This window comes from Phyllopteryx taeniolatus, chromosome 9 (assembly GCF_024500385.1).
Source record: "Phyllopteryx taeniolatus isolate TA_2022b chromosome 9, UOR_Ptae_1.2, whole genome shotgun sequence".
Classification (NCBI taxonomy): Eukaryota; Metazoa; Chordata; class Actinopteri; order Syngnathiformes; family Syngnathidae; genus Phyllopteryx; species Phyllopteryx taeniolatus.
In genome coordinates, this window is record NC_084510.1 from 9,620,788 (window position 1) to 9,681,735 (window position 60,948).

Below are 60,948 nucleotides of genomic sequence, written 5' to 3' on the forward strand. Positions count from 1 at the left end.
CATTTTCTGAGCCGCTTCTCCTCACTAGGGTCGCGGGCGTGCTGGAGCCCATCCCAGCTGTCATCGGGCAGGAGGCGGGGTACACCCTGAACTGGTTGCCAGCCAATCGCAGGGCACATCGAAACAAACAACCATTCGCACTCACAGTCATGCCTACGGGCAATTTAGTCTCCAATTAATGCATGTTTTTGGGATGTGGGAGGAAACCGGAGTGCCCGGAGAAAACCCACGCAGGCCGACTGGTTAGAGCGTCAGCCTCACAGTTCTGAGGACCTGGGTTCAATCCCCGGCCCCGCCTGTGTGGGTTTGCATGTTCTCCCCGTGCCTGCATATATATATATATATATATATATATATATATATATTCGCCTCCCGCCCGAAGATAGCTGGGATAGGCTCCAGCACGCCCGCGACCCTAGTGAGGAGAAGCGGCTCAGAAAATGGATGGATGGATAGATATATATATATATATATATATATATACACACACACACACACACACACACACAATCTCACGTACACAAAAAAATAAAAGGATGGAATCATCTTACATCTATGCTGCTCATGTGCTTCTATGAGCGAAGTAGTGGTTAAGTTTTTCAGGCAATTAATGGAGCTCCTTGTGGCGATAAGATCGTCTCTATTATATATATATAGCGGCACGGTGAACGACTGGTTAGAGCGTCAGCCTCACAGTTCTGAGGACCGGGGTTCAATCCCCGGCCCCGCCTGTGTGGAGTTTGTATGTTCTCCCCGTGCCTGCATGGGTTTTCTCCGGGCACTCCGGTTTCCTCCCACATCCCAAAAACATGCATTAATTGGAGACTCTAAATTGCCCGTAGGTGTGAATGTGTGTGCGAATGGTTGTTTGTTTGTATGTGCCCTGCGATTGGCTGGCAACCAGTACAGGATGTACCCCGCCTCCCCCCCGAAGATAGCTGGGATAGGCTCCAGCACGCCCGTGACCCTAGTGAGAAGAAGCGGCTCAGAAAATGGATGGATGGATATATATATATATATATATATATATATGTGAGTGTGTGTTTTCAATCTTGGCCTTGCCACCTGCTGTCAGACGGGGAGATTGTGAGCTGGGTGAGAATTAAAATGTACTGTAGTTGAAAAAGTTGGGAGACTGTAAGATGATGGGCAGAGAAAATGAGTGATGGGCGGACAGGCAAATAATCAGGATGAAAATGAAACGAGAAGGCAAAAGAGAAGTGGCATGTAGATGCAGGGATAAGTGAGGATGGAGACAACAGTGGGGGGAGAAGTGGCCTACAGAGGTTCTAGGAACCTAGGTCCTCCTTTTAGTCCCTTCACACACACAACACACTGCTCTTTTAGCAATATATAGCTTCCCTTTCCATTGGAGCAAATGAGGACCGAGAACAGCACCAGTGTAGGACAGGCCTAGCCTTATTCTCCAACTGTCCCCACCACTCCCCCTAAACGCCCACTTCTTGCTCTGTGCTCCATCTCAACACCTCAGGTCAGTAACTTTGACTCACGAACTGCACGCATTAGTATTCCAGAAAGCTTTGCGGCAGACATCCAGTTTCTGTCCAGGGTAAAATGAAGGCTTGTCATGTGGTTGTGCAGGATTCAACATCTTCAAAATCGCTGTGATGGAACTGAAGGAAGTATTGGAAAATTGATTGATGGTTAAAAAGAGAAATCAAGCTCTAAAATAATTGAGGCAATGAATGTTGTGGAATTTAACTACTACTCTTACCAGCTACTGCTATTATCATTATTAACTGTATTTTTCATACAGTCAAATCTTCCAGTTATATGCCCTGGTATACAATACATACAGTAAAGTCTTTATGAATTGATATGCAATTTTTTGTATTTTTCTTGGGGGGTAATGCTGCTGTACACAAGAAATTGGCAAAAGATTGATCAATTTGTGCTGGTGATGAAAGATGTAAAAAATAAAAAATCACCACCATTTTCAGAGTTTTCTATATTTTCAAAGCATAATCGTGTCCATGACAACTTTGTGGAAACCATCTTTTGCGCCATTCTAAAGGATATTTTGAGCTTAAGCATTCTATTCTACAATAGTAATTAAAACACTTTTTCTCATCATCTCATGTATTCAGAAAAATCATTTTGGACGAGGATCTTGTCAAAATGCAGAAAATAATGAAAAGACTCAATATTGTTTATGATAACGTTGTGCAGTCGTTTGCCAATTTGTGATGTGATCTCTGGCTGAGATTCACCAAATCAAACTGAACTATAATTCTAATGATAAACACAAAATGACAAGTATAAAGAAACAAAAACGAGAAGTACTTTTATCAGCTACCTATCGACATACGGAATACTTCAAAAAGACTAACTGCACTCCCATCCAAATGTTTTGGAAGAGTGCTGCCAATTCCTTCATTTTAGCTGCAAACTATAAACATTTGGGTTTTACATAAAAAGCTGAACAAGAGACAAAATATCAACAGTTCAGATTTTAATTCCAGGTGTTTGTTTGGGTCTGGTCACTAATGGTGTTAGAGGTACATTTGCCTGACTTTGGTACAGGCACTGTGGCTTCATTTCAAACATAATGACGATGTGAGTATGAATGGTTGTCCGTCTCTATATGTGCCTTGCAACTGACTGGCGACCAGTCCTGGGTGTAGTTCGCCTTTTGCCTGAAGTCAGCTGAGAAAGACTCCAGAAAACACAAAACCCTGAACTGGATAAGCGGCAAAGAAAATGGATGGATGGATGTTTGCATCTGATGCACTATAAGCATGCATGGTAGCACACGCCAGGGGAGTTTGTTAGATGGATGGATGGAAACTTCACAATTGTTTGTGCAATTTGATATAATGACAAAAGAGTCAATTTCACTCAACAAAAGCTCCAATTTCAAATTCTATGTTGAAAATCAACAACTGTATTTTTAAAACACTTTTAGAAAAATATAGCCATCATCCACAATTAAAATTGTGAGTGTATAAATCCTATTTGTGGTGCTTTTCATGTGGTCTCAAAGGCCATCAGCTATGACCACTAATATTAAAGAAGTACCTTATTGATAAATGTCTTGGTTAAACAACCTTGGCCCTGTGGTTTGAGGAGCACTGTTACAGCTTGCCCACTAATTCAGTGATTTGGCCAGGGGTCAAAGGATTAAAAGAGATAAGCACCGGTGAATATTCCAACACTTCTCCAATGAGGTCTCCCATTTATCACCTTATGGGATCCCTGAATAATATATTTGCTTGTCGGGTGTGAGCACAGTAGAGCGAGGGCACCTGCAGTCAAAAAAAGTATTACCCTGGTCCAAACAGTTAGGCTTCCCTGGGGCTGATTCCTAAAGGTTCATTGGGAATGGTCTACTTTGTCCTCTTCTATGTCTTCCCCTGAGGATGTGCATGCAGCCAATAAAGCCACATTAATATCTGCTACACATATAACCTAATATCAGAGGTGGGCAGTAACGCACTACATTTACTACGTTACATTTACTCATGTACCATTTTGGATAAATTGTACTTTCATTGTCAATTTCTCATTAGGCGCTGTTTGCTCCAATCCAATTTAAGCGTTACTGACGTTTAATTCTAGATCACCAATCAAACGACACAGTGAAGTTGCATGACCTCACACGTCTTTTATGAGCTTCCAATAGGGATTAACACTTGATAAACCAGCCCGGCTAATCGACATGCCTACGTGGCGACCATGTTGGGAACCGTTGTTACCATTGAAGGCAATGGCGCGCTACTCGTGTTTACATTTAGATGAAGAAAAACAACAGCTTTCATGTATTGTGGTATTTGTCTGGGACTGTCTGCCCAAACGTGGAGATTTCAGCCCACTTCTAACTTGAGAAAAGTTACGGTAAATTGCAGATGTTTTGTTGTTGTTTTGGCTGTGCATATTAGCCCACATTAGCCCTATTTTATCACAAGTAACTGTAAAACATGCATCTCTTGGGGTACATGCTAATTTCGCTCCCACTGTATACACATGGCAGCACGGTGGACGACTGGTCAGAGCGTCTGCCTCACAGTTCTGAGGACCGGGGTTCAATCCCCGGCCCCGCCTGTGTGGAGTTTGCATGTTCTCCCCGTGCCTGCGTGGGTTTTCTCCGGGCACTCTGGTTTCCTCCCACATCCCAAAAACATGCATGGCTCCAGCATGCCCGCGACCCTATTGAAGAGAAGCGGCTCAGAAAATGGATGGATGGATGGATGTATGCACACACACACACACACACACACACATGCACAGCAATATCAGAATTTGGGCATTCACATTGTATTTTGTTATTTTTATTTTATTGATGTTCATGCTGTGATTTAAAAAAACCCATCAGAAGTTACTCACCATCTACTTAGTACTTGAGTATTTTTTTTATTGTGTACTTTTTACTCTTATGTGTTTTTTGAGAGGACTTTTTACTTTTACTTCAGTCACATTATTGTCAAGTAACAGTACTCTTACTTGAGTACGATATTTGGCTAATATCAATAAGCATCCACAAAATCCAAGCTGATCTCCCTCTGCGATGTGGCACTGATCGCAAGAGAATGACCCTGATTGCAGAACATTCCACAGTGAGGAGATAGGATTCATGAATCCTAACGTTTCAGCTGGTGGCAGCAGGCATCACTGCATCCAACTGAGATCTCCCCCCAGCATGCGATGAAGTGCCATGGAAGCATCGGCAGCGCGTATAAGGGGCTTCAATCACAAGGGTATGAAATGGCGCAGATATAGATCAAAAGGCCACAACCAAGTGGTACACACACACACATGCGTGCACATGCACACACAGCTGCATACAGCCACTGAGAAATGACTGGTTTCATATTGAGAGAAACTCTGCCTATAGACTGGTGTGACATCTACTATATGAGGTAGCTGATTAAGTGCTAAAGTTGCATTTGCTCCTCCTAGCAGGCAGTCCCCGAGGCCAAAGTGGCTGCATGATTGCCTCTGTGTGCTACATTACATTGACATGATGGAACATATTCTCCTGGGGCGTGAAATGTAAAAGGAAAGTGGGCAGGAGTGGGGAAAGCGCCTATCCCAGTGCTTTTTGGTGGGACACCGGAATTCTCTGCATGCAATCGGATTGGCTGATAGATCTCCCTGCACCACCGCCTCAATATTGATGACAGGGAGAGAGGATTCATACATGGCTGCATGGGAGCACACACCTGGGGAGTCTTCTAATCTGGTTTTACTATTAGCACCCAATATCTTCCTGTTGTGAACCCTCCCCGCCCCACGTCCCGTCCCTGGCTCAAACAGCTGCAGGGAGGGGCTCATCTACGTGGGCAAGCATCCCTTAGGTTGATTTAATATTGAAAAAACTAAACACTGAGATATGCACATTTGTTGTGTCTCTTAACTTATTTGTGGGAGGCCAAAAAAAGGGCACATAAAATAAAACATCGTGTGTTGCCGGGCTAAAGTTGAAACTGTGAGCGTTTAATTTGTTGAGTCAAAGCGAGAGCGAAGATGGAATTTTGTGTGAAGCTAGTAATTTCCCCCAAATTACTAGGCACTAGTATTGTACATCCTAGCAACGCCTATGCTTTTGCGGTACTCACAACCGTAGGTCAGTTGGTCTGTGGGGGTGGTCTTTCTCCGCACATCTCAGGAGGAAGAACGAAGCAGGTTTGGTTGAAAGGAAAAAGGATGCAGAAAAATAAAACAAAGACAAAAGAGGCAGAAGAAGAAAAATAGTTGTTCGTCACGCCTCGTTGAGAGAATATGACGGTCTCTCTCCCCGCCGGTTTCTGGGATCCGCCAGCAAGTTCAGAGAACTCCCGTTTGGCTGGGAGTGTATCTGGTAGCTCGGCAGCAACTGTTCTGGAGGCTTAGCAGCGGTGATCCACGGAGGTTAGGGAGCCGGATCTCCATCCCCAAGGCCTGTGTATGGCGAGGCGCATGGTTGAACAAAAGAAAGGGGAGGGGGGAGGGGCGGCGGCCCGGCCGGGCCGTGCCGAGGTCTAGACAAGAGAGCCAGACACGAAAGGGTAGAAGAGGCGGGAGTCAGAGGTTAAATGCCCAGGAGGCGTGTCCCAGAGGACGGAGGACCAGACAAGACCACACCTATCGACTCAAATTTTGTCTACCAACTTTGCCATAAAAGAGGTGTAAAAATCATATCGTAATATAAAATACTCCCAACTTTGTACTCTTTACTCATAGATCAAGCATATAGAATGATTGTTTAAACTTTAGTCTTGGCAAATCAACTGCTTATGGTTCAATCACATCTCATGCTGCTTGGCTTCAAATCAAGACAGACAGCTCTCAAAATCTCACAGCTGCACCTGCAAAGTTGACACACTGACACAGACATTAAGGCATACATTTGAAATATTTCTGCAGAGTTCGTGAAATGAAAACGGACATTTTATCTTCAGATAAAACCCTGACTGGAAGCCTACGGGTTGCTGTACTCGCAAACACCAGTGGGTGGTGCCTTGCGTGCATGTTTGAATATTAAATACTTCATTGCATTCCATTGTCGATCTGTCCCAGCTTGGTCTCCCCGGAGAGAGGGTCCCACCTTTTGGCTGCTGTCAGTTCAAGCGAAGAAAAGGACCCTTTGATGACTGTAAACCAAGATTTCGAGGGGACCTGCTCATTAATTTAGGGTCCAATTGACATACGCCAGTCCTCCTCTTAGCAGGGCCCCAGGGAAGAATGCAGCTTATCAAGTTGTGGGGGGAGGTTTTGGCAACTGGGTCAGAGTCACCACAATATACTCAATCCACTACGATACCAATGGTAACTCCTCTTATTTATAGTATCTCTCAGATATTCCACAGAACGTATAATCCCCCAATCCAAAACCAGAAACCATCCACAAATTATAGGTGTGCTGCTCAGCAAACCACTTTTGAGTTGCTATGGTGGAACTGTGTAGAAATTAAGGTACCTGTGGGGAGACTCACACCATCTGCTCCTGAGCTCGTTAGGCAAGGCCATGGAGAGAGAACACCATAGGAAAAGATTGGGAAAAAACATTAGGAAGGACCTCCAAGTCTGTATTTACAGCAGGCTCCTGCAGTGCTCGTATTTGTCCCCTTGTGAATGACGGGATGGGGGAGCCAGTGGCTCTTTATGATATCTGCAGGCATACTTGCACAAGTCCCTCGAGGCATATAATAGCCCATTACCTCCATCTCTGACAGAAACACACATTTAAACTCCAATTACACCCCCTGCTTCCTCTTCCTTATGCATCTCATCTTGTTGTCTTGCCTTCTTCTGGTGTACAATACATTGCATCATTGCTAAACTGGGACTACCTCATCTACGCCCCGGCACTGTCTCGCTCTCCTTCCAGAGAGATTGTAATACAGCATAGGTGTCAAACTCAAGGCCATCATTTTATGTGGCCCGCGAAAGCAAATCATGCTCGTCAACTTCTGTGATTTTTGCTAAAATCTGTACCCAAATTCCAAATTGTGATAATAATAAACAATAATGTTGAGATATTGCATTTTTCTGTTAACAAAGCCTTCTTCTACAGTAACTTAAACAATACTTGAACAAACTATTATCCTTGTCTTCTGATTTCAAAACTAGTTATCCCTCAATTTGTTGTGTAATGGTCATAATATGTTTTGGTGATGATTAAACATTTATATGGTTTCACTGTTCTAACGGCCCTCTGAGGGAAATCATAACTACAATGTGGCCCGAGACAAAAAAAGAGTTTGACACCCCTGTTAAATAGAGAGTCCATGTGAAGAGGGACAGAAGATTAAAACAACCATTAGAATGTCTTCCATTGTGCTTATCATATGTGAAGCAGTCCAATTACTGTAATTGGAGTACTAAGACATATTGACTTTTCTTCTAACTCAATGATTGCATATTTTGCGAGGGGGAAAACAGAGCAGCTGTTTTCTCTCGAGCTAGGTGTGAGTAAAAAGGCACACGCTCACCTATTCATATATATTCTCGAGACACCTCTTCTAATTCCACCGGTGTTGGCCATTCATGCATTGTTGCAGACTTAGACATTACATTGTGATTGCACACTGTAAAAATAAATCTCTTGGTGATATTGCTGTGACCAAAACAAATTCTGTGTGAGACAGGTAGAATGTATCAGGTGATCAGTTTCGATGCATCACCAAGGGAAAGGAACAAGATCTATCATGAAATAAATACAGGAAAAAGGAAGCCCCTCTGTCTCATTCAGCAGAGGTTGGGCCCAATTTCACAGGCTGCACTGTGACCGAATGAGAAGAAATCAGGGGAAAAAAGTGAAATTGCCCGCTTAGATTGCAGTTGTAGTTTTATTTGTCTCCCTCTTTGTCCTTTGACAATGTTAGAGAGCGTTTCCAGTCTGCACAGCACCGATAAGTACACAAATTGTATATGATGCTATCTTCAGGTTCACGTCATTCCTGTATGCAAATATTGTAGCTGTCCTATTGCAAATGTACACCTTTTTTTAAATCTGAAAATACAGAGATGACTCAATAGGAAAACTTATATTTCATTAATATGATAATCGTATAAAAGTAAAATATAATGCAGTCGTGATTGTCATTTTTATATAGACCCTTGAATTTTATGACTCTTTTGTTCCATTGAAATGTCGGTGAAATACTAAAAATGTGTTTAATTCAAATAATTTAAATACTTAGAATTTGGGTTTGAGATGATGATGGATGTTGTAAAATGGAAGAAGAGATTTTTAATGTCAAAAAGGGTCTAACTAATAAGGGTGTCACCAGTGAAAGTCACGGGATGTCAAGATAAATGGAACTCCCCTGTCAACCAACAATTATTTCTGTTCATTTCAGGTCTGGTTTTCTGTGTTCCTAATCTGTCCTGTTTAAGATCCAGCCACTTAAATTCTACACACAGGCTTATACAAAACGAGTAGTGAGGAAATAGTCAGTTGTTGTTTTTTGAATGAACATTCATCTCAAAGGCTGGGACTTTGAGATGACTTCAGCCTCCTGCCTGAAGTCAGCTGAGAGAGGCGCCAGCACACCCTAGTAAAGTGGATTCAGAAAATGGATGGCTGGATGGATGGATGATTGGTATGGAGGACCGTACATTTTGAGTTATGGGGAAATATTCCAACAGAATCACATTTAATTGTGCATCCAATCTATTATCATGCACATGCAGGGTCTTCTAGCTTACATCTGTCAATCCAAGATGGTTAATTTTGCCTATCAAGCATAAATGTGGTAATGGATGCCTCCTTTTGTACGTGATTTTAGTTATAGCCGCACTTTGGATATTCGATTAAATTTAAAAGCGGATAATTTTACTTTATTGCCATGTACATTTTTGAAGTCTTTTTTTGAAGATTGACATACATTTGATGCATAACAAATCATTGTCAATGATGCCAATGATGTCAATCATGAATGTCTTTTCAGGTTTTAATAATAATAATAATAATAATAATAATAATAATAATAATAATAATAATAATAATAGATTTCAGCAGAGGGAAGAGTGGTTAGCACATCTGCCACACAGTTCTGAGGTTTGGGGTTTGAGACTCTGCACCAAACTTCATGTGTGGAGTTTGCTTGTTCTCCTCGACTATTGTGGCTTTTTTACAGGTACTCCGGCTTCCTCCCACAATTTAAAAACATATTTCTTAGGTTAATTGAGGACTGTAAACAAGCCATTGGTGTGGATTGGTTGTTTGTGTACGTGCCCTGCGAGTAGCTGCTGACCAGTCATTGTCAAAGCTGTGGGAAACAAAGTTTCGACATTCTTTGAACTCACAGCACTACTCCGCATTGTTTAAATCCATGTCACATGGTTTATGGACGCCATGTTGTTTCTATTCCCGGCATTGCAAAATAGTTGGTTGAGTTGGTTGTGTGACTGTAGGCTGTTCCACTCATCCAGGACATGCAGTGAAGCTGCCTCATTTTCCCCAAAACCACCAAAAGACGACACGTGTGGGAGATAAACTCTTTATTAATCATATATTAATTTAAAAAATACCTATAGCATCATCACTTTGAAGAGATTAATAATAAACATATTTTGTGTCAATATTTTTGTTCCTAATGAGATGCTCGCCAAATTCACGCCCCGCCCCCTTCTGACAGTTAAAAAAAAGAAAAGAAAGCATATTGTAATGCTCTTGAATGTAGTCAAGGATGATACATTCTGTGATGCCTTTCAGTCCATTTATTCCCATGAGCGGTAACAGAATGCACATTTATACAAGAACTGCTATCGGCCACAACTCACGCCCAACCACTCCACACACAGACTCCCTGACTTGAGCCAACGTATTTTAAATCTCCCTTTGCTCTTTCACCTGAAATGTTCCTTTGTCCCTTATCTTATTCAGCTTTGCTGAAATCACAACCGCCAATCACCAGGCCCGGCCTTAACGGCCCCTACTCAAAGCCAGCGATATTAAAGTATCATGTCTTAATAATTGGAGCTTATTTCTTATGCGACCCTAACTTGCCATGATGATAACATGAACATAAAACATATATTTTGAGGTTTCTATGGAAAATGTTTATGGTATATTCTGGCAATTGTCAATTGGGTTTCATTGGATTTCAAAGGGCGGCATGGTGGACAACTGGTTAGCGCATCTGCCTCACAGGACTGGTGTTCAAATCCTGGCTCCGACTGTGTGGAGTTTGCATGTTCTCCCTGTGCCTGCATGGGGTTTCTCCGGGTACTCTGGTTTCCTCCCACATCCCCAAAACATGCATGGTAAATTGATTGAAGACTCTAAATTGCGCGTAGGTGTGAATGTGAGTGCGAATGGTTGTAAATATGTGCCCTGCGATTGGCTGGTGACCAGTTCAGGGTCTACCCCGCCTGAAGTCAGCTGAGAGAGGCGCCAGCACACCCTCTCGCCCGAAGATCGCTGAGATAAGCTCCAGCATGCCTGTGACCCTAGTGAGGATAAGCGGTATAGAAGGTGGATGGATGGATGGATGGATGGATGGATTTCAAAGTGACGTTATGTCAAGCTGGGTGACAATATGGCACCCACGTATGTCACTGTCCAGACTGTTTTCTACACTTTTGCCTCTCTAGCCCAAAGTCAGCGGGGATAGGCTCAAGATCATCTGCCACCCGAATGAGGATAATAGGCATAGAAATTCTACGGCTGGATAATTTAACAATATTGCCATGTACTCTACTGTCCAATTTGAAAAGTATTTTTTTTCAAAGACTGACATCATTTATGTTTGATGCACAACACATCATTGTCAATTATGACGAATATAGCTGCACTTGCAGGCTTAATAATAATATATTTCAAGTTTAAATGTTTAGCTGATATATAGTTTAACTTTGATTTACTCTAAGCGCAAACATAAATGAACAGACTTGTTTGTTCCTAGTTTAATCTTAATGCAATCACGGATGCACTGATCTTATTGGTCTATTATGCAGTATTGACAGTCGCCTGCTAATTCACCAATGTGCATCATTTGCTCATTAACCCAATAAACTCCCCCCCCCCCCCCCCCCCCCAATTTTAGATAGAAGGTTTGTGATTGGCTGTTACCTTGGCGTTTCAGCGTCTGATTGGCTCCTCCTTGTTTCCGGGGCTACTCTGTGACGTTTTTCGGTCTGCCTGAGATAGACTGGAGAGAATGGCTGCCAGTGCAGGTTAGCAAAAATCTTCATCTTTTTCTGTACAAACGAGACGTAAATAACACGCTTTAAGTTCTCATTCGTGTGGTTGTATGCTCTTAGACCACCCCCTCAAGGATATTGTACCTATACGTGACATGTTGTGTAGTTGTTGAAAGAGGTCGAGCTCCAAATGACTCTTCAAAAGTGTTTGCTTATCGCTCGCTCGGCTTTGCGGCTAACGTTAGCCGTTTGGCTAACTTTCGGCCGGTTAGCTTACAGCTGATTGTGTAAACACTTGTTCATTACGACCACAGACAAAGGATGCAAAGTTGTAGTCGTCCTGTCGTTGTTCACTACTATTGACAGATGCGCTATGACGTATGTTGTTATGTTTAACCGAAATTTAGAGGTCGGGGCTAAACGCATCTTAAGTTTTTTATCAGAGATTTTGATCTGGTATTGCTGCTATATATTAGCTTGATGAATATTAGCCGTCTGCTAAAAGTTTAGCGTGGACGTTTGCCAGGCAACGTTAACAGTTTATAACGTATTGCTTTAGTTTTTGATAAACAGTGTGGGGTTTCCGACCATCCGCGACGTGTCTTGTTTTGTGTGTGTTGTGAAAGTTGTAGTCGAGTCTAAGGTAGCAGCCACCTTCCTACCAACTGAAGGCATCGGTGAGCAAGCTAGCTACCGTTTGCCGCTGAGTGTTTTGCAATCCCCTCATTTCAACTCTTTGTCCTGTCACGTAGCTAGCGTTGCTCAAAGCGCGATATTTGTTGTGAAAGTTTTATCCACCCCATAAAAATGAGGTCAAAAGAGTAGAGCATGGTTTCTCTTTAGATTCCACCGACGTGCCTTAACACGTGTGAAACATGTTTACTCCTGGACTAAACGAAGGGGAAACTCTGGAACCATAGTTTAATGGCTGATGATGTGTTTATCTAGTTGACTTTAAACTACAAGAGCGTGACTACACATTTAACTAAAAGTCCGACAAAAATGATTCTCAGAAAACATGCCTTTAAAAAAAACAAAACTTTTAAAATCCATTTTCCTATAAGTCTCTACCATGATCGACTCAGCCAGGTTACCTTTGTAAAACACAAGGTTGCAGGCTATATATTAAAGGTACTCAAATAGTTTGATTCTCTTACAGCTACCTTCAGATTGACATTGCTTACTTGAATGTGTTACATGCGCATTTTTTTGTTGTCACTGCCTCCCTGACAGTTAAGCATAGGTCTGATGTGTTTTGGAACCTCCACATTTAATCTTTGTATTATTTGCTATTTTAATTTTCAATTGGCAAACAACAAAACAAATTGCCTTATTTGTATTTTAATTAACACAAAAAATGGAAAATGCAGTATTTTCGTATTTCAGTTTTTTTTTAATCTAATAATAATATGACTGAATTTGATTGTCATACTTAATTAATTGGGCAGACAGACGTTTAATAACGAGCATCTGTAAAAAAATATGTTACCCTTAGTCACTAGACTAGCTACAATCAGACACATGGTTTAAAGTTGAAAACAATCTCCTCCATTATGTAAATTTCAAAACAATTCTTCCCATTCCCTTGGGTACAAAGAATTATTTCCACAAATTTACTTTATTTAATAGCATCAAGTAAGGGTGGAACAGTTCACAAAATCAACAGTTCGTCTGTATCTCGGTTTTGTGCTGACTGTTTTCGGTTTGGTATACATTATTGACTCGTAAGAAAATTAATTACCTTTGTTTGTCTAGCTATGCCAGCGGCATTTAGTGCCAAGCAGAGGAACAATTAAATGCTCTTCCATGGGATTTAAAAGGGTATAAAAACAGCTGTGTATCCACCTGTTGCTATTCATATAACAGAATAAGTTGGCTCCCTGCAAATATATCAGCTTTGTGTTCAACTAAAAAAAGCCCAGATTTCACACTAAGTACATTTGTGACTAAATTAGACAAGATTTCAGTATTCATACATTTTATGATATTTTTGTTTGGTGGTTAACTGTGCCATTTTTGTATGTAATGTAAAATTAAGTGGCTTGGCTCAAAAGAGGGCGGCACAGTGAACGACTGGTTAGGACATCTGCTTCACAGTTCTGGGGACCGGGGTTCAAATCCCGACCCTGCCTGTGAGGAGTTTGCATGTTCTCCCCGTGGCTTGGTGTTTTTTCTCCGGGCACTCCGGTTTCCTCCCACATCCCCAAAACATGCGTGGTATGTTGATTGAGGACTCTAAATTGCCTGTAGGTGTGAATGTGAGTGCGAATGGTTGATTTTTTTCTATGTGCCCTGCGATTGTCTGGTGACCGGTTCAGGGTGTACCCCGCCTCCCGCCCAAAGATAGCTGGGATACGCTCCAGCAGCCCATGACCCTAGTGAGGAAAAGCGGTAAAGAAAATGGATGGCTCGACAAGAATTCAGTATTCATACATTTTATGATATTTTTGTTTGGTGGTTAACTATCACATTTTTCAAATGTAAAATAAGTGCCTTGGCTCAATAGAGGGTGGAACAGTGGATGACTGGTTAGCACATCTGCCTCACAGTTCTGAGGACCCGGGTTCAAATCCGGTCTCGCCAGTATGGCGTTTGCATGTTCTCCCTGTGCCTGCATGGGTTTTCTACGGGTACTCCAGTTTCCTCCCACATCCCAAAAACATGCATGGTAGGTTAATTGAATACTCTAAATTGTCCGTAGGTATGAATGTGAGTGCGAATGGTTGGTTGTTTATATGTGCCCTGCGATTGGCTGGTGACCATTTCAGGGTGCATCCCGCCTCCAGTTAGCTGGGATAGACTCCAGCACGCGACCCTAGTAAGGATAAGCGGTACAGAAAATGGATGGATGGATGGATGGATGGGTCAACACAGGTCTACTGTTGATCCTATGTGCTCATGCATCAAGTTCACTCTATAAACTTTATCTTTATATTACTAGCTGCATTGATGTATGCCTACATTCAGGTCCATAAATATTGGGAGATGAAAACGATTGTGATCTTTTTGGCTCTAAACACAGCACAATGGATTTGAATTGAAACAAATAAGATGTGCTTGCTGCATTTGAAGGTATTTACATCCAAATCAGGTAAACTGTGTATGTATAAACACTAATAGTTGTAATTCCTGTCTCTTTTTAAAGGATGGCTCGCTACATGCTAGTATCGGGTATCCTCGGGTGAATCAATGTTTCTGTGGTAATCCATACACCGCAGTCAGTCACAAACAATATAGTGATATCATGTCCATGGTACTTCTTGCAGAAACTCGTTGCTTGATGTACAGTGCACAGTGGGAACTTGCGGAGTGGCTGAGTTACCTCTCTCGAAAGCAAGCTATGGAGCGGCCAAGCCGAGGAGTCAGAGATCTTCCGTTGGAGAGAGAAAGATGCGGAAGTACCATCAAAAGCTGCCTTACTGCTTCTCCCGGTTCCCTCTGTATCTGTTCTCTCCAACGCAAGATCTCTGGTGGCCCCGCTGCAATATGATTGGCTGCAAGCCGTCTTGGCTGACTTGCTACTGTGTTGTGGCTAGGGTTGGGCATCGTTTTTAATTTGAGCGGTTCCGATTCCTTAGTTCGATTCTCGATTCTGATTCTTTTAAGGGGCTGGGTTAAAAAAGTTTGTATGGTTTAAATAAAGGGTGTCCAAATTATGAAGATCCATTTTCTTAGCAGCCCGCAGCATAGACTAAAATGAACATTTGACTCGAGGTTCTTTATAACCAGTATCAATATCAAAACCATGAACTAAAAGGCAATGTGTGTGGAACTAACCCAATTAACTTAATATTCATTAATTAATGTTTCAGCTAAAAGTTAAATATAGCATTGTTAAAATAGTTATTTTAACTGTTTTAACTATTTTATTTTATTGTTTCAGTCACCCAGTTGACTAAGAGTTGACTTCACTGACAGCATTGCTATATAGCTGCCCCTGTATTCTATTTCATTATGTCAAATGGTTTATATGTGCAAGTTTTAACTTGACTTCTTGTTTTAAGCTTGTCGCGTTTTATTTTGAAGGGTACGCACCGGAACTCAGCATTTTCCCACGAAAAGTAACTTCACACGGCACCAGTGATTTTTTTTTTGATTATTTTATTTTTTTAAATGGATTGAACCAAATGCTATAAAACGCTGATTCCTTTCCCTACCCACCGATGCGGCACAAGGTTAGTGTTTGTGATACTGTGAGACGTTTGTGTGAAATTTGTCCCAATTCATTGTGATGTAAAGTTGCTACGGTGAAGTTTTAGCCCAATGTTAAGTTTTTTTTGTTTTTGTTTTTTTTTTGTCATCTGCGCTTACGTTGGTTTGAAGACTACGATAAACGCTAAAAACCATCAGTGCAAAAGTGCAAGCAACCGTTTACCTTGTTAGCTGTCTCAATGTTGGCATATATGTATTTTATTGTTTCACTCACCCAGTTGACTGAGAGTTGACTTCACTGAAGCTCCGTCCGGTGTAGACTGAGGCTCGGAGCGCGTCAGACGCTACACATTGGGAAAAACTCTTTGCACAATATAATCTTATTCCAAGTGTTGCACTGAGGCTACTGGTCATTCATTTTAACAAAGTTAAGACACACTTTAGTTCACCGCCGCTGGGCACAAGCATGTCATCGTGCCCGTTCTTCTTCGTTGGTTTATGCCGCTTCTTCGTTGCTTTTCGCCACTTCTTCTTCACGGCTGAAGGACCAGGCACCAAAACTGGGAACTGAAATTTTTTAATTTGAACGGTTCCAGGAGAACCAGAACGCTAGTCCAATCGGTTCTCGATGCCCAGCCCTAGTCGTGGCCTAGCGCTGCCGCCATGTTGGTTAATGGGGGGGGGGGGGGGGGGGGGGGGGAAATGGTTTTCAAAAATCACTCCTTCTGTAATGTAAAGTAAATGTTTATGTTTAAAAATTCCACCATCCTAAAGCATTATTAATTGTACAGACTAAAGTAAGAAGTTCATCACTGTACGGTATGATAATACAAAAATAAAGAAATCTACTCACCAGCGGTGGGCACTCGAGTCATTGCGATTTAGACTTGAGTCAAAGACTTGATTATTGTCCATTTTATGCTTGTTTTAAAGCTAAAATATGAAATTAATGCTGCAGGTCTTCTTTTCCTTTCGGCTTGTTCCGTTAGGGCTCGCCACAACGTGTTATCCTTTTCCATGTAAGCCTGTCTCTTGCGTCCTCCTCTCGAACACCAACTGCCCTCATGTCTTCCCTCACTACATCTGTCAACCTTCCTCTAGTTCGCTTGCCTGGCTGCTCCATCCTCATCATCCTTCTACCAATATACTCACTGTCTCTCCTCTGGATGTGTCCAAACCATCAAAGTCTGCTCTCTCTAACTTTGTCTCCAAAACAGCAAATAAAGATGATTCTGATTCCTTCTTTTGAGGTCATTTCTAATTTTATCGAACCTGCTCACTCCTAGAGAGAACCACAACATCTTAATTTCCGCCACCTCCAGCTCTGCTTCCTTTTGTCTCTTGAGTGCCACTGTCTCTAATCCGTACAACATGGTTGGGCTCACCACTGTCTTGCAAACTTCGCCCTTCATGCATAGCAGAGACTCGTGTCACATAACACACCAGACACTTTCCTCCTGCTTGGACTCTTTTCTTCACTTCCTTACCACACTCACCATTGCTCTGGACTGTTGACCAAGTATTTAAAGTCCTCCACCCTCGCTATCTCTTCTCCCTGTAGCCTCACTCTACCACCTCCACTCCTCTTCGTTCATGCACATATATTCTGTCTTACTTCGGCTAATCTTCATTCCTCTCCTTTTCAGTGCATGTCTCCACCTTTCTAACTGCTCCTCCACCTGCTCCCTGCTTTCCCTGCAGATCACAATGTCATCTCCGAACATCATGGACCCAGGTGACTCCAGCCTATCCATCACCACTGCAAATAGGAAGGGGCTCAGGGCTGATCCCTGATGCAGTCCCACCTCCACCTTAAACTCTTCTGTCACACCTACAGCACACCTCTCCACTGTTCTGGTCCCCTCATACATGTCCTGTACTATTCTGACATAATTGTCTGCCACTCCAGACTTCCAAATGCAGTACCACAGTTCCTCTTTGGGTACTCTGTCATAGGCTTTCTCTTGATCCACAAAGACACAATGTAGCTCGTTCTGACCTTCTCTGTACTTTTCCATCAACATCCTCAAGGCAAAGAATGTATCTGTGGTACTCTTTCTAGGCATGAAACCATACTGTTGCTCGCAAATACTCACTTCTGTCCTGAGTCTACCCTCCACTACTCTTTCCCATAACTTCATTGTGTGGCTCATCAACTTTATTCCTCTATAGTTCACACAGCTCTGCACATCATCCTTTTTCTTAAAATTGGGCAAGAACACACTTTTCTTCCATTCCTCTGGCATCTTCTCACCCGCTAGAATTCTGTTGAACAAGCTGGTCAAAAACTCCACAGCCACCGCTCCTAGATGCTTCCATAAGTCCACAGGAATGTCATCAGGACCAACTGCTTTTCCATTTTTCATCTTCGTTAGTGCCTTTCTAATTTCATCCTTACTAATCATTGCTACTACCTGGTCCACCACACTTGCCTCTTCTACTCTTTTTTTGTCTCTCTGATTTTCCTCATTCATCAACTCCTCAAAGTATTATTTGCATCTATCCAGCACACAACAGGCACCAGGCAACACATTTCCATCTCTATTCTTAATCACCCTAATCTGCTGCCCATCCTTCCCATCTCTATCTCTCTGTCTGGCCAACCTGTATGGATCTTTTTTCCCCCTTGTTTAGTGTCCAACCTGGCATACATGTCATCATATGCCTCTTGTTTGGCCTTTGCCACCTCTTCCTTCACCCTATGTCGCATCTCCATGTCCATAAGACTCTTCCTTTCTCAGCTTCCACCACATGGTTCGCTGCTCTACCTTTGTCTTCATAATCTTCCTCCCCACCACCAGTCATCTTATTCACCATCATCATATGCTGTTTAGCCACACTCTCCCCTACCACTCCCTTACAGTCAGTAACCTCCTTCAGATGACATCGCCTGCACAAGATGTAAACCACCTGCATGCTTCTACCTCCGCTCTTGTAGGTCACCTGATGTTACTGTCACTTCTGGAAGAAGGCGTTCACTCTAGCAATTTCCATCCTTTTTGCAAAGTCTACCACAATCTGTCCCTCGAGGTTCCTTACCTGGATGGCAAACTTACCTATCACTTCTTCATCACCTCTTTTTCCTTCACCAACATGTCCATTAAAATCTGCACCAATCACAACTCTCTCTCCGTAGGGGATGCTCAGAACTGATGAATGAACAACCATCATTAATTTCTTTATGGTTATGTTTTGTTTAATGATAATGCTTTTCTGAAATGCTTGACCGTTTAATTTGAATCCCATTAAAATAAAATTAAATGTGTTTCGCATGGTCCTTCATGTTTTCTTTAAAGAATTGTGCGTGGGTAATCAAACATCATATGAGCACAACTGTGTTTTTTCTCATTTACTAAATAAAAATAGGGCTGTGAATTTCAAAATAAGAGCAAGTAAATTAAAAAAAGGATTACGTGTTCAAATAAAGTGCTTAACTTCAGAATAATTATTTGAAAAAAATAACGAAATACAGATAATACTTCATGTTTTGATCATATGGGTAGAAGCAAAATCATGCATTGTAAAAATGCACTTTACATAGGTAGAAAGGTTTTCCAGAATTTTGAGGTAAACTTTGGGGGTGCGTATTATAAATGGGTGCGCATTCTACATGAGAAATTACGGTAATGCTGCAGGTAAGACTGCATTAATAAGGGGACTTTAAGGTTTTGAAGGTATTAAGAAGGAATTCAAAGAAACCTCAATTATAATACCACAGCGGAAGCTTAAAAACTCCACTGTGACACAGTGAAACTGTTTCGGCATAAAAGGGATACAACAGATTTTCCATTCTGCTTGACCTAACACCCGACAAAAAAAGGTATTCAAAGAAACACTATAAAACAAGGATATCTGTAGGTTACCATGTTAGAACGCTCAAGGTTTTATTGTTTGGGTGTAAATTTTGGTTCAACTTTATTCCGCTGTGTAGCGTATATTGGCGTTTGGATAAAACGTAATTTATTTCAGAATTTCTTCGAAGCAGGGAAAGCGATGACAAACCTTGTATCAGTCTCATAATCTAAAGGTTGCTACATTTTATGAAGTACGAGTTCGAGATGACAGAGGCTTCCTTATCAAACTCAAAACACGAGTGGAATTTTATAGAATATTTAATGACTTTTACAAGGGATCTATAGGGAAACACAGAGTGTAACTAAAGGAAGAAGATAACACTAATACGGGTGAAAGAAAGATAGGCGCACGAAAAGGGAAATGGAACACCGTGTTGCTGGAATAAAGTTGTTAACGTGAGCGTTAAATGGGTTCAATCCGGATGAGAGAGAGAGGGCAAAGTTGGGATTTCGTGTGAAGCTAATAATTTCCCCAAAATAATTAGACACTAATATTGTACATCCTGGCTACGCTTATTGTGCGGTACTCACGACCGTAGATCAGCTGGTCGGTGGAAATGGTCTTTCCCCAGGCATCTCAGGAGAAAAACAAAGCAGGTTTAGTTATAGAAAATTGTGGAGAAAAATGAAAAAGGAAGCAGAAGAAGGAAAATTGTTGTCCGCTTGGGGTGCGCTCGGAGCTTTCCTGCCGATTGACCTTGTGGCGAGCCCAGCTCCCTTTACCAGCTGTGTGCGTGACCGGTACGGGATGCAGGTAGTTGCTTGGTTAGGCTCCTCCGACCGATCACGGCTAGGAAAAAAAATTATCGTATCCGCATGGCCGACTTCCTCGATCAAAAACGCCGCTGGCTAAGTTGAGGCAGGTGTTCGCGCACGTGCTGACGCCGGAGGTGCTGGAGGACAAAGGAAAAGAAAGGGGGGAGGGGCGGCAACACGGCCGAGTCGTGCCGAGGTCAAAACAAGAGAGCCAGACACGAAAGAGGAGAGATACGAAAGAGCGAGGATTGCGGGAGTCAGAGGCTAAATACCTAGGTGGTGTGTCTAAGGGACGGAGAAAACCGGACAAGACCACGCCCATCGTTAATTTAGTCTACTAATTTTCCATAAAAGTGGTGTAAAAAATCATATCTTAATATAAAATACTCCCAACTTTGTACTCTTTACTCATAGAACAAGCAGATAGAATGATTGTTTAAACGTTAGTCTTGGCACATCAACTGCTTATGGTTCAATCACATTTCATGCTGCTTGGCTTCAAACCAAGATAAACAGTTCTCAAAGTTTCGCAGCCGCAACTGTAAAGTTGACACACTGACATCGAGGCATACATTTGGAATATTTCTGAAATATCAAAACGGACATTTTATCTTCAGTTAAAAACAACTTTGAATGGAAGTTTCTGGGTTGCAGTACTCAAACGCCAGTGTGTGATGCCTTGCATGCATGTTTGAATATTAAGAAAATAGTTCATTGCTGTGTTTGCGTTCCATTCGATCTGTCCTAGTTTCGTCTTCTCTGAGAGAGGATCCCCACCCCCCTGGCTGCTGTCAGTTCAAACGAAGAGAAGGACTCCTTGATGACTGCGAACCAAGATTTCGAGGGGACCTGCTAATTACTTTAGGGTCCACTTGACATACGCCAGCCGTCCTCTTAGTGGCCATCTCACAGAAGGGCCGCAGGGGGACGTTTTGGCAACTGGGTCAGAGTCACTACAACTGTATTTTAATGTCCGCGCACAGTTAATGTGGGCACGTTGGCCACAATGAGGACACGACAACACAGACATCCAGACACACTCAAAGAAGAGTTTTACCACTGACTCGGCAAGCTGCAGCCATTAGTCGTTTTTCGCAGAGGATAAAGAATATGCCTGTGCTTATTGTAGTTGTCTGTTTTCCTGCACTGTTTATGTTCAAATATGTGTAAAGGTTTGTCACGCCGAACATTATTGCTAATTGTTAGCCCGTCGATGGCGTCTTCCATTGTGTGTTAGCATGTTTGTTAGAATGTGTTAACTAGCAGACTTTCCCAAGGTATGTGGTTGTTTTAAATATATAATGTGTAATTGTCTTTGCCTTATGTTTAGTTTGACAGAAAACTCCAACTGGGAGTGCAAATAAACAGCTTGAAGCTTCTTTTTTTTTTTTTTTTTTTTTAAATTGTTCATTATCTGCCAAACTCCCACTTATTGTAAACAAAGAGTGTCAGTCCAAGCAAAAAATCAGTTGAACGATGGCTCATATTTCAAAACTCTTAAATCGAGTCACTCGTAAGTCAAGGTACCACTGTATTTATATAGAGGCCTATTCATTCATCAGGTGGAACTAATACATCTATCAATTGTCTCCCCACTTCATTCGGGTTGTGGGTGAGCTGAAGCCTATCCCAGCTGACTGTGAGTGGGAGGTCGGGTACACCCTGGACTGGCCAACAATCAGGGGGAAATAATGCATGTATAACTTAAATATAATAAAATTATTTTGTCAATCCTTTGCTTTGGCACGTAATGCTGTATTCAGTTTGAACTATTGAATAATTTCAGGTTTTGTGTTTTAAAACATGTTTTGTTGATCTTTAACTCTATTTTCATCTGTGATTAGAGGTAGGGAAGCTGTTACAAGTTCAGAATGGGACACCAAGCACCAACTACAACGGGGTAGATGCCATACACGCCTGCAATATCCTTCAGCAGCTCAAAGCTTTGTATGATGAAGCTCAGCTCACAGACATTGTCGTAGAAGTGGACCATGGCAAGACGTTCTCGTGTCACCGGAATGTTCTTGCTGCTATCAGCCCCTATTTTAGGTAAGAAATGGTTTTCACATTACAATACAGTACTGTAAATTAAAAGTACACACGATAATTTGACCGATAACTCAGATTCCAATAAAAGTCTAGGTTGACTGTAAATCTGGGTGCACTCTTTGCATGAGAATTGATAGTCTCTTCTTCATCCCCATGCTTACTAGGTCCATGTTCACCAGTGGCCTTACAGAGAGCAGCCAACGGGAGGTCAGAATTGTTGGGGTGGAATCGGAATCTATGCACCTTGTTTTAGACTATGCCTACACGTCCAGGGTCACGCTCTCAGAGTCCAATGTCCAGGCCCTGTTCACCGCAGCCAGCATTTTCCAGATACCTGCCCTGCAGGACCAGTGTGCCCAGTTTATGATCAGCAGGCTCGACCCCCAGAACTGTATAGGGGTTTTCATGTTTGCAGATGCCTACGGGCACCAGGAGCTGACGGAACGCTCACAAGACTACATCCGCAAAAAGGTCAGTACAACTTAGCTGATTGGCCTGTGAGTAACTTGTACTGCTGCTATTTATTACCTACCTACACTAATGCTGTATTTGACTGTAATCATTTTAGTGTGGTTGTAAAATGGTTAATGTTTGATCATGATGTATATCCAGTTTAATATTTGAATGCAAAAAGTGCTGTGTACATGACACAAACTTGTTGCTGGACAGATATTACCATGAATATGTCAAATCACTACAGATAATTCCTTATTTGGAGATCTTTATACATCATCTATTCATAAGCACAAACTACAGTAAACGGTGAATATGGGACAAAGAAGACCCGTAGCTAGTTTTACCACATCAGGAATATGAAATCGCTTGTTTTCAGAGTACCGTAATTTTTCGTGTATATGCATTTTTTCCCCCCAAAAAAATTGTCAAAAGTCAATAGTGCTCATTACACACAGGTATAGGGGGAAATGAAAAAAAACCTTCACATTTATAAATGTATGACGCCATCTAGAGGTTCTGAAAAAGCTGTAGACGTCCATTCCAATATGCCACCGCCACCTAGAGGTTATGAAAAAGGTGTAGCCTACACTTTCGTTCCAATATGATAGGGGTACATATGACTGTGTATATGTTGTGCTCATAAGGTTACATATACATACCCAGGCAGAAGTTGTGAATTTTATTTATTATTTATTTTTTTTTTTTTTAAATACGACTGATGACTGATCACCACCATCCATCCATCCATCCATTTTCTGAGCTGCTTCTCCTCAGTAGGGCCGTGGGCGTGTTGGAGCCTATCCCAGCTATCATGGGGCAGGAGGCGGGGTACAACCTGAACTGGTTGCCAGCCAATCGCAGGGCACATACAAACAAACAACCATTTGCACTCACATGCACACCTACTGGCAATTTAGAGTTGTCAATTAACCTACCATGCATGTTTTTGGGATGTGGGAGGAAACCGGATTGCCCGGAGAAAACCCACGCCGGAACGGGGAGAACATGCAAACTCCACACAGGCGGGGCCGGGGATTGAACCCGGGTCCTCATAACTGTGAGGCTGACGCTCTAACCAGTCTTCCACCGTGCCGCCACAACCACCACCATTCATTTCTTTATGGTTATTCATTCATTCATCTTCCGTTCTGCTTATCCTCACTAGGGTTGCGGGCGTGCTGGAGCCTATCCCAGCTATCTTCGGGCGAGTGGCAGGGTACACCCTGAAATGGTTTCCAGCCAATCGCAGGGGAAATAGAAACATAGAAACCAACAACCACTCACACTCACATTCACATTTCGGGCAATTTAGAGTGTTGAATTAATGCATGTTTTTGGGATGTGGGAGGAAACCGGATTACCCGGAGAAAACCCACACAGGCACGGGGAGACACTTGCCGCCTTCTTTATGGTTATGTTTTGTTTAATAGTAATGCTTTTCTGAAATGCGTGAGTTTAATTTGAATCCCATTAAAATAAAATCAAATTGTGTCACCTTGTCCTTCATGTTTTCTTTAAAGAATTGTACACACCTTAGAAAATCTGCCTGGGTAATCAAACATGAGCACAACTGTGTTTTCTCAATTACTGAATAAAAGTAGGGCTGTACATTTCAAAATAAGAGCAAGTAAATAAAAAGTATTACGTGTTCAAATAAAGTGCAAGAGAGCAATACAATTATACATGGGTAGAAGGGTTTTCCAGAATTTTTAGGTCAACTATGATGCTGCTTATATATACATGGGTGCGCATTATACACGAGCAATTACGGTAATTTGTTGTTACCTTTTTGCACTGCATGGTGCATCTGTCTGACTTGACATATTTGGCTTGAGATGACTCTACTCGCCTTGACTTTTTTTAAACTCCGTCAACCCCCAAGCAAACCCCTGGCGACCAATACTTTCAGATCGGGAAAACTTGGTAAGGTCAGCCCCCCCCCCCCCCCCCCCCCAAAATGAAAGAATAGCTACCAATCAGGGTATAGGTCGGGGTGAGCGGCCCTTCAGGAGAGTTATGTATGGGGCCCAGATTTATGTTTTACGCCCCTGGCTGCCTGGATTATTATTTTCCAGTCTCTTATTTGCTGCAGCACCCATTATTCTTTTGTTGATTAGCCATATTACAAGAAATGAATACTTTAGACTCTCGTTCTCCTCCATTGTTACTATTGTTGTTTGCAGAGTTGTAAATAATACATTATTTAATAGCATGGTTGCGGCATTGTGACAATTGAGTATTCGGATAAAATATATATATGCTGGATTAAAGAACAATTATGAATACACGAAAAAAAAAAGCCATTTAACTTACTAATGAAAGACAAAATGGTTTCCTGTTTAAGATAAGCAACAGTTTTTTTCCAATTCACATTGTGCATAGCAGCAAACTATTTTCTTGTCTTGACGCATTTTCAGTGAGGCAATTTCAAATACAAACAAAAATGAAAAATAAAAAATTTCATTTTAAAGGTGCAGTGTGTAGTAATGAAATTGCTAGCAATGTAGCCTCACGTCACTACTCCCTCCCTCTGGCCGAATCCACGCCCCTTGCAGGCGTGCACGCGCAAGTCACCAGCTGCCTTCACTGTGGTCACCTTGTTGAAGCAACTTTGCCATATTCGGCCTATCTTGTTCACCGGTAAGTAAAAACATAAAACAAATTTGTTATACTGGTATAAAAGTGGCAAACTAACTCGTGGCATTATGGTTAGAAAGTTATTAGCATGAACGTTACATTTCTTTCATTATTAGCCCCATTGATAAAAGCTATAAATATCAATACTCCACATTGTAGTATAGAGGCAATGTCTCGTGAATTTATATCCTTCGTTGTTCAGAGTTCCCAAGAGGAGATCATGGCTATTGGTGACCCCGGTCGACTAATCCCTGGCCGAGTACATCTCTGGGTAGCAGACGAGGAAGTACGCTGTGCACTGTATAATTGTCACATGATTTGTACACATGTAATTACACACAAACACGTTTTTAGAAACTATAAATCACAGGTGAAAGCAAATTGTGTCGAGTACCATTATTCTTACTGAAAATTGTACCAAAACCTATCGTGTATAAAAAAATATTTTTTTTTTTGTTACCAAGCCTATTTTTACAGTAACTTGAAAAATAGATGAACAAACTATTATCCTTGATTTCTGCTTTCAAAACGAGTTATCCATCAATTTGTGTATGTATATGTAATATGAGCCAATTAAACATTTGTTTCCAGTCATAACTGCTGTCTGAGGGAAATCGTAACTACAATGTGGCCTGTGACAATAATTTTACGCCCCTATGTGTAAATGTATGTGTACAAGAATGAAAACAGAAAAAAATGGTACGATATTGCATTTATTTTTTGTTGATGGGATGGGTATGAGGGAATTTTTTAAAATGCTTGTTGAAATGGCATTTATATGGACAATGGTGTGAAGGTGTTTACCCCCAACTGATTTTTCTTATTGCATGTTTGTCACACTTAAACGTTTCCCACCATCAAACAAATTTAAATATTAGTCAAAGAAAACACAAGTAAACTGCAGGAAACACAAGAAAAACACAAGTAAACTGTAGTAAAGTAAAACAAGTAAAAATGCAGTTAAATGTTTTTTATTATCAAGGGAGAAAAAAAATCCAAACCAACATGGCCCTGTGTGAAAAAGTGATTGCCTCTTAAACCTAATAACTGGTTGGGCCACCCTTACCAGTAACAACTGCAATCAAGCATTTGCGATAACTTGCAAGGAGTCGCCCACAGCGCTGTGAAAGAATTTTGTCCCACTCATCTTTTCAGAATTGTTGTAATTCAGCCACTTTGGAAGGTTTTTGAGCATGAACTGCCTTTTTAAGGTCATGCCACAGCATCTCAATAGGATTCAGGTCAGGACTTTGACTCGGCCCCTCCAAAGTCCTCATGTTTTTTTTTTCTTCAGCCATTCAGAGGTGGACTTACTGGTGTGTTTTGGATCATTGTCCTGCTGCAGATTGTTTGGAGTTTGATTCAGCTTTAGGTCACAAACGGCTGGACATTCTCCTTCAGGGATTTTTGGTAGACCGCAAAATTCACGGTTCCATTTATCACAGGAAGTCTTCCAGGTCCTGAAGGAGCAAAAGGCCCTAGACCAATACACTACGACCACCATATTTCACCCTTGGTATGATATTCTTTTTCTGAAATGCGATGTTACTATCACAGCAGATGTTATGGGACACACACTTTCCAAAAAGTTATTTTGTCTCGTCAGACGACAGAGTATTTTTCCAAAAGTCTGAAGGATCATCAAGATGTCTTCTGGCAAAATTGAGACGTTCCTTAATTTTCTTTTTTGCTCAGCAGTGGTTTTCATCTTGGAACTCTGCCATACAGGCCATTTTTGTCCAGTCTCTTTCTTATGGTGGAGTCATGAGGCAAGTGAGGCCTGCAGTTCTTTGGATGTTGTTGTGGGGTCTTTTGTGACCTCTTGGATGAGTCATCGGTGTGCTCTTGGGGTAATTTTGGTTGGCCAGTCACTCTTGGGAAGATTCACCTCTGTTTTCACCATTTGTGGATAATTGCTCTTACCTTGGTTCCCTGGAGTCACGAAGCTTTAGAAATAGCTTTTTAACCTTTTCCACACTGATAGATCTCAATTACTTTCTTTCTCATGTGTTCCTGAATTTCTTTAGATCTCCACATGATGTCTAGCTTTTGAGGATCCTTTGGTCTACTTAACTTTGTCAGTCATGTCCTAGTTAAGTGATTTCTTGATTGAGAACAGGTGTGGCAGTTTCAGACCTGGGTGTGGCAAGAGAAATTGAACTCTGGTATGATAAACGTCTGACTAATAAAATTTGTTTGATGATGGGAAACATTTAAGTGTGACAAACATGAAAAAAATAAGGACGGGGGCAAACACTTTTTCACACCACTGTAGACAGAAAGAGTAGATGCAATATTTGTAACAATGAATAGCCAATTTCACAAACAAAATCTAATCACCACAATGTCTTGCTTTAAGGAGAGAGCTGACAGACAGTTTAGAGGAATCACATAGCGTGATAAAGACATTTCTGAGACGCAACGCCAGCTCCATGTTTTGACGTACGCCACGAGACATCTTGGGAAGGTCTTCGGACTCTTTAGCCCCTGATCAACAGATTGGTGTCTGCCAAAACTGCAGACACATGACAACCCTCATGGACACCTTGATCTTGGAAGAGCGAGTTTTACGTTTAGCCAAACGATTGTGGAATGACATCCGGGAAGCTGATGACCTTCGTGACACTGTAGAGAGCAACAGACAGTTCCGCCAAGGCCGCATGTTGCCAATTTGTAATGTGGAAAATCCTCAAGGACGTTATATAGGATTCACCCAAAGCAGACAACGAGGAACCACATTTTATATTTTCTAAGCATTGCTCAGTAGAAATGTGCATGTTGTATTAGTTAATTTGAGCTCTCAATGCCATGAGGCACATTAGGCCGCAATTGCGGTTTCTGTAACATGTATTTTTTTTTTTTTTTTTTTTTTTTTTTACGGGAGTGGGTGATTGGCCTATTGCCCACCCCAGCACCTGGTATTCCTAGGCTGTCTCCCATCCAAGTGCTAACCAGGACCGACCGTGCTTAGCTTCCGAGATCGGCCGAGATCTCCCAGCATGTGGGGATTGGGCTGGCACATGTTGTATTACCTTATAAATATTTGTAGATCCTTTGCACCTTTTGAAATTGTTCAATTGTTATCAATAAAGAACTGAAAATGAATGGTTCCTTCTTCACAATTCTTCACTCAGAAATCAGTGTTACATTTTGTATCTCCTTCCAGTTGATAAGCATCAGTGCCCTATATAAAGTCCCCTCCAAAAGTATGGGAACGATAAGGTAAATTCCTTTTTTGTCGTATACGAAAGACATTTGGGTTTCAGATCAAAAGATGAATATGAGACAAAAGTTCAGAATTCCAGCTTTCATTTCATGGTATTTACGTCTAGATGTGTTAAACAACTCAGGACAGAGCACCTTTTGTTTGAACCCACCCACTTGTCAATAGAGCAAAAGTATTAGAACATGTGACTGATGGGTGTTTCTAGTTGCTCTGATGTTGTTGTTCTGTTTGAAGACTTCAAGAGAAGAAATATATAGGCCATACCACAAGATGCAAACCACTCATCACCAAAAATAATCGGAAGGGCAGATTGGATTTTGCAAAGTAGTACAGAGATGAGCCACAAAGGTTTGGAGCAAAGTTTTATGGACTGATAAAACCAAGATTAACCTCTACAAAAGTGATGGAAAGGCCAAAGTATGGAGAAAGAAAGGATCTGCTTATGATCCAAAACACAAGCTCATCTGTGAAGAATGGTGGAGGTAATGTTTGCTTGGGCTTTCATGGCTGCTTCTGGAATGGGCTCACTAGTCTTTATTGATGATGAAACTCATGATGGAAGCACCAGAATGAAATCTCAAGTCTACAAAACCATTTTGTCTAGCAAGTTACAGAAAAATGCATCCAAACTAATCGGGATAAGCTTCATCATGCAACAAGACAATGACCCAAAACAAAACAAAACAAAGGACTTCACCAAGGGGAAAAAGTGAAAGGCCTTAGACTGGCCAAGTAAATTACCGGACCTTAACCCAATAGAACATGCATTTTACCTCCTGAAGAGGAGACTGAAGGAAGAAACCCCCAGAAACAAACAATAACTGAAAGAGGCTGTAGTAAAAGCCTGGAAAAGAATTTCAAATGAAGAATGCAAGCGCCTGGGGAAGACAATGGGTCGCAGGCTTGATGCAGTTATTGCAAGTAAGGGTTATGCCACCAAATAAATGTTATTCTCTTTTAAGTTAATTTGTCTGTTCCAATAATTTTGCTCACTTGAAAAGTGGATGGCTTCATACAAAAGGTACTCTGTCCTGAGTTTTTTTAACACATCTAGATGTAAATACCATGAAATAAAAGCTGGAATTCTGAACTTTTGTCTCATATTCATCTTTTGATCCTAAACTCAAATGTATTCAGTATCCAACACAAACAAAGGAATTGACCTTGCCGTTCCATTACTTTTAGGGTGGACTTTAACGCTTCTTCATGGATTTTATTTTTAAAACAAGAAATATAAAATTAATAAAAGTATTTAAGCAAACCTTATTCAAAAGATAAATGCAATTACGTTATTCTAAGAGGTTTGTCCAGTATTCCAGGACTGCCTCATGTCACTCTAATCTTGATCCGGCAGTGTCCTTCAGAAATAATCTCACATTTAGGTAACTGTTGAATGCATTTCATACACAGCCCTAAATGCTAAGAAATTTTTCTCCAATTCCAAATTCCACTTTATTTTTATTGGTTTATTTGTAAGGAACAAGAATAGAGGGAACTTGATAGTTGCAGAGGCAGCATGGGTTGTACTGTACCTTTTGCTCACAATGGTACTCTGAATTTGTGAGACATCCGGTAACGATTCCAGCTCTGCAGTGGACCTAAGAAAATTATGGCGACAAAGTGGAGAGTAGTTTTTTCTTCCTTTTTACTCATCATAAGCATGTATTTTAGAGCAAAGCGTTATTGTTTGCATAGTTAGAAAGCATATTTGAAAAAGCTTTTTTGGTGAGAGACGGGACAAGTGTGTAGAAAGACAACTTGGACATGTTAGTTCACATGCAGAAGAAATCTATACCCATTCACTGCCAGCCTTCCCAGTTAACATGGATATTTGACTTCTAAAGCCGTCATTGGCAGTGAATGTGTTTTTATTAGTCACGATTCACCGGTCAGAGAGACTTTACTGTATTAATTGTTGAAGCAGCAGGAGGCGGTGGTCTCAGGTGACCTTTTTTCAAAGGCGTTGAACTTGATGGATGCTTTCTTAACTACAAAGCACACACAAAAAAAATATAATCCATCCATCCATTTTCTGAGCCGCTTCTCCTCACGAGGGTCGCAGGCATGCTGGAGCCTATCCCAGCTATCATCGGGCAGGAGGCGGGCTAAACCCTGAACTGGTTGCCAGCCAATCCCAGGGCACATATAAACAAACAACCATTTGCACTCACATTCACACCTACAGGCAATTTAGAGTTGTCAATTAACCTACCATGCATGTTTTTGGGGTGTGGGAGGAAACCGGAGTGCCCGGAGAAAACCAGTCTTCCACTGTGCCGCCTAACAATATAACCACAGAAGGGGGAAAAAAAAGAAACTATATATCATGTAATGTAAATGAATATGTATCAGGAAAAAAATATACATTAGAACGAGCCCAAAATTATGTGAAATTTGAAAATATGCCATGCAGCTGTTGTCGGTAGAATAATAATATTCTGTTTGCCGTGCAGGTTTTACGTTTTACATTTTCCACCTGTGCAGAAGCAAGCATGTTTGCAGCATTATCTGTGATAATAATTGTCTGGGATGTTTAATCCCCATTCCTCTACAACAAAGTGAAACAGTTTGCAGCAATGTGGCTTTGGCCTTCACACATGGCCCAAGTTAGTTTCGTTCACTTTTTTTCATCTCATCATGAAGTTAATGCACTTTATCACTAAAATAGGAACCGCATTGATTGATGTGCCTTAGCACCAACGTCTTCATCATAAAAATAAACCCCTCGTTGGCTTGTTCTCATACACGCTGTATGCTGCTGCATTATTTTATTTTTTTGCTGCCGCTAGAACTGGCTGCTATTTAAGTGCAACTTTGAGCTGCTAGAGGGTTATTGTCGCACGAAACGAGCCCGCCGGGCCTTTGTTGTTGTTTTTCTAATGTACCTCATTCCAAACCCACACTGTTGCGTTTCTGGAGCGGGACGAGTCTCCTATGCTTCTCCATGCTGCTAATAGCGGTGATTACAAAGTCAGTTCGACATAGCAGCTTTGGCTTTCAGCTTGTCATAATGCTAGCTACTGTATTGTTAGCAAGCAGTGCTATTTTGCTGAACTAGCTCTTGCTGTCACCGAATGCTACACATGAACGCGGCTGTATGACACTGCTATCGGTTTGAAGTTATCTTTTTGGGGAATGCGCAGTCAATTAAAAATCTAAGTATGTGATAGACCCGTCAAGCAGAAATGAAGCCACATCGCTCTTGAGTCAATCAAGTTCCTCAGGTAGTCCGAGTTGACGCCACCTCTGAAATACTAGTTCCAATGTGCATTCTTGTTTGGTTTGCATGTGACAGCAATACAGTAGGTTAATGACTGTGCTTTTATGAGCTTAGACCAAACTAACTAAACTAAAAATGAATACACCTTGAGAGGAAACCTTCGTTTAGTTTAGATACATGACCCATTTTACGCTAAAGTCCTCTCTCACCAACTTTGCCACATTTCACAACCTTCTCTTAAGACATGCCAGTACCAAACACATCACCCCCAATCATTTTTTCCCCCTACATTACATGACTCAAAATGTAGCCACTTACAGATCAAATGGTAGTACACTGGCTATGTGTCTCAGAGTGCTTGAAACTGTCCTCCTTAACTAGTATGACAAGCACCCTGAATGAAGTCATATTACAGTCGCAGCCATAGTTGTCACCATCACCATTAACTGGTCACAAATTCAACGGTCGTCGTAATTAACAGAACCCTAGCCCTCCGCAGGGCTCACGTTACGTTAGTAAGGTACATTGGTAATCTCACTGATTTGCGCTCCGTTAATGTTACCTTGTCTTGGGTCTTCGGCTGCATTCTGTGTGTCTTTGGTGGAGATGTTGCGAGGTTGATGTGCTTGAGAGACGTGCTGTTGTAATATGCAAGGACCATGTTACAACGATTATGTGTCACAGTCTTCCTGCTCAGTCTGAAATGCTCCCACACTTTCGCCATTTTTATTCTCTCCTTTGTCTTCTGATGTCGTCATCATCTAACCACACTTTGAATTAAATAGCTGCACTTTGCTTCCGCTTCATTCCCTCGCAAAGATGACGAAAGCACATTGTACCTGTTAATCCTTTGAGCTTCACAATTAAATATGCGGGTCCCCGAGGCAGAGAAAATTCATCAAAACTTTTTTGTACTCGAGGTACTCGAAAAACTTGCATACTCGTTTCACCCCCGGTTGACATTTCTTTCAGTTTTTGTAACACTTGCATATTATTTCACATGCACATAGCATCATGACGTTTTTGTTATAATTGTAATAAACCTTTTCTTAGAGGTAATGAGTTACTGATGCCCTATTACATTCCACTACATCCGCCATCACACATTTTCAACCTGTGACAAGTGTGAATGGTTAGCGCGTGCGCTTAACTGCTTTGAATTGTGTTCTTTTTTTGTGATAGTTCCTGTGTGTTTCAAGAGAGCAAGAATTCCTCCAGATGACCAAGGAGCAGCTGGTCAGCATTTTAAACAATGATGACCTCAATGTAGAGAAAGAAGAGCATGTCTATGAGAGCATAATCCGCTGGTTGGAGCATGATCTAAGTGGCCGTGAGGCCCATCTTGCAGAGGTGTTTTCCCAGTGCATCCGTCTGCCTTTGCTGGATGACTCCTTCCTCAGTCGGATACCTGCATCGTTTGCTTGCGCCCTTTCCCTGTCGAAAGACCCTATTGAGGCAAAAGCCTGCCTCACTGGCACCAATGGTTGCTCCCAGCGCCTGGGAATGACTGCTTCTGAGATGGTCATCTGCTTTGACGCCGCTCACAAGCACTCAGGGAAGAAGCAGACGGTACCTTGCCTAGACACAGCCACAGGGAGGGTGTTCAAGCTGTGCAAACCACCCAACGATCTCAGAGAGGTTGGTATCCTGGTGTCCTCAGAAAATGACATCTACATTGCTGGGGGCTACCGACCAAGTAACAGTGAGGTGTCCATAGACCATCGGGCAGAGAGCGACTTCTGGCAGTATGAACATGCGGGAAATCGATGGTTACCACATGCACCTCTTTTGAGAGCGAGAATTGGCTGTCGACTGGTACACTGCTGCGGGAAGCTTTATGCATTGGGTGGCAGAGTGTATGAGGGCGATGGCCGAAATGCATTAAAGTCTGTTGAATGCTATGATGCCAGGGACAACTGCTGGACGGCTGTGAGTCCAATGCCAGTGGCCATGGAGTTTCACAGCGCCGTGGAGTACAGAGATCGAATCTATGTCCTCCAAGGTATGTTAATCCATCTTAGTGGAAAGCATTTTTGTGTACGAAAACACTCACATTGCAGCTTTAGTCACATTTTGGATTTTGTCATGCCTGGACTTGCTTTTAATAACACACTTCGAATATCAGAGAGGATGGAGGGAAACGACCTCGAAAATGTAGCTTTACACTTCGAGCTGCTGCATTTTCTTGTTAGTTATATGAAGGTGAAAGTTCACAAGCAGCAAAGTTTTAGTCATCTCCCGCTTTGATTTACTTGGCCAAGAGACTCTATCAAAAGGTTTCTAGAGTCTTACGTAAACATCTATATATACACCAGTGGCGGGTGGTGCATTTCGGACCTGGGCCTTCAGCGTGGACTTAAGTGACCTAATCCACCTGTTAATACCACCACTATCACGTCGCAGTTTTACAAAATAATAGACAACCCCCAATTCCAATGAAGTTGGAAAGTTGTGTAACATAAATAAAAATAGAATACAATGAAATCCTTTTCAATCTATATTGAATTGAGTAAGAGAAGAAGAAATATTTAATGTTCACACTGATAAAGTTGTTTTTTTTATTTTTGCAAATAACTTATTTTGAATTTGATGCCTGCAACACGTTCCAAAAAGCTGGGACAGGGGCATGTTTACCACTCTTACATCACCTTTCCATTTAACAACACTCAATAAGCGTTTGGGAATTGATCTCCAGTCAGCAACATCACCCATACAAAAGTCATATGGAGATACCCTGAAACATGTCAGTCAGTGATCCCTGGGCCACCTGACACATTGGTGGCCCTTTTTTTAGCCATGTCATATACACACGTGGATAGAATTTGTTTTGCCCCGCTTGTTAATGAAAAGCCCACAGTGGTCACAGAAATAACTTGAATCTGACAAAAGCAATAATAAATAAAAATGAACCAATGAAAATCAGACATTGCTTTTTAATTGTGGTTGAACAGAATTATTTAAAAGAAACAAACTCATGAAACAGGCCTCGACAAAAATGATGGTACCACTAGAAAAGATTAATTTGACCATAGGGACATGTTCCATCAAGTTGCTTCCCCAAATTAGCATCACAGGCGTCTTTAAACTTGTAATCAGACAGTCGTCCAATTTAAAGGGTAACAAGTCATCACTGTGGTGTTTGGTGACATGGTGTGTACTACACTAAACATAGATCAAAGGAAGCGAAGGAGATAGTTGTCTCAGGATTAGAACGAAAACTATAGACAAGTATGTTAAAGGTGAGGGCTATAAAACCATCTCCAAGCAGCTTGATGTTCTTTTGAGTAAAGTTGCACATATTTTTCAGACATTTAAGCGCCCCAGTACTGTAGCCAACATCCCTAGAAGTCCCTGCAGGAGGAAAATTTATGACAAATTGAAGATACGGATAATACGAATGGGATCAAAGAGCCCAGAACAACCTCCCAAAAAATTCAAAGGTGAACTCCAAGGTCAAGATACATCAGTGTCAGATTGTAGTTGTTTTAGCCAAAGTGGACTTCATGGGAGATGACCAAGGAGGACACCACTGTTGATAATAAATCATAAAAAAAAGCGAGACTGGACATTGCCAAACTAATCTTGACAAGCCACAGAGCTTTTGCGAGGATGTCCTATGGACAGACGAGACAAAACTGGAACTTTTTGGCAAGGCGCATCGGCTTTATGTTCACAGATGCAAAAATGAAGCATACCGAGAAAGGAGCACTGTCCCTACTGTGAAACATGGAGGAGGCGCTGTTATGTTTTGGGGCTGCTTGGCTACATCTGGCACATGTTGTCTTGAATCTGTGCAGGATACTATAAAATCTCAAGACTATCAAGGTATTGTAGAAAGAAATGTGCTGCCCAATGTGAGAAAGCTTGGTCTCAGTCGCAGGTTGATCGGCGAATGAAGACATTACAGCTGATCACATAGTTTGCATAAAATGCAAATTATCGGCCAATTCGATCAAGCTGATAAGATCGGTGTGAAGTCTTGTAGAAATAATTATTCATACATTTTATTCATATAGAACTTCCCACCACGAGGGCTCACAAAGATGCTTGCATGGTTAAAATACAAAATTAAATAGTCACAAACAAACAGGTAATACAAGAAAAAAACCATCAAAACCATCAACCCTCTGGGTTCTGTACTGCCACCTCCCCTTTTTTCTTCCTTACTGTCAGGTTCAAGACACCTAAAACACTTGTAAAAAATCAAGACAGACACAGAGAGAGTTCAGTTTTCAGACTTGCAAGGAGAAAACGGCCAAGAGTGAACTTAGTTACAGTCTCTAAACCTTTTTCTAAGCCCACTCTGTCCGTACCCTCTCTTTTTATTACTTTAGGGCAGTCCCCTTGTTACATATGAGTTTCAACAATAAAAAGGTGGGGGCATACATGCTTGTTGCAACTCATGTGATCATGACATAACACTCTTTGTTGTGGTTGAGACAGTAGAAGAATTATATACTTCTTATCAAGACACAGGAAGACTCCTCTGCTCAAATTTGTCCTTGCACCTGCAAACACACGACTCATCCTGTGGGAGAAAGCTTTGCAGTGATAAAACATTTCTCTAAGTAGAAGCAAGCAGAAAAGCACAACAAATGATAACTTATTTACATTTTTCCATCACTTACCATTTTAGCTATGTTAAAGCAAAGGGTGGGGATTTTTGCCTGATTTTGTAATTTCCAACTTTAGCTCATCAAATATATCAGTACTGTTTACATAAATTGTACCTTTTGTCTCCTATTGTGGCCACCTTTGGCCAATTGAACCCCTTGAACCTTTTTTTTTTTTTTTTTTTTTTTTTTTTAAAACTTTTTATTTACTGGATTGAATCATTCAAATAGGGTAAAACACGTTTTATTATTGACTAGTCAGTCACTTTAATTATTATTATTTTTTTTTGCTTTTTACCAGATTGCATCATTTATCAGTTATTGGACAAAGGAGCAAGTTCATGTACTGTAATCTTTGCGAAAGAGGCGTTTAATGGCTTACTGCACTGCAAGCAGACGAATGTTGCAAATTTCATTTATTGAAGTAGAGATAACCTCTGCTGACCCTGGAGAAGAACTAAGGCCTTTTCACACTACATTTGGCAAAGTGTCTGACGCCTTCGACTTTCCCATTCATTGTGTGTGTGCTGAGGGTGCGTCAGCGCGTTTTGACGTGACGCCGAGCCCCGCGTCAATGCAGAGGGTGTCTTGACGCTCAGTGTCACGTCATCGGATAGAAAAAAAAGTTTTATTCCCGAGCGTTGACGCAGTTATGTCAAAAAGCTCCTCCAATGGGAGCAGGGCTGGCAGAGTGATTTCAGTCTTTGAGACGTCTCCGCCAGTGAGATAGGGATCTAAGAAGTTGAAGCTGTCTTTGCTGGCTGTAGAAAGTTATACTATGAGCAATAAAAGAAAACATGGTATACTCGTACTAAGAAAAAAGAAAGATGCTGAAGTCAACGGCAGAATACGCGCACATCCCAATTTGCCAGTGAACGCCCATATTCCAAGGTTGCTCCACCCAGAGTGCGTACCTGGCACAAGGGTCCGTATATGATCTACTTAAGTGGATGGGAGAATCTACGAAGCCAGAGAAGCGTGGAGCTGCACGCCTTTGTTGACTTAAACTCGAGAGAATATGCCCCTTAAAACCTACTGAAGCATTTAGTCAAGCTGATGCTGTTAAAGACTCAAAACTGCCTCTTATTGTCCACAGGTGAATATTTCTTCTGCTTTGACCCTCGCAAGGACTACTGGAGTCATCTTTCCCCGATGAGCGTCCCTCGAAGCCAGGGTCTGGCTGCCCTCTATAAGAACTGCATTTACTACATCGCCGGTATCTGCAAGAATCACCAGCGTACATTCACTGTGGAAGTCTACGACATTGAAAGGAACAGCTGGGGCCGTAAACGGGATCTGCCTTTTGACCAAGCCACAAGCCCATACATCAAAGCCATGCTGCTGCAAGGCAAACTGCACCTGTTTGTACGGGCTACGCAGGTCATGGTGGAAGAGCATGTGTTTCGCACTAGCCGCAAGAACTCCCTTTACCAGTATGACGATGAGGCTGACGTTTGGACCAAAGTCTATGAGACGCCCGACCGCCTCTGGGATTTGGGCCGCCATTTTGAATGTGTGGTGGCCAAACTCTATCCACAGTGTCTACAGAGGGTGCTCTGATGTAGCTTGGCTTGTTGTGTGAACCTAATCTGTGAGGCAGAGGGAGTGGTGTGGTCCTGCCTGCCTTGTGCCTGGTGTTACCTCGGGTTTGCACCACAAAGACCATTTTTTTGATACGTCTTAAGCCGTTAAACCTTTTGGTTTGACAAGATCAAGACAGGGGTGCTTTTAAAGATTGCAGTATTTTTTTTTTCCAGACAGCACAAACTACCCACACTGATGCTTGCTCTAGAAAACCGTACAATGAATCATAAGTGCAATTATACAACTTGTTTTGCTTATTGTTGAGCCATGCTGTTGTCATTTGTTTTCGATACATAGGTGAGAATCTACAAAAGCATGTATACATGGTGTGCACTCTGGAGATATAAATGCTACATCTCAGCATAAAGTAAAATTCTATAAATATATAAAAATATTAAATGTATATTCATACGGGTAAGGTGAGTACCATTGCTCATTATTAGCTTGCTGGCTCTGAGGTTTGTGTGCATCCCTCCACCACCTCCCAAGTCAAATTTCTCAAGCTCCTCTATAGGAGACTTAATTTTGAAGTGTGGTGTTGATTTACAGTAATTTTTGAAACTTGTATGACATTTTTATGTCACTTGCTCTTCCTCCACAAGCGTTGGTGTGTCAAACAATACACTGTGTGTGGCTTCTGAGCTAATTTTACATTTTGTTTTAGATTCCAGTTGTATGGGGGCTCGCACCTCCCACCCTTTCAGTTGGTGTCCATTTTGTGTCACACGTGAAGAGAATTTGTGATGTGTAATTTTGGAATATTCCCTCTTCACATTGGAGAAATGGCAAGAGTGAACTTTGTGTCAGCATTAAGTGGGATGTTCAGACCAACTACAAGGCTTACCTCAGACTTCAGAGATATTCCATTGGGAGGAGAAAAACAAGGACATTTTTCAGGACATTTTGTGTTAATGAAGCAAAAGCATTGATCTCTGTATGGGTTTCTTTCTGGAGTGTCATTTTAACCAGTTATGAAAGGTTAAAACAACCTTCCACCTAAATGCTAAAATGCATTTTGAGGTCTTGTAATAATCTGGATGTTGGAAAGAATTTTGTAGTAGCAATAATTCTTGGAACTGTGATTAGGCTACGTCTTTATATGATTTAGGTGAAAGTGTGTTGATTATTTTATGTGCTAGTCTGGTAGTGAAATCACATTAGTTCCACTGGTGCATGGGTGCAGGCTTGAAATGACCTGTGGTGCAGATCACTCGCGATGCCGACGTGCCTGTGGGTGCAAGAAGGGAGGCATCACAGTCGAAAAGTGTTCCTCCTGATGAACAATATCTGAAAAGTCTTAACTCAGCATTGCAGTGAGTCACTCTACACTTCAACAGACGTGAAATGCAGACTCTGAAAAGCAGAAGCACCCTTGTGAAAAGGCCATTTCACGCCACCGCCAGTGGACTAACAATTGGTGCTGCTTTCATTTTTCTTTGTTTTTTGACAATCCTTTACAGAAGTAATACAACAGCTAAGTAGCGTTTCTCTACCTGTGACATTTTCAGTACAGTACTGTCAATTTTGTCATGCAGGTTCCTGTGTCATCTTTGCACTAGTACAAAAAAGTGGCCCACATTCTGAAAGAGCTGCAGTAACCTTATTGCAATCATCCAATTAAATTACATGCAAATAAAGCATTCATAAAAAAAAGTTAAAATACCATGAAATTAATACCAGAGGAGACTGGCCTGACTTTCGAGGCTCAGTTCAGAGTTGATGTTAAAGCTTCATTCACGCAATTTATAGTTGAACGAGCAATGGAGAACTCTCAGGATTTCTACTGAAACAGTACTGTATTTTTAAAATTGATTTTATGTGTAATATACTGTACTATAGGTTTGCTGTACTTGCACAGTTTTTAAACTTCAGTTTCTTTTATAACTTGAAAAGTAGATGTTTTGTTTTTGTTGTCTTCAGTGGCTTTCCCCCTTTTTGTTATTTCCTATTTAGTTATGGTAGATTAATCCTGCTCTGAGATTACCCGAAGGAGTAATACATTTGAATTGCTGTAGACTGTAGTACAGTAACATCTCACCAAATATAAGCATTACAGATCAAGAAACTACATCTTTAACACCACTCATACATTACAGTACAACAAGCTAATAATGCTATTCTGTGTTGAAGAGTTCATGGTTCTGGGCTGCAGTAAAAAGCTAGCTCTCATCAATTTAGTGCATCCCGGTGCCAGTTTACGATATTCCTCATGCTTTTCTTTTCTCCACTTTGCTGGTTAGTCTCTTTTTGGGGTTATGGTTTATCGTGGTGATTGAGCTCAACTGTGAAATTCACGTTGCACATAACTTGAAAATAAAACAATGAAACATTGAAGAGAAGTCATTTCATTCTGTACTCCCCCCCCCCCCCCCCCCCAAAAAAAAAAGAAACATTAGTTAATAATGACCATTGAAAATGCACCTTGTCTTTTTTTCCCCCAGATTATATGGATAAATTCTAAAAGCCATAAACGTGTTTTTCTTTCTTTTTTTAATCAAAATCTCAACTGTTGATTTTACCTTTTTTATTTTGACCAAGTAAGGAATAGAAAATACTGATGTCTGTTTAAATATTGGGAGTAAAATTAAGGAAAAGTCGTCCGAGCAGTACAGATATCTGCTCATTTACTCATCTGGAAAGTGAGGCTATCAGTCTGTGCTAGCTGGACGCCTGCCAATTGGAGTCCACGCCGGCTGACACGTGACCAGCAGCGCCGACAGCAGAGTCGCGTTAAGCAAGTAAGTTTGGTTGTCGGGAGGGCTGGAAACGACAAAAGGTAAGCTCCTCGCTAAATTGACATTCTTTTTTGGAACACGGAAGTGTTGCCCGAAACGGTCTAAAAGTGCATGTTTGCATTCGCTTCATCTTCTACCGCGAGAAGTGTGAAATATTTACTCTGGCGAGGTGACGCGATAAACTTAAATTCACAACGCGGCTTTACGCTTCACAAGCAGTTTTGCAGTCGTAGATTGTGGCACTACTTTGGGTAACATTTAAAGCACTTTTAATGTAAAATACGTATGAATGTTACAGTTAAAACGGGTCAGTCTGACAAGACAAAAGCCGCTTCCTTGCGCTAATGCGATACGTTACGTTACAGTTCCCATTGATCGGTCACTGTCACATGCTGACTTATTATTACGTCAAAGATAATGCTGTACTCAGTGGGTGTATTCACATTTCACACATAAGTAGTGTAGAACTCAAGAGTCGTATGCAAAGCCATTTTGGGAACACTTATTTGTCCTCACGAGTAAGGCAAAGCTGCACTAGTTGACATCTGTGCGTTACTAGGAGCTATTTCTAAAAATGTCAAAATAGTTGTACAACAAAATAGATATCATTGGATATAGAGGATGATACACGAATAAAATGAGCCCTAGTTTTTAAGAATTGGTTAAGAATGAAAGATTTTATGCCATTTTTTATGTAGCAAATTGGCAATGTAAATCATTAGAAAATGTGTGACCAAAACCTTTATTATTTGGTAGAACAATGCCCGTATATTAGTCTTATTAGTGGAAATCCACCCATCCATCCATTTTCTGAGCCGCTTCACCTCACAAGGGTCGCGGGCGTGCTGGAGCCTATCCCAGCTGTCATCGGGCAGGAGGCGAGGTACACCCTGAACTGGTTGCCAGCCAATCGCAGGGCACATACAAACAAACAACCACTCACAGTCACACCTATGGGCAATTTAGAGTCTCCAATTAATGCATGTTTTTGGGATGTGGGAGGAAACCGGAGTGCCCGGAGAAAACCCACGCAGGCACGGGGAGAACATGCAAACTCCACACAGGCGGGGCTGGGGATTGAACCCGGGTCCTCAGAACTGTGAGGCTGACACTCTAACCAGAAATGTGATGTTTAAAAAGGCCATTTTCATTTTTTTTTGTTTTTTATGTCGTTTTCCTCTCAAACCATTTCATTTTCCGGGTCAAACTGAGAGCAAGCGCATTGGCAGAATTACTTCAGATTGGCAGAATGAGTGAATTTCAGACATAGTTTTCTATTGTGGTCGAATCCTATGAACGTGTCATTTTCAACGCCAAAGTCGAGGAATATATTCATCTTTGTCAGGTCCACAGAAAAGCTCATCTGGAGTAAAATTTTCAAAAACTAGGCAGTAAAGGGATTTCTCAACAACATAATCTGAAAAGAACAATGGTTATCTTGCCCGAAACAATGAAAAAGCGCAATTTTGGTGGATTTCTGCTAAATCCACATGCCCGAAATCCGGCACAGAAAAATGGTGGCCGTGTTTCTGGATTGAGTAACATACTTACTACTAGTGAATAGAGATCACATGACTTCAGATTGAGATAAATCTGGACTAATGTGATGCAAATTGACATCGACTAGACGCAGACGACTTCCTTTTTCAGTATATTAGTACAATAATTAAAAAATATATAAAAATATAAACTACAAATAAAATGTAATATAATTGAACAAAATCACAGGAGGTGGGAATGCTTTGTAAAAATCTATGAAGCTCATACACCAAATTTATGCATTTATGCATAAACTTTAGAACACAAGAGCATGGACATTGTCTGGGTGAAAGCTCATCCGCTGTTGTGCGACAATTAAAAAAAATAAATAAATAAATCCTCTTGATCAGTATGCTTGCTACTGGGACAGCCAGGTAATGTTTCCACAACTTCGCCTCGTTCTGGCCCCATCACAGGAGAGGGTTCTGCAATGGCTTTTTTCTTTTACTGGTTCTCTCTTCCTATAGCAAATCTGCATGTCCTGTTGTTCGACTTTGTTGTTATACTGGTGTGCTTTTATTTTGAAGGCCTGACTTTGCCAGCAACAGGATGCCTATCTATGCCAGTGATACCTGAGTGTTGCTGAGTGGACCGGGAGGGTTGATGTTGCCTCCGGTTGTGAATAAAAGCATGCATTGTGGAATACGCCTTGCTGTCTGAACCCCTTGATACACAAGAGGACAGCTGCAAGCGGTTCTGCTTCCTTAAGCCAAAAATCTAGTTGATGTCACGATATAAATGTAATTTGATTTTTAATAGTAAGACATTGTCATTCTGCTAGTGCACCCTTGTTGTTCTACTAGTGTGCTGAATTGTTTTACTCGTGAAGAAAAAGCATCGTAGTACAAGGCTATCCAATAAATGCACAAACGGCTTTCTGTAAATGTCTGTGTTCTGTGTTCATTTTGTGTCTGTCTTGTTTGTTTCAAACAGTTGCTACATTGACACTACTGTGGTGTTTATTTAGCAGCTTACCAAAGCTGCTATGCAAAAAGAATTAGACGCTTTTAGATTTGGCAACCAAGTGCTTACTGTGATCCATAATAGATTTGACACGATGAATAACATACACTTTCCGCTCTCATTAGGAACATGTCCCCTGCGCCCACCAATGAGCTGGGCTTTAAACCCCCAGATGGTGGCTGGGGTTGGATGGTTGTGATTGGGGCTCATATTTCCATTGGCTTTGCCTATGCTACGCCTAAAGCCCTCTCCATTTTCTTCAACGACATCCAATTAGACTTCCAAGCCAGCTACAGTGATATAGCATGGATCTCCTCTATCATGTTGGCAGCCATGTATGCTGGAGGTAAGATAGAATATCATCTACTGCACATTGTTTTAACTAAGTATGTTTTAATGATCTCACGAAGACAAAATTTGTTTCGGTCATCCTCTTGAGCAGGAGACTGCTAAAGTGAAATGTCCGGTGAAACGACTGACATTGAGTCACTAAGTATCAACAACCAAAAGGAGTTTACTTTACAGTGTGACCTCTAATATTGAACACAATCCATTTGGGGATGCTTGTTGACTGAAGTCTCTGAACAATTTCACAAATAAGGGAACTAGACATGATCCGTTTTAGGGTCGAAACATTTGCTATAATAAAACAATTTAACTATTTTAATAGCAATGTGACAAGATTTCCCATAAATGGCAGTCTATCAAAATGGTGAGTCTGGTTGAAAAAGTAACTTCAATCCAACTACAACGAACCAAGAGTTTTGAAAATCGAATGATGGGTTCCGGAGAAATTTAGTTTTTCGTGCTGGAAAAAAAAGGCCTCTTCGGGGACTTCTTTTGTGTGATATCGCAGAAAGAAAATTTGGTTTTATAAAAAAAAAAAAATTACTTCAAATTAAAGTAAAACACCATAACTTGATTATTTCTCAACATATCTCCTTGACCCTTTCATTTCATCTGATACTCAGGGAACCCCTTCTCCGATTGGCTGACAAATTTCAGTTAAAAATAGCTGTGCCTTCGACCATAAGCTGTTACGGGCTGAAATTCCAAGGGGTTTTCCAGGTCGTTTCGTAAAAATTACTGGGACGTTTCAAACTTGCCCTCTCACGTCGCTAACACTAATACTGTACATGTGTTCAAGTGTGTTAAAAACTATTAGCAAAATGTAAAAACAAGTCTTAACTTCAGTGACAAAGGTGCAATGTGCGGTGTAATGAGTCGCATCACAGATGGAGTTCATGCATCTCATTTATTGACATTATTGTTGAATAGTGTCTCAAAACTGCCGCAAAGAGCCAAAACTAAATGTGCATAGTTAATCAAAAAAGATAAGATAATCCTTTATTCATCCCTAAAAGGGAACTTAAATCATATGAAGCAAGAAAGTGAAGTGAATGTAGAAAATAAAGTATTTTGCTGTCTCGAACTGGCCATTAGCCATACTCGTAATCACGTTAAGATTCTCCACAAAGAAATAAGTTGTAGTCATGTGAGCTCCTCAGGCCATGTCACATTGATAAATGACTTCACATGACTGACAGCATCCATTTGCTTTAAAGTAGGGTTGGGAATGATAAACCGATGCGACCAGATATCTGTTTGTAAAGGTGGGAGATACGACTGTATCGGTGGAAGACTCCTTCATCGATACAAAATCTCCAGGGATCCCTAGATACATCGATTGTAGAGCTGTGGACCGGCTATCGCGATGCTAGGAATCGGTTGCGCGAAGCTTTACAGTTTTCATCTCTTAAAACAAGAGTGAAAGCTCTTGCGCTGCTACATGCATAGCCTAAAGTTATTTTTACAACCACAAACAGACGTGTTGGGCAGTAGCGGCTCTACTTGTTAAATTAAATTTCTCAGTAGTGTTACTATTTCAACATCAGTGGTGCCGATAACGCGTTGCAAAGTACAGTACCTCCAAAATGCTATTATTGCTGCAATCATGCTATGCTCACAATAACAAAACTGTCGATTGAGACATTTTCTGTTCACTAATTTATTGTCATATTTTTTCAAGTTATAACATTAGAAATTGCTGCTATTCTAACTAACATTAAAAATTACTGCCTACTAAATTATTTATTTGCTTGAGTCCAAAAATTCTGGGCAAGTTAAGAAGGCAGGAACAGTCTTAAAGCCAACGCTGGTTTAGAAACAGCCAAGTAACAACAAACAAAATAATCATGGGACTCTTACATAGTTTATTTTCCTCCCATTAGTGATATTGTAAAATCATTTATTTTCCTGAGCAGCCACTGTGATATATTATTTCAAATGTAGACATTACAGTGCATTTACACTCAAATGAGGAAGTGAAGTGCTGTAGCAGCCTGGCTAACCGGCTTGGCTTTGTACATTTTAGGCACAACGGCTCATTATTTTATGCCAAGACAAGGCAACGACGATATCGAGACACTTTAAATTTTTCAATATTGAGACATCTCTACATATGACAATAATAATCCTTGTTGTGCAAGCTCAGCAACTCCGTACACCAGTTCACTAACATGCCTGTGATATGCTGTTCATGCACTAATAAGTTTGATAGAGACATTATAGGCTTTAATAATTAGGCATAATAACTCTTGGTTAGTTATTGCATGTCCTTACCGGGTTCAGCAATGTCACCAAATGGCGGAGAGCAAATGCATCAGGGGAAGGTTCCGCAAACTGGGGTCTCCGAACAACCCCCCATGGGAGAGACATGACAGCCTTTTCAGAAAAACTCAGGGAGTCCAATTGACACATAAAGTTAGAATGACTGTGCAAATGGCGATAGTGTGCTATTGTGGAAGAGCCTCAGTGAGAAAGGCCATTGATTCCTTCACATATGTGGTCAACCCTGTAAACTCTGGGATGGCAGTGTGTACAATGGGTGGTCTTAATCTTGATTTAAAGGTGGGCAAGGTGTTGTGATTAAATATTCAAAGATTCTGTACGTGAAAAGATTGTCTATTAATGACTGTTGTGTGTTTGTTGCTTCTATAGCTGTTTGTTAATTAGTTGTCTCCTCTAGTCCTAGGGTTGTACAAAGAAACAGGTTCAGTGTTCCTAGCTTTTCGGGTTTGACAAACCATAAACTTCGTAGTTACAGTCCACTGGTCCACCTCTGATTTGTGTGTGTTTGGCAAACAATTTTTCCAAGGCAAAATAATGTAAATTCATCCATTCCCGGGTACCTCAAAACGTGCATGGTAATGAACATTTCAACACTATTGTCAAGTGACGATGGGAATTAACTGCTATATAATAAAACTAAGTTGTATACACATCCTAAACCTCTTTGAGTGAAGCATACACATACATATAGGGAAGTCGAAAAACACAAAAAAGCACAACACTTGAAGTTAAGCCTTTATTCTTAGATTGCAATTTTGTTCACACTGTCACATTCTGGACCAAACTGAATCTTCAAGGAGATGTGGAATTTCTTCACAAATTTTAAACAGTTCCGAGGTGTAAAAAGTTCTGTGATGTACTTTGGTCAAAATAACAATAGTTTTTGAGGGTGCTGACCTGTTTCATGTAAATGAGTCATTGGTCATCCACCCCCGCCCTCCACACTGGCTGTGAGGTGTGCCACCACAGGTATGGCTTTGTGTTACCTTGACGACCAGCACACAAGCCCAATAAAGACAGTAAAAGCATGAAATGTGTTTTTACTCATGGAGTCAGCACTTTGTCACAAAGCCGCCAAATTGCACTTGTCACTTAGTGCGTGGATCCCTAACCCATTTACAGTTTGGTGTCAGTAGTGGACACGTCGCCAAAGACAAATGCATCGTTCCTCTCACCCCAAGACAACTTTGCCAAACAATATGCTGGTTCCCTGAAGCTGATGACTTGGTGTAAAATAGGTGTGTTAAATAAATCTGCAGCTCTGGTTAGCTTTAGGCTTTGACATGATAGTGGTCCTGTGTAATTCAGCTTTTGCTTGCAAGAAAAGAAAATGTCAGACCTTCACCCAGCCTTGCTGCCATGTAATGATATAATGAGAAACATGGTGTATGGGTGGTATTATTTAAACTAGGGCATCACAGTTACATCAGAGTGGGGCAAAAATCTAAATGGCTCGCTTAAAGATATTTTCTGACATGGGCAGCTTGTTGTTTAATTTCACAAATGGTACACAATGGTACACAAATGTGGTAACACGTTCCAGAGATTCAAATGTTTGTATACAATCAAATAAAAAGTCAATTTTCCATAATATTACCCCTTTAATGACAAAACTATGTAGGTATCAAATCCATCCAAATAAGACTTGTTCAGTCTTGGTGGAGGTTTTGAGCTTGTTTTAAATAATTGCATGTTTTAACTTGGCGGCACGGTGGCCAACTGGTTAGCACATCTGCGTCACAGTTCTGAGGACCCGGGTTCAAATCTGGCCTCGCCTGTGTGGAGTTTGCATGTTCTCCCCGTGCCAGCGTGGGTTTTCTCCGGTTACTCCTATTTGAATGTGAATGTGAGGGCGAATGGTTGTTTGTTTATATGTGCTCAGCGATTTGCTGGCGACCAGTTCAGAGTGTACCCCGCCTCCTACCCGATGATAGGTGGGATAGGCTCCAGCATGCCCGCGACCCTAGTGAGGAGAAGCGGCTCAGACAACCCCAACATGGAGGTGAACTGCAGTACATTTTCAAAAGTGCGTGTGGGTTGCGCTCGAGTATAAAGGCAAACTACGCGTGATGTCAGCGCTGTCGCCGTCCGCGCGAGTATAACGAAGCCACCTCTTTGACCTGTTGCCCTCTGGCAGGCACTATCGGTCCATCGGGACCAGAACAAACAGATTCAGAGACAGCTTCTTCCCAAAAGCCATCACCAAACTCAATTTAACAATACACTTATTCTATAATGCTGCGACTTGCACGTCAGCATCACTATCAACATCTCTGACTCCACTGCTACTGTTCATAAGTGCCTTACTGCTATTTGCAAAGCAAATTTTGTATTGTTTACTTTGCATATTCAACATCCCATATTCCGCTGCTACTGCACATGAAACATGAGTGGCTTACTGTCATTTGCGCTGCAAATTTAATATAGTTTGCTTCATACATCCAAAATCCCTGGCTCCTCTGCTTGTATACATTAAAGGTGAATTTGCAATGCATAATTTATATTGTCTCGTGTAGCTTTTGTATTATTTGCATTCTTGAAATACAAACCTGTAGTTGCAACCCAATTTCATATCTGCACCATACAATGACAATAAATGATTTGTATTCTGCCTATTCTATTTTAATTGTTAAGTTTCCTATTAGCTATCAATCAAGCAACATTATTCAGTAAGCTGATCATGTTGACATTAAACGTAATTTTGTCTTCTCATGATTTCACAGGGCCAGTGAGCAGTGCATTGGTCAATCGCTACGGAAGCCGACCAATAGTTATACTCGGCGGCCTGATGTGTGGGGCCTCCATGGTAGCTGCTTCCTTTGGAAACTCCATCATTTTCCTCTACTTATGCATTGGTGTCATTGCGGGTACGGTATTATAGTCCTTTTTTTCTCATTTGTTGTTGACCTAGTAAAGCAGTACAGTATATTTTGAAGTAAACTAAATTCTATCCACTTTAATTATGGGAATCCTGAAGTGAAGTTATTTGTTCTACAAGTTAGACGGACTTGGAATTTGGTGCTTGACATCTTTTCTCCTCCTTTCCTAATCTTTTTCCTCGGACTCAGTAGCTTTTTGTTCATCTACAGTATCAGGGTGCCCGTTCCAGCTACTGAGTGGGCAGTTATGTGCTCAAAGTGGAGCAGGGCCAGGACGGTGAAATAGCAAAAAACACACGTGGTTCCCAGAGATCATGGCATAAAGTGGCCCACTGTTCTGTTGCTCAACCTCCTATCCAAGTTGTCTCATGGGGCTCCCTACCACCTTTAGTGGCTCATTACCCTACCAAGGACAACTGTGGAAGGATTAATATGTGTAGCCATTGGTCCTTTGTGATACCAGGGGGCACATGTGTCCTGTACTCACACACTAACAAAACGGGCCACTTTTACCTAGCATGTATAGAGGTATATACATGGAACTCTGCACACAACTCTATGGTACAGCAAAACAATGCCTTATGTGAGCCCCTGTAAGCTGTTTCAATAGTTGATTATTGAATTAACTATGTTAGCTCAACCTATTAGGAAATATGACTTATCATGTTCCCAACCAATCTGATAAGATTCTCACCTTTCATCTGTTAATTTACAAATCACTGACCAGTAAATGGCACCATTTTGTGAACATTAAAGAAACTGCGTTTTGCCAACCAGGCCAGTGAAAATGTTGTACGATTTTAAACTAGTATCGCAGATAAATCCTGGACAAAGTTTGCTGGTGTTAGAAAACAATACTATTTTTATCTGCTGCCGAGCTAAAAAAGAAAAAGAAAAATGCTGTTAGCAGTGGCTAAAAGTGACAACAATCTGTTCACAGAGCACTGAATCGATCAAAACTGGAGTGTTCTGGTTGTCTAACACATTTCGCCTCTCATCCGAGCAGGCTTCATCAGTTAATGAGCATGGCTGAGATAGGACAGCTCTAGCAGGAATGTTGGTGTGGAAATCCAACTGTTGTTTTATCCAACGAATTTATGCCCCTTTTCCATTGAACAGGTTCTACCCCCAATCAGCCTCGCTCTACCCCGTGTGGTCGCTTCTCCATTACACCTTTTCGACTGAACGATGACAATGGCATGGTTTTTTCACTTCCTCCGACCTGCTTCTAAAACGCAGGCCAAGAAGGGCCGTGACGTAACTATCATCTGACTGGCTGCCAGATGTAGGCGTTTCTTTAAGTGCAGTGACTGTCACTTTCTCACAATCATGGTGTCTCAAGGTTGCCGCACACCGAGCGACGCTGCCGAACCCGACTGAACTGTCGCGTAATTGTGCGTGATTAGGCGACTGTTCACGAGTGGCTTATTAGTCTGCCTCTGGTTTTGCCTCTGGTTTTGCCACGATTCAAAATTGTAATCATGTCTTAACGTCGCAGCAGATAAGCTTTCTCTCACGGGAAAAACATTTCCTGTTTTAGCAAGCCGCACCGCATTAAGCCATAAAATTAGTATGTAAAGCATAAAATATTGTTTTACATCAATACTTAACTATATTCGTAAGCGGCATGAGTGACTCTTCCCAAACCATGAATGGTATCACTTTTTTGGAACGCAAAACGACAGTCGTTCAGACGCATTAAAGGGAGACATCTGCCCGCCAACAACATTAGTTTGGGTGGAAAATTTTTAGTTTCTTTGCAAGGGATGAAAGGACTGCATTTTATGTGTGAAATTGATGATGTCGTAAACCTCCGCCTTTGTTTAGAGATGGGTTTTCAACCTTGATGTAGCTGGCCTCTCTCACTCCTCTTTCAAACTCTTGTCTTCTCTGTTCAGATTACTGTATGTACATTTTTGCCCTCAAAAGAGTGCTGTTTCTTCAGTTGCGATCGATTTACTGCCCCAGGAATGAAATGTCCTTGAATGAATGAGAATATTCACAGGCACATTCTATTGTGTGACAATATTTGCCTTTCTTGTAAAAATCGAAAAGAGTACTATTAGTTAGTAATGATTTAATAATAGGTGGCACGGGGGCTGACTGGTTAGCACATCCGCCTCATGGTTCTGAGGTTGGAAGTTAAAAATTTGGGCTCCAGCCTTTCTATTTGCAGTTTACATGTCCTCCCCAATCCTGCTTGGGTTTTCTCCGGGCACTCCGGTTTCCTCCCACATCCCAAAAACATGCATGGTAGGTTAATTGAAGACTCTAAATTGCCCGTAGGTGTGAATGTGAGTGCGAATGGTTGTTTGTTTCTATGTGCCCTGCGATTGGCTGGCGACCGGTTCAGGGTGTACCCCGCCTCCCACCCGAAGATAGCTGGGATAGGCTCCAGCAGCCCGTGACCCGAGTGAGTATAAACGGTAAAGAAAATGGATGGATGGATCAATATTGTTTCTCCCTACCTACCCAAAGCGTATTATCATTTTTCTCAGGTGTTGCAGCAATTAGCATATTGTAATGTTAATTTAATCAATTATGATGTTTTGGGTTAATGCATTCCAGGTGAAGCATGTTGAATTTGAATGAAAGATTCTGACTTTTCTCCCCCATTGTCTCAACACAGGCTGCGGACTCGCCTTAAACCTGAATGCATCTCTCACCATCATCAGCAAGTACTTTCTGGACAAGCGCCCTTTAGCCAATGGTCTCGCAATGGCAGGGAGTCCTGTGTTTTTGTGCTTCTTGGCCCCTCTTAATCAATATCTACTGGACAAGTTTGGATGGAGAGGAAGTCTTCTTATAATAGGGGCTTTGATGCTGAACAGTTGTGTTGCTGGGGCCTTGATGAGACCAATTGGTTCCTGTAATGCATCATCTTGTGCACAGCAACAAAAGTCTGAGGAGCAGTCAAATAACGGTAACACCAAGAAATGGAAACAAATCTGTGGCAGTCGTGCCAAGAAAATCTTAGCTTGGTCCGTCTTCAAAGATCGAGGCTTTCTAATTTACCTCATTGGGAACATAATGTTCATTTTTGGTGCCTACGCACCTATTGTGTTCCTGTCAGCCTATGCTGTTAGTCATGGTGTTGACCAATACTCAGCAGCATATCTACTCTCCATTATGGGTTTTGTGGACATGTTTGTTCGGCCTGGCACCGGCCTGATTGCCAACAGCAAGTGGATCAGACCGAGAGTTCAGTACTTTTTCAGCTTTGCCATGGTTTTCAATGGCACGTGCCACTTACTATGCCCACTGATCAAAAACTATACCTTCTTGGTGGTCTACGCTGTGTTTTTTGGTGTGGGTTTCGGAATGGTTTTTGCCCTCATATTTGAGTGCCTGATGGATCTGATGGGAAATCAACGCTTCCCGAGTGCTGTTGGACTGGTCACTATCATTGAGTGTGTCCCCATGCTGCTGGGACCACCCACTGCAGGTAACAAAATTAAATCTACTTACAGCCATGATATACAGTGGGTACGGAACTATCCAGCCCCCTTAAATTTTTCACTCTTTTTTTATATTTCAGCCAATTCCTAAAATCATTTAAGTTCATTTTTTCCTCAATAATGTACACACCGCATCCCATATTGACATTTGAATTGTTGAAATTTTTGCAGATTTATTAAAAAAGAAAAACTGAAATATCACACAGCCATAAGAATTTAGACCCTTTCCTCAGTATTTAGTAGAAGCACCCTTTTGAGCTAATACAGCCATGAGTCTTTTTGGGAATGATGCAACAAGTTTTTCACACCTGGATGTGGGGATCCTCTGCCATTCCTCCTTGCAGATCCTCTCCAGTTCTGCCAGGTTGGATGGTAAATGTTGGCGGGCAGCCATTTTCAGGTCATTCCAGAGATGCTCAATTGGGTTGAAGTCAGGGTTCTGGCTAGGCCATTCAAGAACAGTTATGGAGTTGTTCTGAAGCTACTCCTTTGGTATTTTAGCTGTGTGCTTAGGGACATTGTCTTTTTTGGGGGGTTTTTCTTCGGCCCAGTCTGAGGTTCTTAGCACTCTGGAGAAGGTTTTCGTCCAGGACATCCCTGTGCTTGGTCGCATTCATCTTTCCTTCGATTGCAACCAGTCGTCCTGTCCCTGCAGCCAAAAAACACCCCCACAGCATGATGCTGCCACCACTATGCTTCACTGTTGGGACTGTATTGGACAGGTGATGAGCAGTGTCTGGTTTTCTCCACACATGCCACTTAGAATTAAGGCCAACAATTTCTATCTTGGTCTCATCAGACCAGAGAATATTATTTCTCACCATCTTGGAGTCCTTCAGGTGTTTCTTTTAGCAGTTTCTTTTGCACTGAGGAGAGGCTTCCGTCGGGCCACTCTGCCACAAAGCCCCGACTGGTGGAGGGCTGCAGTGATGGTTGACTTTCTAGAACTTTCTCCCGACTGCATCTCTGGAGCTTAGCCACAGTTATCTTTGTGTTCTTCTTTACCTCTCTCACCAAGGCTCTTCTCCCCCAATTGCTCTGTTTGGCTGGACAGCCAGCTCTAGGAAGGGTTCTGATCGTCCCAAACGTCTTCCATTTCAGAATTATGGAGGCCACTGTGTTTTTAGGAACATTTAGTGCAGCAGACTTTTTTTGTAACCTTGGCCAGATCTGTGCCTTGCCACAATTCTCTGCTCTTCAGGCAGTTCTTTTGACCTCATGATTCTCATGTGGTTTGACATGCACTGTGAGCTGTAAGGTCTTATATAGACAGGGGTGTGGCTTTCCTCATCAAGTGTCACAGCAAAGGGTCTAAATACTCATGGCTGTGTGATTTTTCAGTTTACTTTTTTAATAAATCAGCCAAAATTTCAACAATTACTTTTTTTCTGTCAATATGGGGTGCTGTGTGTACATTAATGAGGAAAAAAATAACTTAAATGATTTTAACAAATGGCTGCAATATAACAAAGAGTGAAAAATTTAAGGGGGTCTGAAAACTTTCAGTACCCACTGTAATTATCTTATCCCCAGTATCAAAATATTAACATTACTTAGTGTATGTGTGTTTGTATGTGTCACTGTGTTTGTGTTTGAACATGTGAAAATTGTGTCTTTGTGTGTGGAAATGAAGCACACGTGCATGACAGTTCCTGTTAAGGTGGACCTAAAATACATGGTTCAACTTAGACAATTCAGATTTTTCTCTCCCATGTGGCCCAGTTTAGAAATCATCATCATAATATTCAGGTGATTGAAAAACAAAAGACGCAACCTTAAATCCTCAGACTTTTCAATTATGGAAACATGGAGTGTTTCCCAACCTATGGAACAAAGTTACATATTTTACATTCCCCAAAATATCTCATGACACACCATATATATATATATATATATATATATATATATATATATATATATATATATAAATAATATTATGCGTAGAGAGAGAGACAGACAATCTTGGCGGCAGAGGGTGCTAAGAATCACCGGGCTACTTCTATTTATGGCTGCTTACGGACAACGGACTTGGCTATGCTAGACCAGAATACGGTTACTCCAACAAAGGAGTCCTACCAAAGGACAATATTTAGAAATAGCAAGAAAGAAGCAAAAAGGACATAACGCACGAAATCTTACTTTTGGGACGCTCAACGTTCAAATGGTAAAGGATGATACTCGACTCGAAGAGCTACAACATGAGCAAGAAGCCGTCAAATGGGATAGAATTCGACTTTGTGAAATATATATATGCACCAACCATCAGCCACACCGACGATGATGTAGAAGCCTTTTACGAAGATTTATCCCTTCCTTATAGCCAATCGAAGTACAAATTTCGAAAAGTCATGGGTAACTTTACCGCCAGGATTGGCCTTAACTCTGGCAAGAAATCACTTGGATCCCACGTAATGGGATCAAGAGACGAAAGAGGACAACGCTTAATAGTATTTGCTGAACAAGAAGGGTTATACTTTATCAATTCGTTCTTTAACAAGAAATGGAACAGAAAGTGAACATGGATAAGCCCCAAAGGTTACCCTAGCATCATAGACTACTTCCTGTCTAACGGTAAAGGGGTATTTACGGATTGCACCACCCTAAACAAATTTGACATTGGAACCCTCGTGAGGATAAGCGATACAGAAAATGGATGGATGGATGGAAGTGACCACAGATTGGTTCGGGTCAAAGTGCAAATCAACTGCCAACTTGAACGAAAGAAACTGGTAAGCTTGCTCTTTAGAAATCTAAATTTAATTCAAGAAAGACCCTAACCCTAACCCATTTGTCAACACACAAAATGACGAAATTGTAAACGGCATGGTTCAAACTGCACACAAAGTAACGCCATCAACGAGAAAGACAACATCATCCAGACTATCTAAAGCTATTTTCAACCTCATGAAAAAGCGATGACAAATGATGAAATGATGACAAAATTAAAAATGGTGAATTGTGCAAGATGATTCGGAAAAAGATATGAGAATAATTGAGAAAACGCTTGAAGCTGGACATGGAATAAAAAACAAACGAATTAATTTGCCACAAGAAAATAATTTTTGGTTTGAAAATGGCAGCTGGAACGATATGTCACAGCCACCAAGAAATCGTACGAGTTAATGAATTTTATACAAACCTATACAGTGACCCTCACCGAATGATTACTGGGAAGCTAGAAGCAGACCCTGTTACATGTATCCCGAATGAAGAGGTTGAAAATGCTATTCGTCAACTGAAGGCTGGAAAAGCTTGTGGTCTGGAAAATATTTCTGTTGAAATCCTTAAAGCAGGAGGCAACAAACTTAATAATATCATTGTAAAACTATTTAAACACTGCTTGCACAAGTACCGGTGACATGGAAAGACGCACAAATCATTTTGCTACATAAATCAGGCGATAAAATGGACCTAAGAAATGATTGCCCAATAATCCTGCTCTCAACGATTTATCAAGTCTTTGCAAAGATATTGGACAAACAAATTGGAATCAAACTCAATGAAGCACAGCCGATAAAACAAGCGGGTTTTCGTCGCGATTTTAATACTATGGACCACATACAGACAGTGTAACAAATAAACGACACGAGTACGAAATGCCTCTGTGTGTAGCCTTAATCGACTATGAAAAAGCGTTTGACTCAGTCACCACCACTTCGATACTGCAGGCGCTGGTAAATCAAGGGATAGAGCCGACATATATCAACATTCTACAATCATTATACAACGATTCTACTGGTTCAATGCGGATTGATGACGAAAGAGTGCAATTAAGTCTAGGAAAAGGCGTCAGGCAAGGCGGGCGACATTGATATTATTTTCATGGTACCCTAGAAGTTGTAAGTGCAATGTGAATGAAGTAAATGTATCAACATTGTTCCCGATGACAATTCTTAACAATTGATGTCCTCATAGTGCAGTGGTTTGCGTCAGCTCTACAGATCAGAGATTTCTGTACAGTGTATTCAAAACAAAGGCTTAGAAGAAGAAGCAGCAGCAGCAGAGACACTGTACGAATTAATCAGTTGTGCACGCCAGCCCACTGACAAACCTACTGTGGCAGCAACCTGAGTTTTAATGAGGTGGAAATTTATAAGCTCCAGGTTTGTCTGGGGTGACCCTGTTCTGGGGCGCTCATTTAAAAGGGTAAATAAGTACCTCCCTGCACATCTTGCATTCTCCTCCAGAGGGCACAATCATTACATCTGCCCTAACTACTCTGCTTGTTACTGTTTCCCCAAACCTTTGGGTCAGTCCAATTAGGTGTAAGTGAGGTGAATCTGTGTAATTAGCTTTTTGCTTAGACTGTTTAATGATGTTCCATTCAGTCTCCTGTAAGTCAGTGTACCTGTGCTGTAATTAAAATGGAGCATATCAAAAAGGTGACTACGCCAGATGGACTCCATTAATGCTTTGCCAAACAAAGCCCGTCTTAATGAGGATGATAGTCATTTGTGTATATTCACCATATGATAGCTATCAATCAGATCGCATAACCTCAACTATGATGGTTGAAGGTGATCCAAATGCAAAATTACCTGTTTAAGAGAAAAATGTACTACATGTACTTTTGTGAAGTAAAGTTTTCAGGTTGGACAATTTACAGTGGAACCTCCTGAGGTCATTTCAGAAAATAATGTTCAAGAAACTGTTCCAGTTTACATCATAAAACCTTTAAGGCAATCATGGTTTTTAGTACTTTTGACTAATATTAATAGTAATATTAAGAATACATTGTGTACTTATTGGTAACTGAGGAAATCTGAGTCAGTGGTGTTAAGAGCAAAGATCGTGAAATGTGCTTTCAGTTCTTTATCTTTTATGTTGTATTTCAATGACTTGTTGGTTTAGCCGTGTCGTCTTGAGTAGCCAGTAGAAAGACACGTGTACCACTTTGTTACGTAGCTATAAGTTCAAGTTCTGTTTCACCGGTCATCACATATTTCTGCTTTGCCGCAACTCATACTCTTTGATGGTGGCATCACGTAATAATGCAAAACAGAAAAGACCAAACTTGTGCAGTTAATCCTTTAGGTCTGTCATTCCCAACCACTGTGCGGCGGCACTATTGTGTGCCATGAGAGATAATCACGTGCTATCCGATTACAATAATTGGTCCAAAATGTCTTTACTCGAGCTAATGTACCGTTATTTCTGTCTATGCCAGTGACGTAAAGTAGCAGGCGAAATTAAATGTTCTTCAACTAGGTGGCAGAAAGTACAATTAACCTGTTTATTTACTTGTTGCCATTCATACAATGGTTGTCCAACTAAAAAGGCCTAGATTTCACACTGAGCGAGTAAATTTAGACACCACCATTATATCAGTATACAGTGTTCCCTCGCCACTTCGCGCTTCACGTTTTGTCAAAAAAAAAAAAAAAATACAAGCATATCGGCAGCCGTATTGCGGAAAGACGCGTTGTTTCATCTTGATGCGCTCGCGAGAAGGTTTCCCTGCATGCCAAACAAAGAGATGAATTGACTCAGAGGCTTTGTACATGCCTGTACTGTACGGGCACTCATACAAGGCGCGTGATTGGTTCCCGGTGCGGCATCGACCAATGAGAGCACAAGTGGATTTATCCCGTGAGCTGATTGGCTCCGCATCATCGCAGCCTCACCCAGCATCTTCCCTTGTTGTGTCTCGCCAGTCTCGTCCACGCTGTTGTGTTCGCAATAACTTTTTTTGTTTAAGCAATATTTTTTTTTATTAGTTAAGCAAGCCCTTACAATGCCGCCGAAGCGCTGTGCCCTTGCGAAAGCTTCCTCTGGGGTGCCCAAGAGGAAGAAGAAGATGATGACCATCAGCAAAAGAGTGAAACTTTTAGATTTGCTCAAAGAGGGCAGAAGTTATGCATCTGTGGCACGCCATTATGGCGTGAATTAATATACACTGCTTCAATAACCTTCAATAAGAAAGCGAAACGTGGTAACTCCGCGTAATAAGAGAATTGTGAAAATGGAATCTGCATTGGCATTGTGGATTGCAGGGAAAAGACAGTGAGTAATTAATTACCGTGTAAGGTTTTGTAATTAAATATTTAAGTAAATACATGTAATGCTGTAATCTTTGTCTCAAATATGTAACGTATAAATACTGTTTACATATTTTAAACATTCTGGTACCCACATACACGTCCACGAAAATTCATGGGAGGGGGGGGGGCAAATCCTACTTGCAGTTTTTCACCTTTCGCGGGGGGTTCTGGTCCCCATTAACCGTGAAAAGAATTTAATGACTGGATCGATAGTTAGGGTTATCCTCCTTTGTGGGTAGTAGTGTCGGAATGGGGCATCTATAGAAGTGACCGGGATAGGTTCTTGTCATTTTTCAAGCTAAACTCCCATAGTCAATAATTTTTTGGGAAAAATATATACATTTTTGTTTGTGTCTACGGTTTTTAAGCATAAACATGCTCTCGCTCAACATAAATGATAGAAGTCCTCTGCCAATAACCTAATAGAATGAATGAGACTGCAGTGTGGTGACATGGACAGAGAGGTAGACCCCCCATAACCATGGAAAGTGAGCGAGAGAAACACCTGCCAATTGATCCATACCTGAAGGTGAAGGGGTTCTGGACATCTGGAGGCTTAAATGTAATCCAAAGCACATTTGTCATTTTTCTGCAGACTTGGCCTTGATATCAGTGGCTTTTAGAATGGGCCGCTTTTCTGATTCGTTTTGGTAGCACCTGTCAAAATTGCCTTCTCAGGGAGGGCCAGGAGGAGTGTAATGGTCCATGTTCATTTTCCAATTTGGCAACCGTTGCTCTCTTTCTCTCTCTCACACACATGCACAGAAATGCTGTGCACAGCCACATAGGAAGATAAATCCATTTGAGTAGATATTGCGTTGTGCTGCTTGTGTTTGTTCAAAAGTATTTTTCTCATGATGAAAAAGTATGAGGTTATATGTGTGTGTGTATGTGTTTTCAACACTCGGCATCTTGTCTCCTTACAGGGTTGCTGGTGGATATATTTGGTGACTACAAGTACCTCTTCTTCTTGTGTGGCACAGTGATTGTTACTGGTGGGATCTTCCTTTTCATCATGAACATTTACAACTATCACATGCTGGAAAAAGAGAGGGGTAGACAACCAAACCCAAATCATATACAAGTTGTAGGTCAGGGCCAGGGCGAGATGCTTAACATACTCAATCACAGTTTTCTTACAAAGGAGTCTGCTGTGCCTGAGATTAAAGATGGGAGTGAGCCAGCGATGTGTTGAAGGAATCAAGTCATTCCGCTTCATTTTTATTTCTCTTATTTGCGTGGCCACGATGTACCAGAGAGAGGTGTATTTCACATCCAGTGAGCTATTTTTAGTCAGACAACTGAAAATGCTATTAACCTGACCAATTATTTGAATGAGCTGCAAGCACCAGTACCAGTGCTTCTGCAGAACCATGATTGAAGTTAAATGTTGGCAATTGTAACAAGTGCTGGGCGATATGGCCTAAATTTGTTATCACAATTCCCCACCCCCCCAATGTCGATATTCGATATGACTCGATTAGGGCTGCAACAAATACTGGAATGTTTCGAGTACTTTGAATACAAAAAATGCTCGGAATTTTCTCTCCCTCAGGGATCCACTTATTTAATGTATTCAATGCCTGCCCTCCAAGTTTGATTGTTTTAATTATGTGTGTATGCCTTTAAGAGGGCGGGCGGTGGTGAGTAGTGTGACATAGGCGTAAGGAAAAGTAAGCCTGGGAAGATGCTGCTGGTACGCGTTGTAGCTAGCAATGTAAATTTAAGAAATAAAAAGTTTTTTTTTTATTTATTTAATTTTTTTTAATTTTTTTAAGAAAAACAATTGGTTATTATTTTTTTTGAGTGAAATGGCTTATTTTTTTCTTGTATTCATAATTGGTCTTTAACCAAGCAAAAATATAATTAATCCGAATACTGGATTATTCGATAACATTTTTAGTGGGATACTCAAGTACTAAAATATTTGATAACTGCAGCCCTAGATTACACTGAACAAAAATATAAATGAAACACTTTTGTTTGACCCAAAGATCCAAACCTTTTTCTACATACACAAAAGGCCATTTCCCTCGAATATTGTTCACAAATCTGTCTAGATCTGTGTTAGTGAGCATTTCTCCTTTGTCGAGATAATCCATCCCATACTCTGACCCCCAAAACCCCCACAATAAAGCAAAACTGTACATTTCAGCGTGGCCTTTTATTGTGGCCAGCCTAAGGGACACCTGTGCAATAGTCATACTGTCTCATCAGCATCTTGATATGGCACACCTGTGAGGTGAGATGGATTATCTCGACAAAGGAGAAATGCTCACTAACACAGATCTAGACAGATTTGTGAACAATATTTGAGGGAAATGGCCTTTTGTGTATGTAGAAAAAGGTTTGGATCTTTGGGTCAAACAAAAGTGTTTCATTTATATTTTTGTTCAGTGTATGTAATACGATAAAAATAATTCTGCGTACTGTTCAATTCCGCAACATAATCACTACTCTATAATTGTAATTGTTAATGAATTATGGCTTCAATATTTGTTATTTTAATGTATTTCTTTGGGTTTGGCTCTGTCGTGGGGGTTCATCACTTAACCCTTAGTTGGCA

The 60,948-nt window shown here is 41.2% G+C and overlaps 2 protein-coding genes across 8 annotated transcripts; both read left to right on the forward strand.

Annotated features, from left to right (window-relative positions):
- Nucleotides 1-11,537: 11,537 nt before the first annotated feature.
- kbtbd8 (kelch repeat and BTB (POZ) domain containing 8) lies at nt 11,538-40,469 on the forward strand. Of its 3 annotated transcripts, XM_061784083.1 has the most exons (7): nt 11,603-11,622; nt 15,616-15,764; nt 22,196-22,400; nt 22,565-22,871; nt 25,696-25,779; nt 33,122-33,941; nt 37,649-40,469. In XM_061784083.1, the coding sequence occupies exons 4-7, from the start codon at nt 22,569-22,571 to the stop codon at nt 38,110-38,112; spliced, it is 1,671 nt and encodes a 556-aa protein (XP_061640067.1). In that variant the 5' UTR covers nt 11,603-11,622; nt 15,616-15,764; nt 22,196-22,400; nt 22,565-22,568; the 3' UTR covers nt 38,113-40,469. The 3 variants fall into 3 exon arrangements, with proteins under 3 accessions (XP_061640064.1, XP_061640065.1, XP_061640067.1); XM_061784080.1 differs by lacking the exon at nt 15,616-15,764 and having other exon boundaries at nt 11,538-11,622; XM_061784081.1 differs by lacking the exons at nt 15,616-15,764; nt 25,696-25,779 and having other exon boundaries at nt 11,538-11,622.
- Nucleotides 40,470-40,785: 316 nt separating this feature from the next.
- Nucleotides 40,786-60,686, forward strand: LOC133483984 (monocarboxylate transporter 2-like). Of its 5 annotated transcripts, XM_061785960.1 has the most exons (6): nt 40,786-40,912; nt 42,938-43,150; nt 43,499-43,719; nt 48,728-48,871; nt 51,513-52,328; nt 59,309-60,686. In XM_061785960.1, coding segments are annotated over exons 2-6 (1,452 nt in total). In that variant the 5' UTR covers nt 40,786-40,912; nt 42,938-43,148; the 3' UTR covers nt 59,578-60,686. The 5 variants fall into 5 exon arrangements, with proteins under 5 accessions (XP_061641944.1, XP_061641946.1, XP_061641947.1 ...); XM_061785962.1 differs by lacking the exon at nt 42,938-43,150 and having other exon boundaries at nt 40,795-40,874; XM_061785961.1 differs by lacking the exon at nt 42,938-43,150 and having other exon boundaries at nt 40,854-40,912.
- The last annotated feature ends 262 nt before the right edge of the window (nt 60,687-60,948 follow it).

Bases quoted from the DNA above. Each gene is read 5' to 3' on its own strand.
- kbtbd8 (XM_061784080.1), top strand. The intron at 22,401-22,564 runs GTAAGAAATGGT...CATGCTTACTAG, and splicing joins GCTATCAGCCCCTATTTTAG to GTCCATGTTCACCAGTGGCC. The intron at 33,942-37,648 runs GTATGTTAATCC...TATTGTCCACAG, and splicing joins TCGAATCTATGTCCTCCAAG to GTGAATATTTCTTCTGCTTT.
- LOC133483984 (XM_061785960.1), top strand. The intron at 48,872-51,512 runs GTACGGTATTAT...GTCTCAACACAG, and splicing joins ATGCATTGGTGTCATTGCGG to GCTGCGGACTCGCCTTAAAC. The intron at 52,329-59,308 runs GTAACAAAATTA...GTCTCCTTACAG, and splicing joins GCTGGGACCACCCACTGCAG to GGTTGCTGGTGGATATATTT.